Here is a 72,089-nt window from a genome sequence, read left to right as displayed (position 1 = left end):
TACACAGTGAACATTCACTGTGCTCGACCCTTTCTCATGTTAAGATCTAGAAGTAAGGGTTGTGAAAATGAACGCTAAATAAAACTAGTCGGACTGTAAGAAACCTATGCCCCAGCGGCTATGGCATTTTTGCTCACCAGTGTGATCAGAGTTTTTTCACCCGTACCCCCGAGCTTTATAGCCTTAACGATGGAAAGGGTCAAAACGCATTAACCTTTTTATACAAAAAGGGGAGAAGAGCTAAAAATCTTTTTGGCTATAACAAAATTTAAGAGCTTGTCCACTTATTACAAGTTCGCCGCTGGCTTATCTACCTAACTAATTTCTCGGGGATGATCTCATCCTCTATATCAATAGGTAAGTCCTATGCCAGACATGCCACCTCCTTCTCGATGTCATCTAGCTCAGGTGTCGGTGTAGACAGGCGCAAGAAGCGTCACAAGTAAGGAGGGATACGGAGCTGAAAATGCTCCTATGGCCCATTCAGACCCAGGAGTTCGAAGGCTGGCCCACCAATGGGTTCATAGCCACTACAGGGTACCCTTAGAGTGAGGGGTGGAAAGGGATGGGCCCACTAGTGGCTAGTACCCAAGTGTAACAACCCACAAATCCACACACTAAAAATACCAACTACAAAATTTTCTTTTTCTCAAAACTCCCATGTGATGATGAGTGTCATGTATAGAAAGCCAACCTAAGAGATGCATTAGGTCTAACCTCAACCCAAGTCAACACATAAGCATGGCATATCATTTGTTAATTGTGTTTATTTAAATGATAACAAATAAAGTATTGCATACATTGTTAAATCAAATTATGATATGGAATTCTATTTGCTTTATGTTATGCTTATCAGCTCCTTTGAAGTAATAAACCATGAAGCAACTAATTAATCAAAGCAAGGAATAAAAGATTAAAAAGAGAATTATTTCTATTTTTGTATAACAAAACTACACCTATTTTTGTTATACAAAATAGCTAAATAAAATTTCCTAAAACTCCAATAAATTAGGTGCACCAATTTGGAATTCAAATTCTAGAACCAAATTCAAATTCAAACAAAAGAGAAGAAAAGAAAAACAAAATAGAAAAAGAAGAGAAAGGATGTAGGCCTCGCAAGCCGCCTCGGCCTGCTCGGCCTGCGCCAGCCAGCCAGCCCAACCGGCCTGCCAACCCTTCCCGTCTTCCCAGCACGCGCGCGGCCCACGAGCCAGCCCAGCGCGTCGCCCACGTCCGCGCACCCGTCTGCCTCGCTCGCAGCCACTGCCCGTTGGACCCCGCATGTCAGCCACCCCCATCTACAGTGTCGTCTTCCTCACCCACGCCTCAATCGCCTACGTGACCAGTGCCCGACAGCGGTGGCAGGGCAGGCCAGAGGTCACGCCCGGGGCATGTCCCTGTCTTTTCCTTGCGCCGCGCCCGCACAACCTCATGCGAGCCATTGGATGCCACTAAACATGCCTCCACCGCTCGATCACCGTCCGCCATAGGAGCATGGAGCTTGGCTATAAAGCTCGGCCCTTGGTTGCCCTAGCGCCCCTCCATCGCCCCGTCGCCACTTGTGGCCATCCACCAGACCACCCAGCACGAGGGCCTGAGGGGAGGAGAAGGACAAAGAGGGCTAGAGCCGCTGCCGGGAGGAAGACCTGAGAGATCACCAGAGCTAGAACGGGCGACACTGCACTGGCACTGGCTTCCGGAGCTACATGGCCTCGACTCTTCACTGCACCTGCTATCCTCTCACCCTCAATACCGACGGTGAGCCATATGTCCGCTGAAGACCCCTCCTAAGCCCCATGGACACGAGCACGCACGGGACGCACACCGTAGACAAGCGCACGGCCGTGGCGAAGCCACCACTGGCCGCATCACCGTAGTAGAAGTGACTGTGAAACGACCCAATTTCCGCGAAGGGAAATCCACAGCGTTCGAAGTGTAATAAGATCGTTGTAGATCATATTATCCAAATTCCAGTCGAATATCACATCCATACGACGATAATATCAGAGTACAAATAGTGCGGAATTACATAATTTATTACATCGCCGCATTGGCGGAATCAAAAGTAGCATTCATTCAGAACAGCTTGAAGATAAGATCGCCAAACTCGAGCGTAGGCACGAACCCCTCATCCGTCAAACTCCTCGGAGCTATACTCCTCAGCAGAACCTGTGTGCCAAAATTTATCAGTACGATTTGTACTGGCCACTCCCATCCCTATGAGCATTGCTTTGTGGAAATTGGATGCAAGTTGGGTATAAGCAAAGTGAACCTATAAGGCTGGGGTTTCCTATGCAATAGCATATCAAGTAAATAGTAATAGTTTGTCCAGTTTTAACACCATTCCCACACCTATTCCACCCATTCCCATCCTAGAGCCAGGTTTCGATCCTAGGATCGACATACCACCATCTCCACACCATCACCATACCATACCATCGCTCAGTCGATAGGCCAACTCCCTCTCGGCACTGTCTCAAGGCCCGTAGCCCCTGGCTACGACCGACACTCTCTCACGGGGGAAGAAGAGAAGGACTCATCTCACTATCTAGTTTAAGCGAAACCCAGGAAAGGTCCATAGCCGACAAGTCGGCACATGTATCGATCGATCAACCATACACTCTGCAGAGGTTTTACATAACCACAAGATCCGCCTTCCTCGCTGACTGTCGTCAACTAGGCTGATTCCGGCTGCTTGCTAGCCTAGGATAATGCCACTCTACCATTCAGCCCTGGTTCACCCCAAGTCAAATCTGGGGTGGCTGAAACTGTGAGTCATGAGCCGGGTCCACAAGGTCTCCATGAAGTCTTAGGAAGGGTGTGGGGGAAATCCTCCGCGCCTCGTACCTCCTTACACTGTCCGCTATCAACCTAGCAGTAGTGGCAATATCCTACCAAGTAGTCCAGCCGTCCCGCACCATATAGGGCGAGTGGTACGTAAGGCTTCCCGGTGAATCTGAGTACTAGTAAGTCCTTAGGGATGACCAAGCCAGAATGTCTCCATCAGGGTTTCCATTTACCAGTGCCACCACAGCACCTCCATCCCGGGCTCCACCCGTTACAGGTTCACACCTAGGTCCACCTCATATACCATTTTACCCACCACAGGTATCCATTCCAGGGGTACCCAGGTAGCACCCCATGGCAAGACTTGCCCCAGGCTCATCGTATACTCCAACTTGGTCGACACAACCCTCACCCTCCACACACCCAAGTCACACACGCAGCACTCTCCCCATAGTCCAGGTAACACCAGTTTCCACCACGCACGTAGTATAAGCATAGTAGAAGTATAAGCAATGAAATATATATAGCAAGCGTGTGTCTAGCCTAATAGCAGGGTATGCAGGGGTAAGGTTGCGTCAAGGTGAAGGCTTTCAAGCAAGCATACTACCATGCAAGTCCTAGCATAATATATTTTTAGCAGTAAAGTAAAGCGATAGCAGTTCTATATTAGCCATGCGTAATAGGTGCTACGAGATTGGGTGGGATGTGGCACCTTCAGTGTAGTCATCTCCGTTCTCCTCACGGTACTCACGGTCCTCGTCCGTCAGATTCTCCTCCGAGTCTGCAAACGACCGCATTATAGTCGCGTTAGCGACGTCTATAGAATAGCACAAAGAAGTAATGAAAATTCAAAAGAATCAAATGCACTCAAACATCGGTCCATTACATAGAGCTTGATTTTAGATGAATTTTGGTCCTAGTTTCATATTTTTCCGAGGTCCTATGAATTAGTTATGAATTTCCAAAGATTAAATCTATTTCTAAAAATGCAAAAAGGCTGAATTAATCCTGGGCTGACACGTGTCATGCTGTGGTTGGTCCATGTGGCTTGCTAACATCAGCATCACGGTTCTGAGCTGACGGGTGGGTCCCAGCTGATGTCAGCATGACGTCAGCATGACGTCATCAACGTCGTCCACACCGACAGGTGGGGCCAAAGTCTATTGGGTCACTGATAGGTGGGTCTGGTCAAAGTCAACACCAGTCAACATCAGTCAACGGTCAACAGTCAATGGTCAACAGTCACGGTCACTGACATGTGGGCCTAGTCTGCTGATGTCAGCAGCTGATGTCAGCGTGACGTCAGCATGACGTCACCTCGGCTGTGCTGGCTTCTAACATGTGGGTCCCACGTGACGTCATCATGACGTCAGCATCTGATGTGTGGGTCCAGGGTGTCCGTGTCACTGATAGGTGGGGCCAGGTCAACGGTCAGCGTTGACCAGTCAACGGTCAATACGGGCCGGGTCCGAACTGGGCCGGTTGAGCTTCGGGTTGGGCCGGTCCGGGCCGGGCCAGGCCGAACACGTGGCACGCTGTGACGCTGCCACGTCATGGCCGTGGGCTCTTATTGGGCTGTGTCCACAGCGTGGCTCACACCGTGTGGTTCACGGTGGACCAGCGCTCATGGTCCATAGACCTACGGCAGGGCGCATGGTGGACCGAGTCCACTGCCTCTTCTCCTTGGCTTAGCTCATGTGCACCGAGCTCATGCTTGGGTGCCAGGGAGAGGGGGGGTGTTCCCTTGTTTTTCCTGTGGTAGCGCTCCTACCGACGGCGAGCTCGCTGTGAGTCCCTGCGGTGGCGCTGGTGTCCAATTAGGGAGGGGAAAAACTTCCCCGAGGCCACGGCGACTACGTCTGTCGGGGTCAAGGTGGCTGACCAGAGCTCCCCAAGGTGCTAGCCATGGCGAGCGGCGGCTCGAGCTCCATCCGGTGTGCGGGAATGGTACGTGGGGCTGTGGCATAGGCCTGGTTCTATGGCACGCGTGGACGACACAACAGCACCAGCGGGCATGTTGGGCAGGTCGAGGGGTCCTCCAGGGCCTCCTGGTGGCTTTGGCCACGGCGGCGCCCTTCCGAGCACGACGGTGGCGTCGGTGAGGTGGCTACGGTCATGGTGAAACATTCTCGGCGGGGCATGTATGCTTCTACAGGATGCGTGGGGACGCAGTAGGGGATGTCCAGGCTCAAGGCGAGGCTTCGGGTTCTCCTGTGGCCGGTAGGGCTTCCCGGTGGCCACGGCAAATGGTGACGACGGTGAGGCGCACGGGGTCACTACGGGGCTCCAGCAAGGTGGTCACGGCGTGGTCACAGACGTGTGCATGGGTGCAGGGTGTTCCAAGTGGCTGAGGCAAGGCACTGGCCTACGTGCTCCAGGCGTGGAGCGCCATGGCCGAACAGCAGGGTCCGGTGGCGAGAGAGACCGGAAGGCTCACCTTAGGTGGTGTGGGAGAATGGATGGCGGTGCCATGACGATTCGAGGTCGTGAAGCTATGGAAGCCGTGCAGTGCCGTGCCGAACCACAGTCGGTGATGTAGACGATGGCGTCGCTCCTGGCTCCGGCGATCTCCCCTCCTATAGCGGCTTCGGCGTTTGCCACTCTTCCTTCCCTTCTCCCTCCTCTCTCTTGGTTCGGGTGCGCAGTGGATGGCCACCGAGGTGGCGGCGGGCAATGGGACGAGTGCTAGGGCAACCGAGGCCAGTGGCTTTATAGCCAGGAGCTCTGAGCTCCATCTTCGGCGGACGGGCGGACGGTTGGTGATGCACCGTGGCCATCGAACGGCATTGTGGCGTGGGGTGGTTGGCGCGGAGGTCGCGTGGGCGACATGCCAAGGGGGAGACAGGACCATGCCCTGGGCATGACCCCTAGCCTGCCCCTGCCACCACTGTCGGCTCTTGGTCGCGCGGCGGTTGAGCACGGCATGGAGAAGAAGAATAGGAGGGCTGACATGTAGGGTCCAGCGGTAGCGGCTGCAAGTGAGATGGGGAAACGCACGGGCGTGGGTGATGTGTGGCTGATGCGTGGGGCCAAGTGGCAGCGGCAGCTAGCGAAGGCAGCAGGGCGCGTGGGCGTGGGCGACGCGCTGGGCCGTGAGCTAGGCTGTTGTGCGCGAGTTGGGGCCGGCCTGCTACTGCACACGCAAGCCAGCAGAGGGGGAGAAGTGGAGGGCTAGGCCGATAGTTGGTCGCATGGGTTGGGCCGAGCAGCTGGCTAGGAGGCCTTCTTCTCCTTTTCTTTTTCCTATTTTTCATTTCTTTTCCATTGTTTGAATTCAAATTTGGTTTAGAATTTGAATTTAATACTGAGGTAACTTGTTCATTGGAGTTTAGGGAATTTTGTTTAATAATAACTTTATGGAATTGTTAAGCATAACATAAAGCAATGAGAATCCAAATCACAATTTAAGTTAACATTGTATGCAACATTTTATTTTGTTAGAAAATCAAATAATCATAATCAACAAATGACATGCCATGCTTATGTGTTGTCTTGGGTTGGGGTTATGCCTAATGCAACTCCTGGGTTGGGTTACTTTACATGACACTCATCATCACATGGGAGTTTTAAGAAAAATTTTGTAGTTGTGATTTTTGGTGTGTGGATTTCTGGGTTGTTACAGTCCTACCCCCTTAACAGAATCTCGTCCCCGAGATTAAAGCATAACGTACCCTTCGAAGAGGTAGGGATATCATAGCCGGAGGTCAGACTCTTTTTCCCATGTTGCTTCTCTCTCAGTATGATTACTCCATTGAACCTTGCACATAGGAATAGTCTTGCTACGGGTCTCTTTGGTATCTCTGCCCAGAATTCTGATAGGATGCTCTTTATACTCGAGTGTATCTTGAATGTCAAGTGTACCCATTGGGACTGCTTCCTCGGGTACTCTCAAACATTTGCGTAGCTGGGATACATGAAATACGGGATGTACACCCGTCAATTCCTCAGGTAACTCAAGTTTGTAGGCGAGCTTTCCAATTCTCTTGCAAATCTTGTATGGGCCAACAAATCTAGGGGCAAGCTTGCCTTTCACATGGAATCTGACCGTTCCACGTAGCGGGGATACCTTGAGATAGACAAAGTCCCCCACATTGAACTCCAGTTCTCTTCTTCTTTTGTCAGCATAGCTCTTGTATCGACTTCGAGCAATTCTCAAATTCTCTCTTACCTGAGCAACTCCTTCTTCTGCATCTTGAATCTTGGCAGAGTCAAAGAACGATCTTTCCCCCGGTTGGGACCACATCAAGGGTGTCTTACAAGGTCTGCCATATAGAGCTTCAAATGGCGACATCTTGATACTAGCTTGGTAGCTGTTGTTGTAAGAGAACTCTGCATAGGGTAGGCATTTCTCCCAATCAGAGCCGTAATTCAGTACACTAGCGCGAAGCATGTCTTCTAAGATCTGATTTACTCGTTCTGTCTGTCCATCTGTCTGTGGGTGGTAAGCGGTACTAAAATCAAGTTTGGTTCCAATAGACTTGTGCAGAGCTTCCCAGAATCGGGACACAAACTGAGGACCACGATCAGATACAATGCTAGAGGGAGCTCCATGTAGTCTCAGAATGTGCTCTACGTACAGATCTACTAATTTTTCGGCATTGGTCTTGGTCTTAACCGGTACAAAGTGAGCAATCTTGGTCAAACGATCAACAATCACCCAGATGGAATCATTGCCTTTCTGTGAACGAGGCAATCCAACGATGAAATCCATGGATATGTTCTCCCATTTCCACTCAGGAACATCAAGAGGCTTTAGCAATCCTACAGGCCTTTGATGTTCAGCCTTGACTCTGTTGCAGGTGTCACATCGTGCCACATGTCCTGCAACGTCTGTCTTCATGCCTTTCCACCAGAAGTGTTTCTTCAGGTCTTGATACATCTTTGAACCTCCAGGGTGAATACAGTACTTGGAATCGTGAGCTTCCAACAGAATTTCCCCTCGTAGTACTGGGTCAGATGGAACGCAGATTCTGTTCTTGAACCAGATGGTTCCTTGTTCATCTTCTTGGTGGTTGGTCTTGTAGCCTAGTTTCATCAGACCACGGAGATACTCAATCTCTTCACAACTTTTCTGAGCTTGATGGATGCGATCTGTGAGATCATACTGTATGCGGAGCTCATTCAGCAAGCCATGCGGTAGTATCTCTAGTTGGAAATCATCAATCTCTTCTTTGAGCTCAGGTGGTACGGATTCAGTGATCAAGGCGTGACAATAACTCTTGCGACTAAGAGCATCTGATGACAACGTTAGCTTTTCCTAGATGATAGTGAATTTCCTAGGTCATAGTCCTTGATCAACTCTAGCCATCGGCGTTGCCTCATATTCAAATCTTCTTGAGTGAAAAAGTACTTCAAGCTCTTGTGATCGGTGTAGATGTCACACTTGTTGCCTATCAAGTAGTGTCTCCTAAATCTTCAAGGCATGCACCACTGCTGCTAACTCAAGATCATGAGTAGGGTATCGGTTCTCATGTTCTTTCAACTATCGAGAAGCATAAGCTATCACTCTTCCATCTTGCATCAATACACAACCTGAGTCCTTGACGAGATGCATCACAATAGACCACAAAATCTTTGCTGATGTCAGGCAATGCTAGCACAGGAGTTGTGGTAAGCTTCTAGTTTCAATTCCTAGGAAGCTTTGTTCGCACTCGGGCATCCATTCAAACTCCTGGGTCTTCTTCAGAAGATTGGTCATTGGACGGGCTATCTTGGAGAAGTTCTCAATGAATCGGCGATAATATCCAGCCAATCCCAAGAAACTTCTTATTTCTATCACATTGCGGGGTTGATCCCATTCTTTCACAGCTTCAATCTTGGCTGGATCAACTGCGACACCCTCAGCTGATAGTACATGGCCTAAGAAGGCAACTTCCTGTAGCCAAAACTCATATTTGCTGAACTTTGCGTATAGCTGATGTTGGGCTAGTTTCTCAAGCACCGTTCTTAGATGATGTTTGTGTTCTTAGCGGTGGATGAATAGACAAGGATGTCATCAATGAATACCACCATGAACTTATCCAGTTCATCCATGAAAACCTTATTCATCATGTTCATGAAGTATGCGGGAGCATTCGTGAGTCCAAAGGACACCAAAGTGAACTCAAACTGCCCATACCTAGTCACAAAAGTTGTCTTTGGGATATCACTTTCTCGAATCTTCATCTGATGATAGCCTGATCTGAGATCAATCTTGGAGAAATACTTTGCACCTCGAAGCTAATCAAGCAGATCATCAATCCTTGGTAGGGGGTACTTGTTCTTGATGGTGACTGCGTTCAAGTTCCGGTAATCAATGCACATTCTCATTGAGCCATCCTTCTTCTTGACAAATAGAACTGGGGGATCCCCAGGGTGAAGCACTGGGCCTGATATATCCCTTCGAGATGAGCTCATCAAGCTGTTTCTTGAGCTTAGTCAGTTCATCAACTGACATGCGATAGGGTCTCTTGGCAATGGGCCCCATTCCCGGTAACAGATCAATGATGAACTCGACATCATGGTCTGGTGGCATACCCGGTAATTCTTCAGGGAATACATCGGGATAGTCTCTGACTACTGGCACATCATGAACTATCTTCTCCTCTTTTCATGATTCTAATCTTGCTTTAAGGGCACATAGGATAGAGGTGGACTTTCCAGACTGGGGTTCACATCTAATGACTTGGCCTGATGGGTGGGTCGCTTGGACATATCTAGGTGAACATGATATGATACCTCGGTGAATGGTTAACCAATCCATACCTAAGATGACATCTAGGTTAGTGGAAGGTAGCAGGGTTAGGTCGGCTCTAAAGATAAGACCCTCAATGGTAAGACTCACTCCCTTATAGATGTGGGTGCACTTTAGGTCTCCTAAAGGTGAGCTGGTGATGATAGGATCTTCACGTGGGTTACTTTACATGACACTCATCATCACATGGGAGTTTTAAGAAAAATTTTGTAGTTGTGATTTTTGGTGTGTGGATTTCTAGGTTGTTACAGTCCTACCCCCTTAACAGAATCTTGTCCCCGAGATTAAAGCGTAACGTACCCTTCGAAGAGGTAGGGATATCGTAGCCGGAGGTCAGACTCTTTTTCCCATGTTGCTTCTCTCTCAGTATGATTACTCCATTGAACCTTACACATAGGAATAGTCTTGCTACGGGTCTCTTTGGTATCTCTGCCCAGAATTCTGATAGGATGCTCTTTATACTCGAGTGTATCTTGAATGTCAAGTGTACCCATTGGGACTGCTTCCTCGGGTACTCTCAAACATTTGCGTAGTTGGGATACATGAAATACGAGATGTACACCCGTCAATTCCTCAGGTAACTCAAGTTTGTAGGCAAGCTTTCCAATTCTCTTGCAAATCTTGTATGGGCCAACAAATCTAGGGGCAAGCTTGCCTTTCACATGGAATCTGACCGTTCCATGTAGTGGGGATACCTTGAGATAGACAAAGTCCCCCACATTGAACTCCAGTTCCCTTCTTCTTTTGTCAGCATAGCTCTTGTATCAACTTCGAGCAATTCTCAAATTCTCTCTTACCTGAGCAACTCCTTCTTCTGCATCTTGAATCTTGGTGGAGTCAAAGAACGATCTTTCCCCTGGTTGGGACCACATCAAGGGTGTCTTACAAGGTCTGCCATATAGAGCTTCAAATGGCGACATCTTGATACTAGCTTGGTAGCTGTTGTTGTAAGAGAACTCTGCATAGGGTAGGCATTTCTCCCAATCAGAGCCGTAATTCAGTACACTAGCGTGAAGCATGTCTTCTAAGATCTGATTTACTCGTTCTGTCTATCCATCTGTCTGTGGGTGGTAAGCGATACTAAAATCAAGTTTGGTTCCAATAGACTTGTGCAGAGCTTCCCAGAATCGGGACACAAACTGAGGACCACGATCAGATACAATGCTAGAGGGAGCTCCATGTAGTCTCAGAATGTGCTCTACGTACAGATCTACTAATTTTTCGGCATTGGTCTTGGTCTTAACCGGTACAAAGTGAGCAATCTTGGTCAAACGATCAACAATCACCCAGATGGAATCATTGCCTTTCTGTGAACAAGGCAATCCAACGATGAAATCCATGGATATGTTCTCCCATTTCTACTCGGGAACATCAAGAGGCTTTAGCAATCCTGTAGGCCTTTGATGTTCAGCCTTGACTCTATTACAGGTGTCACATCATGCCACATGTCCTGCAACGTCTGTCTTCATGCCTTTCCACCAGAAGTGTTTCTTTAGGTCTTGATACATCTTTGAACCTCCAGGGTGAATACAGTACTTGGAATCATGAGCTTCCAATAGAATTTCCCCTCATAGTACTGGGTCAAATGGAACGTAGATTCTGTTCTTGAACCAGATGGTTCCTTGTTTATCTTCTTGGTGGTTGGTCTTGTAGCCTAGTTTCATCAGACCACGGAGATACTCAATCTCTTCACAACTTTTCTAAGCTTGACGGATGCGATCTGTGAGATCATACTGTATGCAGAGCTCATTCAGCAAGCCATGCGGTAGTATCTCTAGTTGGAAATCATCAATCTCTTCTTTGAGCTCAGGTGGTACGGATTCAGTGATCAAGGCGTGACAATAACTCTTGCGACTAAGAGCATCTACGACAACGTTAGCTTTTCCCGGATGATAGTGAATTTCTAGGTCATAGTTCTTGATCAACTCAAGCCATCGGCGTTGCCTCATATTCAAATCTTCTTGAGTGAAAAAGTACTTCAAGCTCTTGTGATCGGTGTAGATGTCACACTTGTTGCCTATCAAGTAGTGTCTCCAAATCTTCAAGGCATGCACCACTGCTGCTAACTCAAGATCATGAGTAGGGTATCGGTTCTCATGTTCTTTCAACTGTCGAGAAGCATAAGCTATCACTCTTCCATCTTGCATCAATACACAACTGAGTCCTTGACGAGATGCATCACAATAGACCACAAAATCTTTGCTGATGTCAGGCAATGCTAGCACAGGAGTTGTGGTAAGCTTCTATTTCAATTCCTGGAAGCTTTGTTCGCACTCGGGCATCCATTCAAACTCCTGGGTCTTCTTCAGAAGATTGGTCATTGGACGGGCTATCTTGGAGAAGTTCTCAATGAATCAGCGATAATATCCAGCCAATCCCAAGAAACTTCTGATTTCTATCACATTGCGGGGTTGATCCCATTCTTTCACAGCTTCAATCTTGGCTGGATCAACTGCGACACCCTCAGCTAATAGTACATGGCCTAAGAAGGCAACTTCCTGTAGCCAAAACTCACATTTGCTGAACTTTGCGTATAGCTGATGTTGGGCTAGTTTCTCAAGCACCGTTCTCAGATGATGTTCGTGTTCTTCAGCGGTGGATGAATAGACAAGGATGTCATCAATGAATACCACCATGAACTTATCCAGTTCATCCATGAAAACCTTATTCATCATGTTCATGAAGTATGCGGGAGCATTTGTGAGTCCAAAGGACACCACAGTGAACTCAAACTACCCATACCTAGTCACAAAAGCTGTCTTCGGGATATCACTTTCTCAAATCTTCATCTAATGATAGCCTGATCTGAGATCAATCTTGGAGAAATACTTTGCACCTTGAAGCTGATCAAGCAGATCATCAATCCTTGGCAGGGGGTACTTGTTCTTGATGGTGACTGCGTTCAAGTTCCGGTAAACAATGCACATTCTCATTGAGCCATCCTTCTTCTTGACAAATAGAATGGGGGATCCCCAGGGTGAAGCACTGGGCCTGATATATCCCTTCGAGATGAGCTCATCAAGCTGTTTCTTGAGCTTAGTCAGTTCATTAACTGACATGCGATAGGGTCTCTTGGCAATGGGCCCCATTCCCGGTAACAGATCAATGATGAACTCGACATCATGGTCTGGTGGCATACCCGGTAATTCTTCAGGGAATACATCAGGATAGTCTCTGACTACTGGCACATCATGAACTATCTTCTCCTCTTTTCATGATTCTAATCTTGCTTTAAGGGCACATAGGATAGAGGTGGACTTTCCAGACTGGGGTTCACATCTAACGACTTGGCCTGATGGGTGGGTCGCTTGGACATATCTAGGTGAACATGATATGATACCTTGGTGAATGGTTAACCAATCCATACCTAAGATGACATCTAGGTTAGTGGAAGGTAGTAGGGTTAGGTCGGCTCTAAAGATAAGACCCTCAATGGTAAGACTCACTCCCTTACAGATGTGGGTGCACTTTAGGTCTCCTAAAGGTGAGCTGGTGATGATAGGATCTTCACGTGGGGTTACAGATAGGTCATGATCTCGTGCAAACTTGGATGATATGTAAGAACAAGTTGCTCCTGAGTCAAATAGAACTGATGCAGTATTGCCATTAACTAAAAACATATCATACACAACGTCAGGGGCAGCTTGTGCTTCCTCAGCGTCCAGATGGTTGAGACGTCCGCGAGTAGCTGATCCCTTGAACTGAGACTTCTGTATAGCTGAGTTCTGGGGGCACTCAGTGGCTTTGTGACCTGGTTGGCCATAAGCAAAGCAGGTGAAAGGCGTACCGCCTGTAGGGGTTGACGCGGGTGCCTTCCAGTTTCTAGTGCTTGGTGCGGAGCGGTTCTGTGCTGGGCGCTCATTCACTGTGCGGGGACGGTTGAAATAGTCCTGACTGTTGCGGTCCTAAGCATAATGGTCCCAAGTGTAATGATCCTGAGCAGGGCGGGAGTATTTGGTGGTGTAGCCTCCACTTCCCCTACTCGATCCTGGGTTGTCATCCCCGTTATGGCGAGAGCGTTCCCTAGATGGTGCATCTCTGCGGAACCTCTTGCGATCACGACCACAGAGAGACTCCTCAGGCTTACGCTTCCTCTCCCTGTACTCTTCTCTAGCTTTAGCATGGTCCTTCTCAATCTAGATGCAGTGATCCACCAGAGCACGCAATGTGTTGCTCTCAATACCGCCAAACTTCAGCTTGATGTGTGGGTTAAGTCCCTTGCGGTAATAGTACAGCTTCTCCTTCTCAGAGTTCACAACATAAGAAGGTGCATAGCGTAGAAGGTTGGTGAAACGAGTAGTGTACTCAGTCACCCTGTCTTTTCCCATCTTGATGTTGCGGAACTCCTCGGCTTTGGCCTCCATGATACCCTTGGGAATGTGATACTCAGTGAATGCTTCGGCGAACTCATCCCACGAGATGTGGGCAGGGTCCTCATGGGAGTCACTGAAACTGTCCCACCAGGCGCGTGCTACACCCATGAATTGGTGTGTGGCAGCTCCAACACACTCATCATCGGTGAAAGTAGTGAGGTCAAGCTTCTTCTCCATTTCCTTGAGCCAGTCATCGGCTACAAGCGGGTCAGGGTCGGTGCCATCATAGGTAGGTGGCATTAGCTTCAGAAATCCCTCTAGCTTCCTTTGGAAGTCGTTTTGCTGACCTCCCTGGCGATGGTTTGCTCCATCAACAAGAGCTGCAAGAAGCTAGGTCTGTTGTACCATCACTTCTGCTAGGTTCGGTGGTGGTGGTGGAGGAATGTTCTCCTCAGGCGGCGGAGTATTCTCCAGGTGGAAAGGTATCCCTCCATGTCCACGGCCATGGCCACGACCACGGTTGTTGCCACCACGTCCCCCATTGGGTTCAACTGGTTCAGGCGTGGGCGCACGTCCTCAATTCATTAGGCGATTAGAACGGCGGTTCGGCATCTGCAACATGGATCATAGAGAGTTTAGTGCTTGTGCCATAAGTGCTTATAATTCAATATGATTACATGATTTTGATGATTTAAAGAAAAACATTTATGCTATCCAACACTCATTACAAAAGAAGCAATAAGATTCATAAAGATGCAATAAGATCCGAAACATTCATTACATGGTTTTTATTACATAGCATCATCTCCAGTAGCTACACTTGAAGACGTGCGAGAATCGTTCTACTCATAGTGTCTCATAATACATCTCATAAGGGGCACATCATGGGGTACAACTTACGGAAGCTACTGACATGACTCATGACCACGCAGGGTCATCTACTCTAACTCATACACCGCAGCTGGGATACGACTATTCTTGATCTCGATCTCTTCGTCAGACTTGTGAAGTCGGGACACGTACTTCAGGGCCTCGGCGAGCTCCTCAATAGGCTTGGCTCTAGGTAGGGTAGGGCAGGCATCTAGGTTGAGGTGAGTCGGGGCTAACTCAAACTCCTCTATCCTAGGCTTCGTCTTGCTGCGAACCTCCTTGGGTAGCTGATCCCACATACCCTTCATCTCCCTGAGGCGCTTCCTGTCAGACTTCTACCAAGCCTACCAGGTCCTCTCACACTTGTCCTGTAGGTACTCGGTCTGCCTGAGTGCCTCAATCAGGTGACCCTAGTTGCGAACGGCCTTCTTCCTGAACTCCTCCAGCTCCTGAGTCAGGGTCTTGTTCCGAGATTGGATCTTCAGCATATCAATCCCCTTGGATCTCTCTCTGTCTCCTCTACGGTTGAACTCAGCCTTCTTGTCGTCCAACTCACTCTGCAACTCCAAGACCTTGCTGTCAAGGTAGCAGTTCCTATTGCCTAGGTTGGCTGCTTTGTCCTGTAAGTCAATGACCTTGGCTCTATGGTCCTCCTCACGACGGTTGAGCTCGTCCTGCAGCTTGGCAACTGCCTCTAGTAGACTAGCTCGCTCCTATGGTCCCTGCGAGTCTTACTCCTGGTACTCCCACCGGAGGGCCTAGTCCTAACATCTCCTCTGCTCCAGCTGGGTCACATACCTGTCCTGCTCTAGTAGGTGAATGGCTGAGACACGAAGGCATCTATTCTCCTCGGTAAGGATAACTCTGCCTGCTGCGAAACTCTGCTCACTGGGGGTAAGGCTGAGGTCGAGGGCCTGGGGAAGTAGACGGAACTCTATCGTCTTCAGGTGCTCGTAGTGGTCCCTCATCACTATGCGAAGTGCCTTGTGTGAGATAGCTCACAGTCCCTCCTTGACTGTGTCCTCTATAGTCAACTCGGTGGAAGCTGGGACAGAAGGTAAGGTAGTGCTAGCTGGGAACTCGACTGAGGTGAGAATCGGTCCTTCGATTCCTCCTTCCTTAGCTAGCTTCCCGGTGCAGGTGACCTTGACAAGCTCATCAGGGACACCTAACATGACGAGAACTCATCAGAGGGTCTGTGCAAAACCCCCAAGCTCACGTAGGTCAAAGGTAAGCTTGGCGTGGTCTAGAGGTAGCGGTCCTAGTGGCGGCCAGTCGATGTTCGTTGCCATCTGCATTTTTCAAGGGGACAGGTGTTAGCAGGTCAATAATAGATAAGCCTTGCATAAAAGTAAATGCAGGGTCAGTATATAACTGAAAGAAGGGTTGTTCATGTCCTATTCTATCATCCATTTCTAAGGATTTCGTCCTAAGGTCAAGTATGGCTCTGATACCAACTGAAACGACCCAATTTCCACGAAGGGAAATCCACAGCGTCGAAGTGTAATAAGATCGTTGTAGATCATATTACCAAAATTCTAGTCGAATATCACATCCATATGACGATAATATCAGAGTACAAATAGTGCGGAATTACATAATTTATTACATCGCTGCATTGGTGGAATCAAAAGTAGCATTCATTCAAAACAGCTTGAAGATAAGATCGCCAAACTCGAGCGTAGGCATGAACCCCTCATCCGTCAAACTCCTCGGAGCTATACTCCTCAGCAGAACCTGTGTGCCAAAATTTATCAGTATGATTTGTACTGGCCACTCCCATCCCTATGAGCATTGCTTTGTGGAAATTGGATGCAAGTTGGGTATAAGCAAAGTGAACCTATAAGGCTGGGGTTTCCTATGCAATAGCATATCAAGTAAATAGTAATGGTTTGTCCAGTTTTAACACCATTCCCACACCTATTCCACCCATTCCCATCCCAGAGCCAGGTTTCGATCCTAGGATCGACATACCACCATCTCCACACCATCACCATACCATACCATCACTCAGTCGATAGGCCAACTCCCTCTCAGCACTGTCTCAAGGCCCGTAGCCCCTGGCTACGACCGACACTCTCTCACGGGGGAAGAAGAGAAGGACTCATCTCGCTATCTAGTTTAAGCGAAACCCAGGAAAGGTCCATAGCTAACAAGTCGGCACATGTATCGATTGATCAACCATACACTCTGTAGAGGTTTTACATAACCACAAGATCTGCCTTCCTCGCTGACCATCGTCAACTAGGCTGATTCCGGCTGCTTGCTAGCCTAGGATAATGCCACTCTACCATTTAGCCCTGGTTCACCCCAAGTCAAATCTGGGGTGGCTAAAACTGTGAGTCATGAGCCGGGTCCACAAGGTCTCTATGAAGTCTCGGAAGGGTGTAGGGGAAATCCTCCGCGCCCCGTACCTCCTTACATTGTCCGCTATCAACCTAGCAGTAGTGGTAATATCCTACCAAGTAGTCCAGCCGTCCCGCACCATATAGGGCGAGTGGTACATAAGGCTTCCCGATGAAACTAAGTACTAGTAAGTCCTTAGGGATGACCAAGCTAGAATGTCTCCATCAGGGTTTCCATTTACCGTGCCACCATAGCACCTCCATCCCGGGCTCCACCCGTTATAGGTTCACACCCAGGTCCACCTCATATACCATTTTACCCACCATAGGTATCCATTCTAGGGGTACCTAGGTAGCACCCCATGGCAAGACTTGCCCCAGGCTCGTCGTATACTCCAACTTGGTCGACACAACCCTCACCCTCCACACACCCAAGTCACACACACAACACTCTCCCCATAGTCCAGGTAACACCAATTTCCACCACGCACGTAGTATAAGCGTAGTAGAAGTATAAGCAATGAAATATATATAGCAAGCGTGTGTCTAGCCTAATAGCAGGGTATGCAGGGGTAAGGTTGCGTCAAGGTGAAGGCTTTCAAGCAAGCATACTACCATGCAAGTCCTAGCATAATATATTTTTAGCAGTAAAGTAAAGCGATAGCAGTTCTATATTAGCCATGCGTAATAGGTGCTATGAGATTGGGTGGGATGTGGCACCTTTAGTGTAGTCATCTCCGTTCTCCTCACGGTACTCACGGTCCTCGTCCGTTAGATTCTCCTCCGAGTCTGCAAACGACCGCATTATAGTCGCGTTAGCGACGTCTATAGAATAGCACAAAGAAGCAATGAAAATTCAAAAGAACCAAATGCATTCAAACATGGGTCCATTGCATAGAGCTTGATTTTAGATGAATTTTGGTCCTAGTTTCGTATTTTTCCAAGGTCGTATGAATTAGTTATGAATTTCCGAAGATTAAATCTATTTCTGAAAATGCAAAAAGGCTGAATTAATCCTAGGCTGACATGTGTCATGCTGTGGTTGGTCCACGTGGCTTGCTGACGTCAGCATGACGTCAGCATCACGGTTCTGAGCTGACGGGTGGGTCCTAGCTGATGTCAGCATGACGTCATCAATGTCGTCCACACCGACAGGTGGGTCCGGTCAAAGTCAACACCAGTCAATGTCAGTCAACGGTCAACAGTCAATGGTCAACAGTCATGGTCACTGACATGTGGGCCTGGTCTGCTGACGTCAGCAGCTGATGTCAGCGTGATGTCAGCATGATGTCACCTCGGCTGTGCTGGCTTCTGACATGTGGGTCCCACATGATGTCATCATGACATCAGCATCTGACGTGTGGGTCCAGGGTGTCCGTGTCACTGACAGGTGGGGCCAGGTCAATGGTCAGCGTTGACCAGTCAATGGTCAATACGGGCCGGGTCCAAACTAGGCCAGTTGGGCTTCGAGTTGGGCCGGTCTGGGCCGTGCCAGGCCGAACATGTGGCATGCTGTGATGCTGCCACGTCATGGCCATGGGCTCTTATTGGGCTATGTCCACAGCGTGGCTCACACCGTGTGGTTCACGGTGGACCAGAGCTCATGTTTCATAGACCTACGGCAGGGCGCATGGTGGACCGAGTCCACCGCCTCTTCTCCTTGGCTTGGCTCATGTGCATCGAGCTCACGCTCGGGTGCCAGTGAGAGGGGGGGTGTTCCCCTGTTTTTCCCACGGCGGCGCTCCTGCCGATGGCAAGCTCGCTGTGAGTCCCTGCGGTGGCGCTGGTGTCCGATTGGGGAGGGGAAAAACTTCCTTGGGCCACGGCGACTGCGTCTGCGGGGTCAAGGTGGTGACTAGAGCTCCCCAAGGTGCTGGCCATGGCGAGCGGCGGCTCGAGCTCCACCGACGTGCGGGAATGGCGTGGGGCTATGGCATAGGCTAGTTCTATGGTGCGCATGGGTGACACAACACACCAGCGGGCATGTTGGGTAGGTCAAGGGGTCCTCCAGGGCCTCCGGTGGCTTTGGCCACGGCGGCGCCCTTCCGAGCACGACGGCGGCGTCGGTGAGGTGGCTACGGTCATGGTGAAACGTCTCGGCGGGGCGTGTATGCTTCTACGGATGCGTGGGGACGCAGCGGGGACGTCCAGGCTCAAGGCGAGGCTTCGGGTTCTCCTGTGGTCGGTAGGGCTTCCCGGTGGCCACGACGAACGGTGACGACGGCGAGGTGCGCGGGTCGCTATGGGGCTCCAGCGAGGTGGTCACGGCGTGGTCACAGACGTGTGTGTGGGTGCGGGTGTTCCAAGTGGCTGAGGCAAGGCACTAGCCTACGCGCTCCAGGCATGGAGCGCCATGGCCGAACAGCAGGGTCCGGCGGCGAGAGAGACCGGAAGGCTCACCTTAGGTGGCGTGGGAGAATGGATGGCAGTGTCATGACGATTCGAGGCCGTGAAGCTACAGAAGCCGTGCAGTGCCGTGCCGAGCCACATCGGTGATGTCGACGAAGGCGTCGCTCCCGGCTCCGGCGATCTCCCCTCCTACAGCGGCTTCGGCGTTTGCCACTCTTCCTTCCCTTCTCCCTCCTCTCTCTTGGTTCGGGTGCGCAGTGGATGGCCACCGAGGTGGCGGCGGGCAACAGGACGAGTGCTAGGGCAACCGAGGCCGTGGCTTTATAGCCGGAGCTCCGAGCTCCATCTTCGGTGGACGGGCGGACGGTTGGTGATGCACCGTGGGCATCGAACGGCATTGCGGCGTGGGGTGGTTGGCATGGAGGTCGCGTGGGCGACGCGCCAAGGGGGAGATAGGACCATGCCCCGGGCATGACCCCTGGCCCGCCCCTGCCACCGCTGTCGGCTCTTGGTCGCGCGGCGGTTGAGTGCGGCGTGGAGAAGAAGAACAGGAGGGCTGACATGCGGGGTCCAGCGGTAGCGGCTGCAAGTGAGACGGGGAAATGCGCGGGCGTGGGCGATGTGTGGCTGACGCGTGGGGCCAAATGGCAGCGGCAGCTGGCGAAGGCAGCAGGGCGCGTGGGCGTGGGCGACGCGCTGGGCCACGAGCTAGGCTATTGCGCATGAGTTGGGGCTGGCCTGCTACTGCATGCGCGGGCCAGTGGAGGGGGAGAAGTGGAGGGCTGAGCTGATAGTTGGTCGCATGGGTTGGGCCGAGCAGCTGGCTAGGAGGCCTTCTTCTCCTTTTCTTTTTCCTATTTTCATTTCTTTTCCATTGTTTGAATTCAAATTTGGTTTAGAATTTGAATTTAATACTGAGGTAACTTGTTCATTGGAGTTTAGGGAATTTTGTTTAATAATAACTTTATGGAATTGTTAAGCATAACATAAAGCAATGAGAATCCAAATCACAATTTAAGTTAACATTGTATGCAACATTTTATTTTGTTAGAAAATCAAATAATCATAATCAACAAATGGCATGCCATGCTTATGTGTTGTCTTGGGTTGGGGTTATGCCTAATGCAACTCCTAGGTTGGGTTACTTTACATGACACTCATCATCACATGGGAGTTTTAAGAAAAATTTTGTAGTTGTGATTTTTGGTGTGTGGATTTTTGGGTTGTTACATGACGCCACCACCTTGGTAGGCTCCTTCTCGCCGTGGAAGACGCCCCGCTCGCGATCAGTGAAGACATAGGTCACTGGAGGACCCCAGAGGCCACACCGTGCCACGGTCGAAGCTCCGCCGCCACCGCGTCGACTCAACCATGGCTAAGTCCGCTAGGGGCACCTGGCGTCTCCTTGACTCACCGCGTCCACACGGATCCGTAGGAGCCTACACACCCCACTGTGACGCCCCTCCGAGGCCATAGCCCCCCACACCGACACCGCCGATGTGATCGAAAGGCCGCCGCCGTGGCCAAAGCCACCGGAGGCCCTGGAGGACCCCTCGACCTGCCCAACATGCCCGCTGGAGCATTGTGACACCCACGCGCACCATAGAACCGGCCAATGCCGCTGCACCCGCGCCATTCCCGTACGCCGGTTGTGCTCGAGCCGCCGTTCATCGTGACTAGTGACTTAGGAAGCACCATCCATCGCCCTGACCCCACCGTTGTAGTCGCCATGGCGCGGGGAGGATTTTCCCCACCTCAATTGGATGCCTGAGCCATTGCGGGAGCTCACCGATGAGCACGTCGCCGGTGGGAGCGCGCCATGGAAGAAACAGAGGAGAAGGGGCGAGTTGAGCAGCGCAGCTCTGCACCCGATGCACATGAGCCGAGCCGAGGGGAAATGATGATGGACTCGGTCCACCATGGACCCTGCCTTAGGTCCATGGACCGTGAACTTGGGTCCACCGTGAGCCACGCTCATGCCCACAGCCAGGAAACGAAGCCCAGTAAGAGCCCAACTATGCCACGTGGTAGCGCCATAGCACGCCACGTGTCCGGGTCAGCCCGGCCCAGACCGGCCCAAATCCAGCCCTGTCCAGGCCCAGTTTGAACCTGGCCCGTATTGACCATTGACCGGTCAACGTTGACCATTGACCTGGTCCCACATGTCAGTGGCACAGACACTCTGGACCCACACGTCAGATGCTGACATCACGCGGGACCCACACGTCAGAAGCCAACGCAGCCAGGGTGACGTCATGCTGACGTCACGGTGACATCAGTTGCTGATGTCAGCAACCTAGGCCCCACATGTCAGTGACCCTGACCGATGACCATTGACCATTGACCGTTGACCCGCCGTTGACTAACGTTGACTTTGACCGGACCCACCTGTCAGTGACCCAATAGCCTCTGGCCCCACCTGTCAGCTCAAAACCGAGACGATGATGTCATGTTGACGTCATGCTGACGTCAGCATGCCACGTGGACCAGTCACAGCGTGACACGTGTCAGCCCAGGATTAATTCAGCCTTTTTCATTTTTAGAAATGATTTAAACTTCGGAAATTCATAACTAATTCATATGACCTCAGAAAAATACGAAACCAGGACCAAAATTCATCTAAAATCAAGCTCTACGCAATGAACCTATGTTTGAGTGCATTTGGCCCTTTTGAATTTTCATTGCTTCTTTATGCTATTCTATAGACGTCGCTAACGCGACTATAATACGATCATTTGCAGACTCGGAGGAGAATTGGACAGACAAGGATCATGAGTACTATGAGGAGTACGGAGACGACTACACTGAAGGTGCCACATCCCGCCCAATCTTGTAGCACCTATTACGCATGGCTAATATAGAACTACTATTGCTTTACTGCTACCGTCATATTATGATAGGAATTGCATGGTAGTATGCTTACTTGAAGGCCTTTACCTTGACGCAACCTTACCCCTGCATACCCCGCTAATAGGCTAGACACACGGTTACTGCTATATATTTCATTACTTATACTTCTACTATGCTTATACTACATGCGTGGTGGAGAACTGGTGTTATCTGGACTATGGGGAGAGTGCTGCGTGTGAGACTTGGGTGTGTGGAGGGTGAGGGTTGTGTCAACCAAGTTGGAGTATACGACAAGCCTAGGGCAAGTCATGCCATGGGGTGCTACCTGGGCACCCTTGGAAATGGATACCTGTGGTGGGTAAATGGTATATGAGGTGGTCCTAGGTGTGAACCTGTGATGGGAGGAGCCCGGGATGGAGGTGCTGTGGTGGCACGGTAAATGGAAACCCTGATGAAGACATTCTGGCTTGGTCACCCCTAAGGACTTACTAGTACTCAGATTCACCGGGAAGCCTTACGTACCACTCGCCCTATATGGTGCGGGACGACCGGACTACTTGGTAGGATATTGCCACTACTGCTAGGTTGATAGCGGACAGTGTAAGGAGGTACAGGGCGTAGAGGATTTCCCCCACACCCTTTCGAGACTTCATGGAGACCTTGTGGACCCGGCTCATGACTCACAGTTTCAGCCACCCTAGACTAGACTTGGGGTGTACCAGGGCTGAATGGTAGAGTGGCATTATCCTAGGCTAGCAAGCGATCGGAATCAGCCCAGTTGACGATGGTCAGCGAGGAAGGCGGATATTGTGGTTATGTAAAACCTCTGCAGAGTGTATGGTTGATCGATCGATACATGTGCCGACTTGTCGGCTATGGACCTTTCTTGGGTTTCGTTTAAACTAGATAGAGAGATGAGTCCTTCTTTTCTCCCCTGTAAGAGAGTGTCAGTCGTAGCCAGGGGCTACGGGCCTTGAGACAGTGCTGAGAGGGAGTTGGCATGTCGACTAAGCAATGGTATGGTTACGGTATGGAGATGGTGGTATATCGATCCCAGGATCGAAACCTGGCTCTAGAATGGGAATGGGATGGAATGTGTGAGGGAATGGTGTTAAAACTTGACCAACTATTATTATATACCTGATATGTTACTGCATAGGAAACCCCAGCCTTATAGGTTCCTTTGATTATATCCAACTTGCATCCAATTTCCACAAAGCAAATGCTCATAGGGTTGGGAGTGGCTAGTACAAATCGTACTGATAAATTTTGGCACACAGGTTCTGCTGAGGAGTATAGCTTCGAGGAGTTTGACGGATGAGGGGTTCGTGCCTACGCTCAAGTTTGGCGATCTTATCTTTAAGTTGTTCTGAATGAATGCTACTTTTGATTCCGCCAATGCGGCGATGTAATAAATTATGTAATTCCACACTATTTGTACTATGATATTATCGTCGTATGGATGTGATATTCGACTGGAATTTGGGTAATATGATCTACAACGGTCTTATTACACTTCGACGCTGTGGATTTCCCTTCATGGAAATCGGGGTCGTTTCACCCAAGCGCACGAGCGCCGTGGGCATCCTAGCCCATGTTCGAGTCTTGGTCGATTCCCAGTCCATGGTTTTTCCCCAAAGAAAGGCAACGAGCCCTTGGAACTAGTCGAATGGACCCGAGAACCATATGGATTGGCCACTGAGAATCTAGAGTCGATCACCAGCTGACCCATGCTAGACCCCCATGAATAGGAAGCCGAGGCCCCACTCAGACTAGCCCGTTAATAGCTCACCGAGCACCATGTTTCGTCCATCGAGGAAAAATGTGGCATGGCTCAGTCACTCTATTTTATCGAAAAAACATTTGATGGATGACGATCACAAAGATGAGCTGACCCCTTGACCGGACCCCTACAACGTGCGGGGGCTCGAGGGAAGTTGGACTCACAAGGAGACTGAATGCACGGTCATAGGATGATGACTCGGATCCTAGGGAGGGGTACATCTCCTTGATCTTTAGTGAAACCCGACCCTAGCAACGGCAAGGGGTCAGACCTCACTCAAGGGCAGATAAGGATATATATATATCCTTTCTGAAATAGTCACCGTGCCTAACCCTTTCTCACATTAAAAACCTAGAGCCAAGGTTTGCGGAAATGAACACTGAGTAAAACTGGTCGGACTGCCAGAAACCTACGCCCCAGCGACTACGGCACTCTTGCATATCAACGTGATCAGAGTTTTTTGCCCACACTTCGAGCTCTATACTCTTAACAACAAGAAGGGTCAGAATGCATTAACCCTTTTTACACATAAAAAGGGAGAAAGAACAAATTTGTTCAACCGAAACAAAAGAACAAGCTTGTTTAAATGAAACAAAAGGGTTGGAACTTGTCTGCTTATTACAAATGTGCCGCCTGACCTATCTGACTAAATAACCCTTTGGGGGATCATTTCATCTTCTATCTTGGTAGAAAGGTCATGCGCCAGGGGACACCTTCTTCTCAATGTCATCCAGCTCGACGTCGATATAGATAGGCACGAAGCCTTGGCTCATCATCACTAGATCGATGTTCTCATAATGAGAATGGGTGATCGCAAATGATCGGTGAACGCCAAAGTGGAGCATGCCCCTTGCCATATCACATGCCTAGTCCATGATCTGGGTGGCACAAACCACGAGCGAGCTTGTCTCCTGATCTAGGGCTAGCTCAAGCTCATCATAGACCAGCTAGATGGCGACGCGTAGGTTATCGTGTTTGTCGCTCTCCTTCTAGAGGGTGTCCTTCACCTCGCTGAGCTCCTTCTCTAGGCCATGGCTCTTCACCACCTCCGCCTCGAGCTTATCATTGAGACCTACCCAAGTCACGTACTGCCATGTTGAAAGGCTTACCATGGATTCCACAGAGAAAGATAACAAGGGAATCCAAAGACTTACTGTCCATGTCTGCCCAAAGCTTGCGCACCTCATCATGTTGTCGGGTCACCTCGGCCTCCAGGCGTCAGACCTCTTCTTGGTGCTAACTAACATCCACAATGAGCCCAGTGGACACTCCCTCGACTACAACCTTTAGGTCCCTCTCCCCCTGAAGCTCATCCTCGAGATGGTTGATCCGCTGCTGAGTGTCGGTGCGCTCCTGACGAGCTAGGTCAATCCCTGTGCGGACCTCCTGTATGGCCCGGAGCAAATTATCCCACTCCTTCTGTAGCTGCTCAGCCTACATGGCGTTGTTGATAGAATATGCTCGGCAGTCCACCGAGGGGTATCCCGCGATGGTAGATTTGTCGGTGGGGGTGCAAGTAATCAGGAACCAGATGGTGACACAAGGCGTAGAGACAGCGATTTAGATAGGTTCGGGCTGTCTGATCGATGTAATACCCTACGTCCTGTGTCTTTGGTGTATTGTATTGATCTATATGTAGATCCGATCTGATAGATCCTATCTGCTAGGGGACCCCTGCCTCTCCTTATATAGTCTAGAGAGACAGGGTTATAAGTAAAGTATCCTATTTGGTACTATACAATGTCTTGCGGTGCACGCCGAGCAGCACCGTGCATGCCTTGATCTTGTGGGTCGGGTCACCTCTGATGGTGCGGCCCATGTCTTGGGGGCCATACCCCCACAGCTAGTCCCCGAGCCTGATAGTAGGTGACGTAGTCACGTGGTGCCAGGGTCAGAAAGTAGAAGACCAGCCGAGCAAGCAGCCAGTCCCCGGGCATAGCCTCAAGATGAGAACAAGCACATTCACCACAAGGTGAAGTGTGCCCACTTAGTCCCTGAGCCTGCCAGAAGATGAAGAATGAATCTTGTAGCAGGGTCAAAGAAGTTTGAAAGCTTACCGACGTCGTCTGACATGCGCGTATCAAGACCCTAGATGTGCTGCCCAAGATCAGCACCCTGATCCGAATAGCATGGAGTAGCTTGATAGCACACCAACGAGACGTAGTAAGATCCGAGTAGCAAAGGAGTCCCCGGCATCACTGGCGATGACCGAGCACCGAGGAGCGAGGAGTCCCCGATGTCGCTGGCGATGTTCGAGCACCGAGGAGTGAGGAGTCCCCGGTGTCACTGGCGATGACCGAGCACCGAGGAGCAAGGAATTCCCAGCGTCACTGGCGATGTTCGAGCACCGAGGAGCGAGGAGTCCCTAGCGTCGCTGGCGATGACCGGGCACCAAGGAGCGAGGAGTCCCCGGCGTCGTTGGTGATGACCGAGCATCAAGGAGTCTCCAACGTCGCTGGCGATGTCCGAGCATCGAGGAGCGAGGAGTCCCCGATGTCGCTGGCGATGACCGAGCACCGAGGAGCGAGGAGTCCCCAGCGTCGCTAGCGATGTCCGAGCACCGAGGAGCGAGGAGTCCCCGGCGTCGTTGGCGATGACCGAGCACTGAGGAGCGAGGAGTCCCCGGCGTCGCTAGCGATGACTGAGCACCGAGGAGCGAGGAGTCCCCAACATCGCTGGCGATGTCCAAGCACCGAGGAGCGAGGAGTCCCCGGCGTCACTAGCGATGACCGAGCACCGAGGAGCGAGGAGTCCCCGGCGTTGCTGGCGATGATCGAGCACCGAGGAGCGAGGAGTCCTCGGCGTCGCTGGCAATGACCGAGCACCGAGGAGCGAGGACTCCCCGGCGTCGCTGGCGATGTCCGAGCACCGAGGAGCGAGGAGTCCCTAGTGTCGCTGGCGATGACCGAGCATCGACGAGCGAGGAGTCCCCAGCGTCGCTAGTGATGACTGAGCACCGAGGAGTCCCCGACATTGCTGGCGATGTCCGAGCACCGAGGAGCGAGGAGTCCCCGGCGTCGCTGGCGATGACCGAGCATCGAGGAGCGAGGAGTCCCCAGCGTCGCTGGTGATGACCGAGCATCGAGGAGCGAGGAGTCCCCGGCGTTGCTGGCGATGACCGAGCACCGAGGAGCGAGGAGTCCCTGGCGTCACTAGCGATGATCGAGCACTGAGAAGCGAGGAGTCCCCGGTGTCACTAGCGATGTTTGAGCACCGAGGAGCGAGGAATCCTCGGCATCGCTGGCGATGACCGAGCATCGAGGAGCAAGGAGTACCCGGCATCGCTGGCGATGTTCAAGCATTGAGGAGCGAGGAGTCCCCGATGTAGGCAGTGAGGTCCGAGCACTGTGGAGTCCCCGACATAGGCGGCTATGTCCGAGCACCGAGGAGTCCTCGGTGTAGGTGGTGAGGTCCGAGCACCGAGGAGTCCTTGGCGTAGGCGGCGAGGTCCGAGTACCGAGGAGTCCCCGGCGTAGGCGGCGAGGTCCGAGCACCGACATAGCTGACGACATCCGTGCAGTGAAGTGTGCCCACTTAGTCCTCGAGCACGAAGAATCCGAGGCCCGAGGAGTAATAGACGTAGCTGGCGATGAAGCACGAGCGATGAACAGTCTGGTCGACTGGTCGGCGATGAAGTGAACATTGAGTAGAAGCAACCGGTGAACAGTCCAATCAACTGGTCAGCGATGGAGTCCATGAACCAAGCGGTCTGACCAGTTGATCAGTGGAGAAGCCCGAGCACCAGGTGGTCCGATCATCTAGACGACGATCCTGCAATCCAAATATGTAGAACGGGTAGTACATGATGTACAAATAAATGAACTCTGGAGAAAAATCAGCAATGGTGACGAAACGACGTAAATAGTTCGGCGATCAATTGGCATGAAAATATATTTATGTTTAATATAAACCACCCAAACAGTTAGTGTGTAGCTGAGTCTCCAGCCCTAGCTAGCCCATAGTCCATAACGTCGAGTGCGGAGCCCATGCACGTGTAGGAGGAACAGGCGTGACCAAGGAGCCGCTACCGACCACCCATAACGCAAAGCGCGGAGCCCGTAGCACGTGAAGGGAGGAGCCAGAGGCAGGGCCATCTCTAGAGGCGTCTGAGCATCAATAGGACTATTTAGGGGTTCGAAAAATCGTTTGGAGAGCAAACATGGAGAAAATAGTTCAGAGAAACATTATGGCGATATACGGAGATTGGAGAATATTTAGGAAAATATTAAAGCGTGACTTAGCTTTGGACGGAGCATCTGGTCAGTGACATATGGCATTGTCTGGTCGGCATTGATAGCAAACACCTGGCGGGCGGTGAGTTGTTGGTGAAGGCGACCTCAGAGGTGGTGCTAAGATCGGATCTGCTGTCGTAGGGGCTGGTGTAGCAGTGATGAATCATCGTCGTGGACCGGCATGGATCTTCACGAGATTGATGATGAGAACGCGTTGTTGATTTGAGATCCATCTGGCTCGCCATGGATCAAGCACACAACCCTACCTGGCACGCCAACTATCGATAGAATATGCTCGATAGTCCACTGAGGGGTATCCCATAATGGTAGATTTGTCGGTGGGGTGCGCGTAATCAGGAACCAGATGGTGACACAAGGCGCAGAGATGGCGATTTAGACAAGTTCGGGCCGTCTGATCGACGTAATACCCTATGTCCTGTGTCTTTAGTGTATTGTATTGATCTGTATGTAGATCCGATCTAATAGATCCTATCTGCTAGGGGACCCCTACCTCTCCTTATATAGTCTAGAGAGACAAGGTTACAAGTAAAGTATCCTATTTGGTACTATACAATGTCTTGCGGTGCACGCCAAGCAGCACCGTGCACGCCTTGATCTTGTGGGCCGGGCCACCTCTGATGGTGCGGCCCATGTCTTGGGGGCCATACCCCCATAGGCGTCCACACACAACCTCTTGATCAGGGCCATGAGCTTCTCCTCGGCCTCATGGGCGTTGTCGCGAGCGTCCTTCTCCCTAACTCGAAGGTCGGCCACCTCCCGGGTGGCAGGGGCAAGCTCAGCCACCTCCTAACAAGCGGTAATGAGCTATGTAGCTAGCCCCTCACTCCGCTATGTCACCTCAGCAAGGAACTAGGACTTCTCCTAGCTGCAGGCCATAAGGATCTATGAAGAAGACAAGACTTAGAGGCATAGAAAGGGAACATGAGGGTCGCAAGCATGGTCATATCATACCTGGCCAACTAGGGCGATAATGTTGTGCATTGAGCTCAGCATGGTGGTCAGGGCATGAACCACATCCCCAACCTCCATATGGATGCTCCCCCATTCCCTCTCCTCTGTTGCTTCATCGAGGGCAGCCACCCAGACCAGAGACTAGGACATCATGCCGACCTCAAGCGGCATTGACCTCTCTTGCGGTGATAGCTCCTCTAGAGTGGCTCCTCTAGTGATAGAGGGGGTGGGTGACACAGACATAGAGGCCTGCCCTATCACCACATCCACGAAGGATGCCATGGGTGCACCCCCTTCCGTCCATCCTGCCATGGACATGGCCACCTGCACGGATGATGGCTTAGGCCGTGCTGACTCTGCCTATGACGTCGAGGACATGACCGGTCGTGCCATGCTTGCCATAGGCACCCTAGACGCGCCCTTCTCTGCCTGCTCTCCCATGGACGTAGCCACCGGCTATGCCTCCCTGGTCAACGTCATGGCTGCCCCAACACCACTCATGCTCACCATCGGCGTGGTGCCAGCTGGATCCTGGCACGTTTGCTAGAGGAGGATCTTTTTTGGAGCAAGCCACAGGAGAGTCCCACATCCTCCGATGCTACAAGGGACATGGCGATCAGTTCGTGGCAAAAATTCATTAAGACAAAAGGACAAAAAAACTCTTGACTCACCCTGACGTCATCATGCGAGGACATTTTGCACTGGCTTGCTCGACCCTGGCTGCTCCTCGTCAGCACGTTGCTGCTTTGAGCCCTCCCTCAGCTCGAAGGGCTCAGACGAATCAGAATAGTCACCTCCTGCTGACTCTGGAGGTGCCACCGAGGGCTCGGACAGAGCAGGGCGACCTATTTCCATTAGCTCTAGGGCCGCTGTCAAAGGCCCAGACAGGGCAAGGTGGCCTGATTTCGCCGGTCCCGAGGCCACCGTTGAAGGTTCAGATGGGGCGGGGCATTTTGATTCTGTTGGCTCCAAGGGCGCGTCCTCCTCCTCCTGCCCCATGGCATGCCACAGGAAGGGCTCTGCCTATGGCAAAGGTGGGTCCTCGTCCTCGGCAAACAGATCATCCCATGGGATGGGCAACATGGAGCTGTCATCCTCCTCTTCCTCTTCTTCTTCCTCCTCTTCTTCCGACAAACCTTAACACCGCTTCCATCGCTGCAGCTTCGCTCGCTGCTTCGACCGCTGTTTCTTCTCCTCGTTGTTCTTCTTCTTCTTCCTTTTTTCATCCGTGGCATGGTTCACCACCCTCACGGCCGCGTGCTCTGGTAGCAGTGTGATAGAGCCCTAGAAGGCTAACCCCACCGGTAGCTCGATGAAGCCCACATCCAGCCGCATCATAGGATGCCCTAGGATCAGGAACACAACGTCAGTCTCCCTGTGGCCACCTTGATGCGCTACATGACCTCGCTATCATAGAGCAACCCTTGGGCGAGCATCGTCCTAATGAGCTACGCATCGAGCGTCATCCCGTACAGCGGGAGGACGCGTGCCATTAGGGGCGCCACCCTTCTCGTGTGATACCCCCTGATGATGCTGGCCCCATAGAGATTGTGGGTCTTCAGGAATGTGATGGCCTCGAGGAGGTCGCACATCCTCTTCTTCTCCTTAACGGGTGGCCCCCAAGGCCATGACGGCAGTACCTCTTCGACTAGGCGCCAGGAGAAGATCGGCAAGGGAGAGGTAGGGTCATTCTTTAGGCAGAACCAATGTGAGTGCCACCCTTTGTTGGATCTAGAGAGCTAGTAGGGCATGTACTCGACCACTCGCTACCCCCAGAGGTGGATGCCCATGCATCCCATCAACACCGGGGTCTCCTAACCTCTCTCCTTCTTGATCAAGGAGATAGAGAAGAAATATCTCCATAGATTGAAGTGGGGCTCAATCCCTAGGTACCCCTCGCACATCACGATGAACATCATGATGTGTTGGATCCCATTGGGGTTCAAGTGCTATAGCTCAATTTGATAGTGGTGCAGCAGACCCTGGAAGAATGGGTGGGGAGGAACCATGAGTCTACGCTTGTGGAAAAGCATGAAGGAGATGACATAGCTGTTGGGCGGCGCCAGTGCATACTCACAGCCGGGCACAAGCCACTCCACCGCATCGGTCCTCCCACGAAGACCACACTTGATGAGGCCCTCCATCGACGCATGGGTAACATCGGATAGGTACCACAAATCCATGGAGGATGGAGGCGGCTGTGGAGAAGCAAAGGCGCCAGTGGAGAAGTGGAAGCTACAGATCTAGGGCCCTAGTGGCAGATTAGCAAGCACGGCAGATCCGAATGGCGTCGGCGTAGAAACAGAGAAGGTAAGGCTGTGGTTTTGGTATGTAGAAACATGAAGGGGGAGGCTACTATTTATAGGATGGAGCAGGGTGAGAAGGCGAACCGTTCGCTGAGATTCATGTGCCTGCTGCACCACGTCACATCACCTCCATCTGAAGATTGTGTGCACGCTATCTCTGGCTGCACCATCAAAGGAGACACCGAATGATGGTTCTCCTAATCGATGGGCCAAGAACCATCATAGGTAAGGAGGGATACAAAGCTAAAAACACTCCTACGGCTCATTCAGGCCTAGGAGTTCGAATGCTAGCCCATCGATGGGTTCGCAGCTGCTTCGGGGCACCCTTAGAGCAAGGGGTGGAAAGGGATGAGTCCACTAGCGGCCAGTACCTAGGTGCACGAGCACCACAGGCATCCCAGCCCATATTCAAGTCTTGGTCGGTTCCCAGTCCATGGTTTTTCCTCGAAGAAAGGCAATGAGCCCTTGGGACCGACCGAACAGACCCAAGAACTATATGGATTGGCCACCAAGAGTCTGGAGTCGGTCACCAGCTGACCCATGTAGGACCCCCATGAATGAGAAGCCGAGGCCCCACTCGGACTAGCCCGTTAACAGCTCACCGAGCACCATGTTTCATCCATTGAGGAAAAACGTGGCATGGCTCAGCCCCTCTATTTTTATCAAAAAAACACTTGAGGGATGATGATCACAAAGATGAGTCGACCCTCGACTGGACCCCTGCTATGCATGGGGACTCGAGGGAAGTTGGACTTGCAAGGAGACTAAACGCGTGGTCGGAGTACGATGGCGGACCGATCAGATCCTAGGGGGCCAAAATCAGGAATAATCTTTCCGACCTCCCGAATCCTATGGTTATATGCCCCCTAGAAGACCAATCATGGCAAAAGGGAATCGTTGTCCTACCAGGACACACCATAGGCTACAAAAAGAAGGCTAAGGCCCTCAGAGTCCTCCCATCTAGAAAAGCCTCCAAAGGAGTATTCTACTCCTCCGCAGGCTTAGGGGCTACTGTCAGGTATCGATATTAGGGATATCCAAACCAAGAAAGTTAGCGACCATGCTGACTTCTCTAGATGACTCGAGACATATTAAAAGGACTCGCCCGACCCCAAGGCAGCAGGCTCTGTCTCATCCGACCTCAAGGCCGCGGGCTTTGTCTCACCCGACCCCTTGGGTGCGAGCTCTATCTCGCCCGACCTCGAGGACATAGGCTTTGTCTCGTCCGACCTCAAGGCCTTAGGCTCCATCTCACCCAACCTATAACACCCTAGGTGTTAAGCTTGCATTTAGCCTTGGCATTGCATGAGCATAAGCATCATTGATCATTCATGAGCATGAGTATCTCAAATATCATTTCTATGTTTGCTTATATTGCTTGTGTTGTCATTGAATTGCCTTACCTATGCTAGGGTGTATATGTAACCAATGTATAAAATGATTGTGGAACCTTAGGAATACCTTAAACATGTTTAGAATGTCACTAGGAACAACTTTGGTATTCATGACTAAGGCTAGTTTGGTCTCTAAGTCATAGCTATAGTGTAAATCATCATTTTTAAGGTGTACGTTTGACTAGAGTTGAACATTACTTTAGAAACTTTGCATGGTTATGTACCCTAAAACAAAGTTGTAGAACTCAAGTAGTGTAACAACTTTTATTTTTGGGTCATAGGCTAGTTCAGCTCCTAACATGCTTGAATTTGGCTCACAAGAATCAACATTTCACTGTTTTTAGAACTTGAAAATTTTCTAAGTCTAACTACTCTGACAGTGTTGATGTGGCTAACTTTGTGATGATTTAACTCCATAACCATTGTGAATTAGGAGTTGAGTTCTAAAGCAATGTTGTAGCCCATACATAGCTCTACAAATTTGGTTTTAACATTGTGCACTAATTCGTCGTGGATCGAGAGCTTTAGCACCTTCATTTTGCTTTGTCAGTCGCTTGATTGGGCTTTGATGGCCGCGTAGTCACGTGCTGTGGTGGCCAACCGGGCATAGCACCTAGCCACCGCATGGCCGCCACTAGCCAGTGTTGGGCCCCTACTATGGCCGTGTCTGGGGATTCCCATCAGAAGAGGCTGCGCTGCTCATTCCACACTCATGCTCTCACTCTCTCCCTCTCCACTGCTCTCTCTCGCTCGCACAGCAGAGCACCAAGCGCCGCCGCATCACCACACGGCTCTGCCATCGCCTAGCGCTCGCTCCACCATGCCATTGTCGCCTCCATCTAGCCAGTAGCTATAACGTCTTCTCCTCTACCTCCTCGACATGTTAGCAGTGCCAGACAAGCCACGGTGAGGGTGAAATCGCCGTTCTCATCCTCACAGGAAAGCTCGGCTTCCATGGCCGCCTTCACGATGAGCTCACTGCTACTCGGCTCGCTTGCCATTTCATCCACCTTCTTCACGTTAGAGATTGGTTAGGGTGTGTACTAGTTGGTAGCATGATCTCACTGCGAATGGTTGCCTTGCCGGCACGGAACATGACGCGCAGCACTGCCGTGCTCTCACCGTCGACCACCGCGCATGCGAACAAGCCTCGTTGGAGTGTCCGACCTAGCCTAGGTAGTCTCGCTAGACTTGCTTGGTCACCGCGGAGCTCGGGCGCTTCTCGCCAAGCCTTGCCATGGCTTGTAACAGCTGACGTACCTTAGTGCAGCGCCGTCGTGCCGCCATGGCCAGCGATGAGGTAGCTCCGGTGCGTCCGCGCTGCCACCACGGGTACCAGTCGACGTGGGTTAGTGAGTAGATCACGTAGGTGGGGTTGGTTTCGTCGGAGAGCCCACCGTCGGCGAGATAGCATCGGCCGACCACCGTGCTCTGTTTTTGGTTCACTAACATGCGGGTCCGCTGACCAGTGGGTCCCAGACGTCAGCGAGTTTAATTTAGGGTTTTGCTATTTATTTTCTAGATTTTTGTACTAAATTTGGAAAATCATATCTAGAGCTAGGAATGTCTAATTTTGATGAACCAAATTTTGTTGGATTCCTCATAAAGTGTAGTATTTTATAAAAATATTAAATGTATTGTTTCTAGTATTTTTCATGGTGAATAAAATATAGCTAGATAAGTGTTTTTTGAATGTTTACAATTTTGTTAAATGTGTAACTTGAGCTAGGGATGTGATAAAATTGTGATTCCAATTTTGTTGGTCTTGTGTCGATATGCTCTAGCCAGGAAAAAATAATAAACTTGTAGTAAACTTGATTGAAATATGATCTTTCTATTTATCTATTAATAAAGGGTGTTTTCTGAGGAAAATTATAGGGATAAAAATAAGGAACATATTGCCATGCAAATTTTTGTACAGTATTATGGCACTATTATGAAGCTAAGAAAAATATAGATTCTATTGTTTGACACTTTTCTATAGGGTTAACTATTTTTATTAAAATAAACCTTGCTAGCTTGTCATTTTTGTAAAGGATGATATACATATTCAAATGGTATGAAATTTTTACAGTAGTCTATTGGGAGCACTTGGAGGCCACTGTAATTTTATAAGAATTTATTGTGCACATTTGGTATATGTTTGTTATTTCACTTAATTATCTAATTAAATTAATAAAGGCATGTAAATAAATAAATTGTGCTTGACCATGATGTTTTCTATGGTGCCTGTGATACATATGAACTGTTGATGTTAGTAGTAAGGCTTAGAAGCAATTGGTTGTATGCAACTAATTAATTATTGCTTTATAATTCAAATAGATGGTTGCATGTATAGTTTTGGTTGAGCTGATAATTTCATGTTGATAATGGCCTTTTCTGTAAAACTTGTTAATAATAAAGTTGTAGATAACTTACTGATATACCTTGTATTAAATTTTCATAGTCATAGGCCTTAGGTATTAAGAGTTTTGGTTGTTAGAAGTTTGTTGTCCAAAATGTTTACTTTCTAGATAGATTTGAATAACTGAATTGTTTGACCTAGATAACTATTGAATCACATTAAGAGTATTAAAACAAAGTTGTAGACAATTTCATAAGCTTTCTATAATGTCCACAACCATATGATTTTGATGTATATAACTCTAGTTATGGTTAAAACAATTAGCTATTGTCTTGTAGTTTAGAAAATAAATTACAGAAGTGTTTGCTTAAGTAATAAAGAAGAGATATACACCTAGTCAGTAAAATAGGATGCACTTGTTATTACTTTAACACCATGCTATTGAAAATACTTATGAGGATGCATTCATCATGTTATATCATATTATATGTGTCATCATATATGCATTCACGATATCTTATTCTATGCTCATGCATATAGGATCGACCGAAGAGATAATGTTGTTGGAGTTCAACGAAGAAGAGGAAGGAAGGGGATCAGCAGGAGACTCCTCAAGCCATAGCTCCAGGAGAAGAGGAGTAGACTCCCAAAGAGCTCCTTGAGTGCTCAGATCACCGACCCACCTCTTTCCTCCAAGGCAAGCCCCGGAGCATTCTAAGTCTCCCATGTTTTACAAAATAATACTTGAGTCATTTATGTTTGATGCATTAGGTTATAAGAGTTGATTGGAAACACTTGATGCATAGAACTACCTTGTCCAGTTATATACACTTTTAACCCTATGTAGGTCTAGGATCGAATATATGCTTAGACTGATAGAAGTCGGGTGATTTCCTGTCACCTGCGAGATATAGGTGGATATCGAAGCATGGTTGACTATATTTACTATCGTGGAAAAGAACTATGGAGTAATGTAAATGGAGGCTAGGCGGAGTCTATGTGTAGGTTGACTCATGTGATTCCATCTGTGCCGATTAAGGACCGTACCGTTGTTGGCACTTCTGACAAGATTGAACGCATGCCTATCACTTAGCTGGCCGGATAACTCATTCCGACCACAAAGCCGAGTAGCTCAACTTAGGCTGGGCCTTGTTCTGTAAAAGTATGCACTCTGGATGGTAGTAAGGATATGCAGGGAGCCAGCCTTGAGCCCAAGGGCAGGGTAGTCCTGATCATCCTAGCAGCTGGTTGTCCCTGATTATGCGGCGCTGGTCGAACCCATGAAATGTGTACCTGAGTTATACCAAAGGTGACCTAAGGTGACCGTTGATCTAGTCTGTCTGGGTTTGTGTTAGGAATAAATTCTTAGCTGGTTGAAATCGATTCGAATCGCCGTCTCTCTTGGATAGTGAGAAACTTAGCTAGCCCCAACATCATAGTAATTGTATTATGGAATATGATGGTTCGGATAAACATGGAATGACTACACCTGCTATGGTTACTATTGTATGTTATCAAATGATATACCACATGTTTGGCACAGGATAGTTGTTAATCTAGAGATGAATAGCTATAATTAACTTGATGACTAAACTATAATGGTATAATTGAGTTAATCGCTTTTTATGCAAAATGTTGTCAAGCTACCTCCACTTATAAAGCCTTGCATAATCCTTGGAGTCAATTTATTTCTAGTTTATGACGGGTAAGTCTAGCTTAGTACCTTCTCGTACTCAGGGTTTCATTCCCATTGTTGCAGATGGTACAGTTTATCACGGCTATTGTAAGAACTGCTTCTATCCCGCCGTGGATGAGGAGTGAGCCTTGGACAGGCATCTTTAATAATCCCTCTTATATGCTTTTGTGGATTATGATCATGAGTTGGCACTGTATTTGAACTATGTTGGCAAATGCTAGTTTCGAACTTTAATTTGCTTCCGCTATTATCTACAGAACTTGGTTTGTAATAACTCTATTTCGTACTCTGATGAATGAACTATTTTGTGAACTTTATGTAACATGTGACATGTATGTTGAATCATGTATGATCTTGGTTGTATGTGGATCATTAATCGAGACCTATCGTGGTAATCAACGGACTAACGGGTTTATATGGGCTCAAGTATGACAGTACGACCGCTTTGCGGGCTGCCATTGTACTTGTGCTCTTATAAATTGGTCGGTTCTGCGACATGACCCCTTGGGTGCAGGCTCTATCTCGTCCGACCTTGAGGACGCGGGCTCCGTCTCGCCTGACCTCAAGGCCGTGGGTTTCATCTCGCACAACCCCTTGGGTGCGGGCTCCATATCACCAAACCTCGAGGATGCAGGCTCCGTCTCGCCCGACCTTGAGGACACGGGCTCCGTCTCATCCGATCCCTTAGGTGCGGGCTCCATCTCGCCCAACCTCAAGGACGCGGGCTCTGTCTCGCTGGACCTCGAGGACGCGGGCTTCGTCTTGCCCGACCCCTTAGGTACGGGCTCCGTCTCGCCTGACCTCGAGAACATGAGTTCCATCTCGTCCGACTGGGACCCATACCGCCGCCAACCACTCTAGGTCCAAGCGTATGGGCCTGGGTCAAAACTCTAAATCAAGGGAAGAGGCTGGCACACCTCGATGTAACCCGTGGCCATGATGGGCCATACCTGGGGATTCCCATCAAGAACAGTGTCAGACATGCCGGTGCTGTTCTGCCTAATCCTCGTACGGACGTTGATAGGCTCGTCAGTTCACCACAACGTCCACCTGGATGGAGTGGAACGCCATGACCGGCAGATGATGCCTGCGTATGGCGCCAGTGATGAATAGGATCATGATATGGAGCCATCCCTATTGACATCTACAAGATCGGCGAGACCCGTATGAAGGAGAAGAAGGACCCAGCAACCCTGGAAGCCTTCTTCTCTCTCTTGTTCTTCTCCTTTTTCTCCTCTGTAACCCGCACTTTCCCTTGGTCTATAAAAGGGGAAGCAGGGCGCCCCATGCTGGGGGATCAAAACATAAGAGCACGACACGAGCACACGGCTGAGCGGCGAGCGAGCTCTCAACACCCATTCACTCCTTCCACCAAAGACTTGGGATCCTCTCCCTTTCTCATCTGTTTATAACCCCTACTACAAACCAAGTGCTAGTAACACGAGCAGCAGCGAACTGGACGTAGGGACGTTCTGCCCGAACTAGTATAAACCCTTATGTCCTCCGAGCACACCATCCAAGTCAGACGCGCAAATACAAATTTACTCATCGATGGTCCGAAAACACCGACACTATCTATATACTCTTATAAAACTAAACCTCACTAAAGGATTTTTCTCTTCATACAAAGCATCCACATCATTCCCCACTAAGTGACCCCACTAAATATTCTATCTCTTCATACAAGGTGTCCACATCATTCCCCACTATAAGTCCATGTCATCCCTTATTAATTACAAAAAAATATCCAACGTTATCTCAATCATGTACAATACTTTTAATATTTAATCTATGTATTAGCAAGTCATCTAGATACACTATTTGTGTCATCACCTATTCCTCTATAATATAATCAAATATTTTATTAGTTTTTCTTCTATTAGCTTATTAATTTTTTATTAGATCTGATATAATAAAATATCATGCGAGTTAAGTTCATATATATACACAATATACAAAAATATCATATATTAATAATGCTATGTATATAACAGATTTATTTTCAAGAAAATCCCGCGGCAACGCACGGGGTATACTTCTAGTATTAGAATATTTTTATAGACTTAGTCACAATTTGAAAAGTTTAACTTAGGCCAAAACTTTAAGCTCCTTATCGAGGCAGTGAAGTGACCTTGAAGACCAACTTCCCCTGTTGACGCCGAATTGGATCACACTAGCAAGAGCTAGCACGTTTGAGGTCGCACATGACCTATGACATGCTGCAAGCAACTTCAAAATCCGCGAGATCGATCTGGGGATCGGTTAAGTCGATTCGAAGCCCGTCCTTCACCACAAGAACTCGGAACGTCTCCCAGAAAGACCCATCGGGTACCAAGGTTGTCCTAGCGTCGACAAGGCCGCATAAAACGCCATTGGATCTCACTGAAAGATGCAACGAACAACAAGAGATTAGAAAAGCTGGACAAAAGTAGTAGTAGCTATAAAAAGTCAACTGGATGTTGGATCCCTCAATCAGCCGTGATTCTCTTGTTTATATAGAGGGGGTGATCTTATCTCAATAGAAAACAAGTTCAGAACGCAATCTCCAAATTTCCCACATAGAAAATAGATCCAAAACCGATATGAAAACATATAGATTCAAAAAGGGCAGGAAACCCAGCCTGACCGGGTCCCAAACTGGTCTAGCTGGTTTTCACGGGCCTAACCACATCGGTTGGCCTGGTCACAGGGAACTGGCCACGCCAGTTTTGGTAGGCTAGTGCCGGTTTTCGCTCTTGTTTGCCTTTCAAACTGCGAATGTGATGTTCCAAATGTTTTTCTTGATTGTTTCTACGTTAGGAAGATTATCATGAAATCCTTTTTTAGGCTTTGGCCACTTTTGATTGTCAACGTACATGTTTTAGGTGAGGTTTATGCGAACATGAAAATAAAAAGCTCTGAATGTCAACGATCCCCAACTCATCACAGCATCTAAGAGCGACGTATATATTGGCCATATTTGTTCTAAGAGCGATACATGTATCTGAGCAATATTTTGGTCTTCTTGCCAAACACTTAGAAAAAATATTTTTTTAAATCTCTCGTTAATTGCTCGAGGAAAAAAACACCTTGCAACGTCAGTCATTGGTTTTAAATTTTAATTCCTTTTTAGTCCAGCAATGACCACGATCTAGTAATAGGGTAGTGTATGAGCTGGCTGTCCTAGGTAGCTCAACCGATCCGAAGGAGGACCGTCTCTATACGGATCCATATCCGGTCTGTAATTACTGACGATTTTGAGTAATGGAAAAGTTCTGTTTCCCCTAAAAAAACAAGGCAGGCCACCAGGCTTGTCAGCCCATTTCTCACCAAACCAAATGAGCCCAAATAGAAAAGTAAACCACAAAACTGTGCTCGGCCCAAATGGGACCCATAAGGCTCGCGTAGAGGAAGCATAGATCGATGCATCTAGTGGCCCTTTCTTCCGTGGCCCAATCGCCGAAGCCCATCCCGCCCAAAGTCACCAGAGCGCCTCCTCGCCTCTCCCTCTCCCTCTCCGGCAGCCGCTCCCGACTTACCTGCCTACCTGCTGCCGTAGCAGCGCCGCCTCCCGCAGAAGCCGAAGATGGCGTCGTCGACGTCGACCCTCGAAATCGAGGCCCGAGAGTACGTACAAACCCCCGTCATGCTTTTAAGGCCCCCTTTGTACTAGCAAAACCACGAGGGAAGCAACCCGACGAATCCCTAAACCCTACTAGGGTGCTTCAGCTTGTTTCTTTGAATCTGTCCGTCCGCGACCGATTACTACCTTTCAGTGTCGCAATAAATCGATAGAATTTTGGGAATTACACACCTTATTGAATCTATCCGAGAACCGCCTGCCTTGTAGTGGCTTAAGGTCGACAAAGGATTTGAGCGCGATGCTTTTTTGTTGTTGTGCGCAGCGTGGTTAAGATAGTGCTGCAGTTCTGCAAGGAGAACTCGCTGCAGCAGACGTTCCAGACGCTGCAGAACGAGTGCCAGGTCTCCCTCAACACTGTCGACAGCATCGACACCTTCATCGCCGACATCAATGCCGGGCGCTGGGATGCTGTGCTTCCCCAGGTCGCGCAGCTCAAGCTGCCACGCAAGAAGCTCGAGGACCTCTACGAGCAGATTGTGTTGGAGATGGCCGAGCTCCGTGAGCTTGACACGGCCCGTGCCATCCTCCGCCAGACGCAGGTCATGGGTGTCATGAAGCAGGAGCAGCCTGAGCGGTACCTCCGTCTTGAGCACCTCCTTGTCCGCACATACTTCGACCCCAATGAGGTTGGCAAGTTTATCTTGCTATATGTTATTCTTGTTATGTTGTTTGTACTCCTCCCTGATCTTAATGTTCAAATATTGGAATATCACTCTGCCAACAGGCCTACCAAGAATCCACCAAGGAGAACCGGCGAGCACTGATTGCTCAAGGTGAGCTTTCTGAATGTCTTATTTGTCAATGCTGTGTTTTTATTTGTTCAGAGTTTGGAGCCGATGTTCATAATGTACAATAATTCTTTCAGCACTTATAAGCAAATTTTGAGATTTGAAAGTTAAGAGATTCCTGATTAATATCTAGATGACTTAAATAAGTTGGTCCTACTTTTATTCAGTATTAGCTACCCTGGGAATTTTGTTCTTTGCAACCCTAATTTTTAACCATTAGTTGTTCCTCTGCTGTGCCAATTTCAGCTGTTGCTTCTGAAGTATCAGTAGTACCGCCATCTCGTCTTATGGCACTGATTGGCCAGGCTTTGAAGTGGCAACAACACCAAGGTATTCTCTTTGCTGCACACTATTAAAGGGCTGCTACCGTGTATATATATAATTGTTATGAAATAGTTATGAGTTTCTCAATCTCTTTCCTATTGTGTAGGATTGTTGCCTCCTGGCACACAGTTTGATTTATTTAGAGGAACTGCTGCAATGAAGCAAGATGAAGAAGAGACATACCCTACTTCCTTATCTCATCAAATAAAGGTGATTTAGCTTCTGATAGTATTTACTTTTCCTCTTATATTGCCTCTTTTTTACTTAATAGTAAGAAGTAATTAATATGAACTTTAGAAACATGAAAAGCTAAGTTGCTGAGTGAAGGTATTTAGTATCTAGCAGCTCCAAAGAGTAAAGGCATAATCTTAGTAACGCAAAAAAGAAGATACTGGAAACATTGATAATGATTGTTACATTAGACTAATTGGGTGGCTTTAACATGTGATGATTTCTACACTTTTGAACTTGGGTTGTCATAAAATGAAATAATAGAAGTAAGAACACTGAACATCTGCTTTATACTTGCTTGTGATTTGTTATCCTCAAGATGAATAATCCTCTATTAAGATGTAGTTTGAGGTTCTGCATCTTCAGTCGCATGCTGAAAGACAGAATATAGTTCACATGATGTCAAGTGAGTATTCTTATCAAGCTTTTGTTTACTAAGGTTTATAACCTTGCATTGTTCTTGTAGTTTGGGAAGAAAACTCATCCTGAATGTGCTCGATTTTCACCTGATGGTCAGTACCTTGTTTCATGCTCAGTGGATGGAATAATTGAAGTAAGTTGCTTTCTATTCTGCCTTTGCATGCCAGCTCCATTGATGTAGCTTGGCTTAAGTTCTCTAAATTTTCAGGTCTGGGATTATCTTAGTGGAAAGCTTAAAAAGGATCTCCAATACCAAGCTGATGTAAGTGCTTTTAAGTTTATTATAGGACTTAAATATGCGCATTCTATTTAATCAGACATGGATAAGGTGCTAATTTTTTATGTACTGTCTGCTGGATGAACACTTCAGGAAAGCTTTATGATGCACGAAGAACCTGTGCTGTGTGTTGATTTTAGTAGGGATTCTGAAATGCTGGCATCTGGAGCACAGGATGGAATGATTAAGGTGCCCTTGCTATCAAATCCTATATTTTGTTTCACTAAAGGAGAAATATTGTCCCTTACCAATATTTGTTACATTTTAAATATTTTTCTTCATATTGTAATAACTCATGTACTCCTTGAAAGTTTAAACTTGTTGCTCATGTGAGTTTGATTTCAGATTGCTCACAAAATTTACTATATAATATCAAAAATGTTTTTTCTTAAGTTCTGGTTGACTAAGGTGTCGTGGTGTGTATTGCCGTTGTATTGATTGAGTGTAGTACTGTAATATCATTTAATACATTTCTACATAGAGTTGGTTAGGTGGCTTGAGTAGCACTCCTTAGGTCCTGGAGCTGGGGTTGAAAAAAATTCACTCGTCTGTCCCACGCCAAAGCACATGTCTAAGGTCTGGCTCCGGTCGTGGTTGTTCTCACATGGGCTACGGTGCCGCTATATATGGGTGGGCCAGGGGTTCGGGGTTTTGTCGACCTGTGTGAGAAGGTCTTTTTCTGAATGCAATGCTCGGGGGCTGTCTTACCCCCTGCAGATCGAGTTTTTACATAGACTACACTTGTTAACAAAATTTGATTACTAGTAAATGCGGTGATCATATATGAGTGTGACTATAATCATCCGGTATAACGACGTAAGTTAGTCTGACCAAAGTAATTTGGTAAATTTTATGCATTATTAGTCAGCATCTCACCATAATCATTTTGGTGTAATCTTTACAATTAACTCCATGTTAATCTTCTCCTTCCATCAATTCCCAGGTTTGGCGTATACGAACTGGTCAGTGCTTGCGGCGCCTTGAGCGTGCACATTCGAAAGGTGTTACAAGTGTTACATTTTCACGTGATGGAACCCAAATATTGAGTACATCCTTTGACACTACCGCGAGGTTTCATATAACCATAAACTACCAGCCTAATTTTACTGTTGAAATATCATTCGTCATATTTTACTTCTTTCATTCTCTTGGGAACAAAGAGTTCATGATATCTGCTAGTTTGAGCAAGTTTCATGTTTTTCCCATTTTGTTTGATGGCTTTTGTATCCTGGTGCAGTATCCTAGTCATTGCTGCAATCGTTATATCAGCCCTTCCTTTGAGTCCTTTTTAAGATAATCCAATCAATCTAGTATAGGTTGGGATTTTTTTTTTAAAGAATTGAGCTACATACTTCAGTAGTGGGCCTATTTGCTATAAGATAGACTTAAATTTGAAAAACAAAAAGCCTACTCATTAAGACTGTTGATGGTTGATTGAAACTAATTTTTCCTTGCTTGAACTGGGGAAATGGAAGCAAGCCAAATTTCCCAATTTAAAATTTGCAACTGAATTTTTAAGTATCCAACCTCTGATTGCAGTCTTCATCTCCATCTGTGTTAATAAGTTTGTGTTGCCATTTATCAAGCTTAAACAAAAATCTAGGCTTGAACTTTTGCATAGATAAATTCATAAGGATTGCCCTAAGTAGGTTTTTACTAAGAGTGATCAAACAACCAGGTGATTTTTCACAAATTTGAACTATGAGATTTTATCTGCAATGAATTGTGTTTGTTTCTGCAACGCCCTGCAGGCTGCTTTTTTTATCTCTTTTTCTTTCTTTTGGATTGGGTTCAGAATTTCAGTTTTCATGCATTCATTCATGTTCCATGCAGTTTTATATCCTGAAAAGAATTAAAGGCTTATTCTTCCTCCCTCCTTTTTGCAGGGTACATGGTCTCAAGTCTGGAAAGATGCTGAAAGAATTTCGAGGTCATACTTCCTATGTGAATTATGCCATCTTCACTACTGACGGTAGCCGTGTCATTACAGCTTCTAGTGATTGTACTGTTAAGGTGCTGATCGTCTTGTCTCATATTTACAGTTCAAGTTTCAATTGTTCGACAATTCACATCCATTTTTATTCATTTATTGTTTCTCATTGTAGGTCTGGGATACTAAAACAACAGATTGCTTGCATACTTTCAAGCCACCACCTCCTTTGAGGGTACTGACTTCTCATGCTCTCCAAGTGTGACTTAATATTGTGTAACCTTTAGTAAATGCATGTTTACCCATGTGTCCTTTTATTTCCAGGGAGGAGATGCATCTGTTAATTCCGTCCATTTATTTCCAAAAAATACTGATCACATTGTTGTCTGCAATAAGACTTCATCGATATTCATCATGACTTTACAAGGACAGGTACTCTGAATGCACATCCTATTTTTAATTTGGCCTATTTTTCTGCCTGCAAAATGGGGGGTTATCTATTGGAAACTAGTTCACCTCTATATTGTTTGGAAACATAATTTACCATCTGGCCGTAGTTATCTGTCAGCAATTTTTTTTTATTATGGTTGCTGGATGATCTTTTGAATTACTGTTAGCTTCACTTTTAATGTTAAATAAAGCAATATATAGCACATTTTCTAATAGCAATAACATCCTCTGTTCATTAGATGGTTCACCACTTCCTTAAAAAAAAGAAAAAAGGTGAAATTTAAATTAACCAAATTGTGCAAATTTTGTTTTTAATTTGTTTAACAAAAGGCTGAAGAAGATAAGCAAGGCAAGAATATTACAGCCATTTTAGCTGTTATTTCTAGTGCTTGGTTATGATCACCTTGAAAATTTGTTTCAGGTTGTAAAGAGTTTCTCATCAGGTAAGCGAGAAGGGGGAGATTTTGTTGCAGCTTCAGTTTCCCCAAAAGGAGAATGGATATATTGTGTTGGTGAAGACATGTGAGGATATCACTATATATATTTCTTTCATTGTCTAATGCTTTGGTTTGTGTTTGTTTTCTTGGTCTATAGTGGCATCTAAATGGGAGTTATTGCTTTGCAGGAACATGTATTGCTTTAGCTACCAATCTGGTAAACTGGAGCATCTGATGAAGGTCTGCCCAACATCCTGCGAATTTGTTAATCCTTTTGTTCCTGGTCACTGTGATTTATCAACTATCAAGTTAACCAATATAACTAAATACCTGGACATGCTACCCTGGATTTTGCAGGTCCATGAGAAGGACGTCATAGGCATTACGCACCATCCTCACAGGAACTTGGTAGCCACCATTGCTGAGGATTGTATGATGAAGATATGGAAGCCTTGATTTTTTTTCTTTTTCTTTTTTTTTAAAAAAACTTTTCTTATGTACCAGTCCTGTACGTTTAGGTAGTATGCTTATCCACCTTTGTCTTTGAACCGCTGATTAAATAGGCTGTATTTTGTTTTGTAATTTAGATAACTGATAGGTGCTAAATAGTTATGGACTCCTTGGTGCTTATGTTGCCCCATGTCTTACATTGTATCCTGTACTAGATTTAGGGATCTTTCAATGGTGTAAACACAAAGCTTACAACGATTCCTTACTACAAGTTCATATGTTTAATTTGGTTATATCACGCTGGATGCCGATTGTGTCCGCAAGCACAGAGCAGTTGAAAATTAGGTGTTATAATTGAAAACAATCACAGTTTGCTGCATTTCAGGTCTGCTGAAATCCAGAATAACTTAACATTGCAGTTTCAGAACAGGATAAGGTTGTCTTGAACCGACAACAATCCTGGAGAAGGCACGCTGTTAGGTTAGTCGCATTGCAATTTTTCAAGGTACGAAGAAATTTAACAGTGTCCATTATAATAGCTGTTGTAAGTATGACATTACAACTGCGAATACAGAATGCTAATGCTACATGAGTCCATGTCAATGCAAAGATTAAAGAAGGATTTAATTGCTCAAGTACTAGCCCACATCATGTTTGCACTGAACACCAGATTTCGGCCTTATATAGAAATTTTATAACGTTTGGGAATAGTCAGGAATAATGAGTCCTCCATTCGACTAGATTGAAGGGTTAAGAATTAGGAGGAACCAGTTCAGACAAACTTGTTGCGGGCAGAAACAAAAAATTAATAGCCCAGGAACTAGATCTAAATTAAAGCTAACTGAAACTTGTTTGATTTTACTCATATCCATCTCAATCCAGCTGTGTTGAATTGGATTATAAGATGAAAATTAGTTGTTGGAGAAGCCGGGGAAGATGAGCCGACTCTGAGTCTATGGCTGCTTTGCCCCTCCTAATCATTTTTCTCGAAGCCATCTTTGGTCTTTGACGAACTTCAGCAGGTAACCTTGGGGAGCACTGATCTGATGGGATCCTTGTTTCTCGCCTTTCTTCCTGTTCTTTGGGTACCGAGGCCTCGGAAGCTCACGTTCGTCTCCTGTCTGGCATGGTGAGGATCCCTGGCACCTTGGCCATTCTCCTTAGTCCTTGAGCGTCGAGCTCTGTGGATAATAGGAGCGACGTGATGTCCAATTGTCCATGCAGGCTCCCCGAAGATGCAGACCGAATGTTTTTTCCCTTCCTGAAAGTACACTCTAGGCAGAAGATTCTTAAGTATGGTTAGCAGAAAACAAGGGATCATATGCCACGGTAGCCCATCGTGGTCGAGGGGCTAACTGGCTCCAATGGACTGAAACCCTAAAGTTGAATAAATGTTATGAATGTTGTACAGTGCTTAGTTTTTATTAGAACTATTGCAAACCTTCTGCAGACCTGCAGTGTTTATTAGAACTATTGTAAAGACAACTAAAAGTAATACTGCTACTGAGGAAAGAATGCAGGCAAAAACATAGAAAAGCATAACGAGAGAGGGGGAGAGAGAGAGGATGGGCAAGGGCGACGGTGGGGAGCCAGGGAAGAGGCAGTGCAGGGGAGGAAGCAACAACACCAGGACACCAGCTGAGCTCTCAGCCCTCTCAGGTCAGGCCATCACCAGGGTGGCACCTTCTTTCTGCCTGATACCTCTCCTCACGTGTCCCTCCATTTTGTGAGAAGCAAACGGAAATTGGAAATTTTGTTGATGGCCCCATCCCATGCTCTGCCTCGTCCCTGGCTCCAATCAAACCCACCTTCCACCTCTCAGCTCTCTTTACCTGTGTCTGTGTTTATACCAAACCTGGAAACCTGGTGGCCGCTGCCATTGCCAAACTACCACTAATGCTAATGCTAATGCCATCGCCTCCATGAAACATTGGAGTTTGGAGATCTATATATACTTGCGCCGGCTCACCGCAGTACAGTACTGCTAAAGAAGCAGGCAGGGATTGAAGCTGCCGCCTGCCGGCGTTCGTCAGCACTCAGTACGACGATGCGCCTGATATTGCAGAGTGGAGTACACAAGCGTGGACCTGGCTTTTGTTTCGTCAGTACAACGCGTACTGCACACACTGACACACCAAACAACCCAAGCCATCTGAAACGCTTGTAGTACGTACCGCAGCAGCAGCAGTCATGTCGTACATCTTCCCACTAGTCAAAGGCACATCACCAGTCCGGGAAATTGCATGGATTGCAATTAGCTTCAGGTTTTCCAGTCCGATTTCTGACACTTTCATAAGTTGCTTCCAAAACGCGTAGCGTTTTCTCCCAAGATATAAGCTGTGAAATGTTACATCATTTCCTTCTCCTTTTTGCTACATGTTCCAATCTGCTAGGTGGTTTAGGCCAGCAACCAACAGATGGGGTAGATAAACCTATCACCAGTTTTCTGAACTTCCATGTGGAAGGAAAACGCGCTCATCAGATAAATAGCAACCACTACTTGCTACAGGGTTCTTTTTGTAAAACAACGTTGTACCACCGTACGCACCAATCATTAGTAATGTTCCCGGTTCATGTTCAAATTGTACAATAAATACAAGAAAATTTAAGCGGAGGCTTTGCAAAGCAAGGGAGAAGCCAATTTTGCCTCTCATCAAGGAAACCCCACTGGCTACAGCCCCACTGCATCTCTACCAGTAACCATGCGGTATCCATACTTTACCTGAACTCTCGGACACCACTGTCAGTCATCGTCCTCGCCACTTTCGTCGTCGTCGTCATAAGCCACCAGAGAGCCGAGCGTTGCCTTTGTGTCATCTGGTTGCTTCTGATCTGAGTCATGCCCATTTGAAGGCCGCTCCTCGAGAGCAGAATTAGCTTCCACCTCAAGCTTTGGTTTCTTGGCCTGCGGCTTCACGGAAATTATTACGTTCTTCAGGAGTGCAGGCTGGCACCTCTTCGTGGGTGGCTTAGGCCTGCTCTCCTGAACAGGGGTAGGTGCAAGCATAGTTCAGCTTCAGCTGGACACATTGGTGGAACAGATATTTTGATGTCCCATTGATAGCATCATTACGAGAAATGCAATTATTAAATGGTAAGGGAGTGCGCTTAATAAGCACTAATGTATGCGCGTGCTTTCCTTTGATCTTGTCTTAAACGTTGAATGTGTGAATCATAACATACCTCAGGTCTAGATACTGTTGGAGTCTCGAGTTCATGAACAATATTGGACCGTGCAGCTACAGCCTCCTGAAACACAAATACTCATTCGGTCAGTCATGTGACCCATGATAGGTGGATGAGACCAGATAGTCATCTTAACTATTCCTGAAACACAATTGTAGCAAAGCCGTCTCATATTACAAAAAACAATTGCTAAAGTTTACTAGCTTAAGATAAAAGTGAGATCACATAGTATGCACTATGGAGCATCTAAGAGCTCCACATCTGCTATTCTATGCTATAACATTCAGATGATACATCACAATAAACAAAATTCTATGCTTCCATCTAGTCCTTTTTAATGAAAAAATGAATCTGATAGACTAAGCTACAATGCCATACAAGCCAACCAAATGCGACAACTAAGACTGCTGGGCTGAAGCTAAAGTAAGGCCCTGTTTGGTTGAGCTGTGGCTGTGGGAAAAAGCTGCTGTGGGCTGTGAGCTGTGGAAAAGCTGCTGTGGGCTGTGAGCTGTAGAAAAGCTGAAAGCTGTTTGGTTAAACAAGTATAAAATATACCTTTTATCTTTATCTCTCTTGAAACAACTATGGAAGAGCTTTTTATTCCACCAATTTCGAAAAGCAGAAAGCCAAAAGCCAAAAGCAGGGTCAAACCAGCTTTCAAAAATGAACTACGGAAAAGCAGCTGCTTCTGAAAAAGCACCCTCCAAAAGCAGCCCCTTTGGTTGGGCTTTTGGCTTTTGGGGCCAAAAGCCAAAGCCAAAAGCCCAACCAAACAGGGCCTAAAGCTTTCATGTTTGATTGTGATTCTATTTGGAAGATACAAATACTGGCAGTGTTGAAAATAAGGTCATTTGAAAGAAAAAAAAAAACTAGGGCAAGACGTAGTAACTGTTACTTGTCAGTATGCTACTCACATGGAAACTGCGGAGCTGTTCCGCTTCTTCATTGGCCACCTGCTGTTCATATTCCTTTCTTGACTGTGCCCAAGTAACATAAAACAAGGAACTAAGAATGTTGCAAAAGACATGGACTATACGATACCACTAATAATAATAGAATTTAGATCCCAGTTCATAACTCTTATCTATTCCTATTAAAATGCAAGTATTAGTAACTAAGAAGATTACCAAGATACCCTAGGATTGGATTTAAGATTATTTTCCTACTCTTCCGAATTTCAACACAATAATACTGAACGCCACGGACACTGTTTTATGATTTCTAAAATAAGAAATAATCATACTCTTCCAGTGGAAAAAATAAAAGCATGTAGTAATTTCTTGTTCCCCCTTAACATGCTCACCTGATGTTCCTTTCTGGAACATAAATAATATAATTCCTGGTTCTCATAATGTTAACCAAAAGTTCCTGTTTCTCGTAAAGTTAATCAAAGTGATAAATATTAAGAAACATTATGTCTAGTCACCCATTATGTTTGCATTCTAAGGAATATGAACATTATGTTTGCAATAGATACTCAAAGAAACTTCTAAACTGTTTCAATAAGACACATTGATTTATACCAAATCATGCATGGTTTATAATATTAACATGTATCTGAGATTGTGGCAAACAGTTGGGCATACAATGTTTTTTGTAATGCAGTTTTTAAGTATTTTATTGTAGCTGGTTTGCAAGCCTCTCCTAATACAGCTTATGCCTGAGGCTACAACTATCAAGTCTAGCCATCGTCCTATTACAAATTTGGTATACGGAATGTAGTATACTATAAGGGATAAGGGGATTGACATGAGACTCAATCGCGATGGTTTTGCAGCAGCTCAAGTAGTCAATTTTCCTTTTCCTAAACTACAGCGCTGCAACCTGGTTTTAGTTCCATTTAAACCTATGATGACTATACTTTGTTAAACTTTGGGACCTGCAGGTTTGGAACACTTCAGAGTGAGGGTTTTTAGTTTTAATCTCTGGTAAAGGATAGGGGGGGAAAGTGACGTCAGAAAAAAATGAAGCAAAGCCTTCATATGCTATGAATGAACAAATGGACCGAGTTTCTTATTATTAAAGTACAGAATACATGACAGATCTAGCCATCCACACCCTGATTTTGTGCTCCAAGCAGTTGGTAATAAGGAGTGAGGAGAAAGAACCCTTAATAAGCAGGTATACACATAAAGATACATCAAGCATGGCAAATACAATTTTATTGTTGTTAATTATTTCACCCTTCGTGAGGATGCTGACGTGCAGCAATACACCATTTTGTTTTACACCTCGAAGTAGTGATTTTCAAAGTCAGCTAGCTTACATTAAATGCTTACCGAAGCCAATGTATCAAGAAACTCTGTCTCATCCTCATCCAAAGCCTTTGGAGGTCCTGGATAGATTAGATAACAATTAAAATCAAAACAAGAAGCCAAATTTAATACAAAAAAAATCAAACTTCACTATTCCTAGCCTTGTACTCTACTCGTTTTACCCAGAAATAGTAATAGCATCGAACAGGTGGATAGCAGATCACAAAGGTTATTCAGCTATCTGCAAACTTTCTTCCAATCAAACCGCACTAAACAGGAATAAATCTTCTGTTACTCCATACAATTTCAAATGAATACAAGGCAAAAGTTGAACTGCAGTTGTTTATCCATACTACTACTACTATCCACAAGCTTCAGTGATTAGGAATTTTTTTTGGCCTGTGCAGATCATGCTGCAACTTGAACTTGCAGCTAACGCGACAAAATCACACATTGTGTAATTTGTCCAAGTTCTTCGTGACCACATCCTTATGAGTACTAGCACAGAAAACTATACCTAAATCCGAATGATAGAAACTCTGCCCACAGTGCGCAAACACAGAGCATAATATGGTATCAGGGCATCATCGTGACAATACATACTGTGTTTGAACCGCTCGTTGAACTCGGCGTCCTTCTTCTCCTTGTTCTCCTGTAGGATCTGCACAGCGCATGACGAAAATCCGCATTAGCTCCAAACCAACGGGTCTAAAAGGATCATGAGGGGTGACCCTCACCTGGAAAAGGGGTTTGTCGCGCTGCGCGGTGCCGTCCTCCACCCGCTCCCCTCGTGTCCGCTTCACCTCATCGAGCTGCAATTTTTTTTTCGAACCACAAAACTTCAGAGATTCTCCCAAAAAGATCGGCTAATTTTCTTCCTAGGTTTTGCCCTTCCGATTCTACGTGCCCGGCCAGCGAGCGAGAGAGAGGAAGAGGGGGGAGGCAAGTGTTCGGGGCCTTGCCTGGTCCTCGGAGATGAAGTTCACGAGGCGTATCGTCGCCGGTGGCGCCGCCGCCTTCGAGGTCGGCGTCATCTCCTTCCCGGCCATTGCCCCGCCGCTGTTTTTTTTTTTTCTCGTCACCGCCACGTTCTACCTCTCTCTTGTCGTTGTTCTCGTTCAGTCGTTCAACCCATATAGATACCCAAAAGTTCAACAAACTCCAAAACAAAACCCATATGCGCAGTAGCCGTATTATCTGAACATCCGGTCAAAATACTATTCACCGTTTCAAAATACTTGTCAGTAGCAGCAATTTTGATCGCTTGCCTTTAAAAAAACATAAAAATACTTAAAACTTTCTTATAATTTAGTTATTTAGTTATCTATAGTGAATTGTACTTTGTTAGTATTTATATTTACACTTTTCCTATTCCTCGGTCGCCTGAATTCTGCGCTCCCTCTCAGGCGACGTTTCTGTGGGTCTGGTGTGGTTGTTGGGTCCGATGTTTCTTATTGGGTCCGGGATCGCACCCGCTGACACCTGACATTACAGGCTATACACCCCTCGACGCGGGGAAGGGAAGGAGACGGAGACCGCGACCGCGCGACTGGCGAGTCCATGCGAGTCGCGACGGCCGACGCCCAACGGCGACCTCTCTGCTCCGCACTCTCCTGCGGTCCTGCCCTCGGCTGGTCGGCCCTCCGCAGTCCTCTTCCTGTGCGGGTGGTCGGCCCTCCCGCAGACCGCAGTCCCGCGTCCGGCGTACCGGCCTGCCGGCCCCTGAGGCCCTGTCGCGCGGCTTCCCCCCTGGGCCCCGCCGGCCGCAGCCCCGCTCGCCGCCTAGTGAACCGACAAGGCGGCCAAAGGCCCAGGTGCCCCCCACTCTGCAGGTGGCAGCAACGACTGGTGAGATCTAGCAGAACTCCAGATCCCTATTCCCTCCTGCTGCTTGCTACTCCGTTGAATCCCACCTCAGTGTTGTGAACTTTGATGCTTGGGGTTTCAGAGTTCTATTGGCATGGGGTAGTGCTTGCCACCTTACGATTACGGGTAACAAACAAAGATGAATTTAGGCAAAAAGAAAACTAGCTCAATGTAGTGGACTAGTATAAACTGCACTTCACTGTACCTAGGTCAGGTAGCCCTTTTATGTGTAATTATTTGGTGTGTACAATTATTCGATCGATAATATTTATGGTTTGGAGGAAGCTAAATAGACTGCATTTTGAAGTTGCTTGTATGAATATGCATGTTCTGCTAGATATAGCTTATTAGTACATGATTGTCTGCTACCTAGCTTACTAGTACTTAGCTTATTAGTACATGATTTTCTGAATTTTCAGTTAATTGTGAGTAAGATTGGAGTTATTGTATATTGAAAGCAAACCTACAAGCAACTAGATGGATGTTGGATGGTTCTAGGGACATAGTTGCTGCTAATTTTCTTTAGAGATCTATAGTTCTGTACTTGTTTGGGACTTTCTGTACATGTCTGAAACACTTCATGGGATACTACAGTTGTAGTGCATTTTTGCTTTGGGGTGTTGTAGTTTCTATTCAGAATAGTAATGATTCTGGACAGGCTAGAGTGGGTGTGCTTAAGCAGCTAAATCACTACATTTCTTTTCTTTTTGGTGACTCAGTATGTTTTGAGTGCAATTACCAATTTCTAATGATCTGTAAGTATCTCTAATAGATGAACTCCTGTTCACTATGCTTAGCTGAACTCCTGGTTCTCATGCTCTGAAAGTATCTCAAATTGAGTGCCTCTTTGTTCTTCTTTTCACTATGGTTAACTGAATATTTCTCGTGCTTGGTACTGCATCCTTTGGAACCATATCAGTCTTTGCAGTTGGATATGGTGCCAGTTATTTAAACCCTCAAATGTTCCTATGCTTTTCTTATCTAGTGATTCTTTGTATGTTGCTGCATTGTTCATTTACACTAGCTCAGGTTTGTAGTAATGCTCCTATTTATTTATCTGATTGTTAACTTGTCAATACCTAGGAATCCTAGGATGGTTCTAGCTGGTCCGCAGATGAGATCGATTTCATGATCTGCTATATCTTTTGTTAGGTTCCATTTAATCTATCCGTGCTAACCTATGATATGGTTCGATCGTGCTAGCTACATCCTGTGCAGCACTTAATTTTAGGTCATTTTAGCATGCCTTTTTGTTGTTTGGTTTTGTTTGATTGGGCTGTAGATCAGAGTATACTGTTTCAGACTATCTGTTGGTTTATTTATTAAATTTGGATCTGTATGTGTGTCATATGTCTTCATGATTAACATGGATGGAAATATCTCTTCATCCTTCAGATATATACATGGATGGATAGGTATATATGTTGCTGTGGGTTTTACTGGTACTTTGTTAGATATATACATGGTTAGATACATGAAGAATGAAGCAGCATGCAGAGTTTAATAATTATTGTTTATGTAATAAAAAAATAAGGATACGTGTATATGTCCCTTCATAGTGCTGCATTGTTCATTTTGTTGCTGCATTGTTCATTTACACTAGCTCAGGTTTAAATTTTGTTTCTGTTGGTTTGGTCTGTTGGCGTGTGTAACCCTAGCAATACTATGTTCAAGCTTTCGAATACTTAAAAGCTAAGCTAGTAGTGGGTCAAGGTGACAAGGTCTTTTGGTCCAAAAGAAAGGTTATTTGTTTCAGTGTCAGCTTCGTACTCAGCTCCGTATAAATGGAGCCCCCACACCCAGAGACGCCGTGGGCAGAGTTGGTGGTGTCTGGCCAATGGCCATGGCGCCGGCAGCTTTCGCTCACGCACGTTGACTCTACCTGAATGATGAACCAATCCCAGATGCCAGAGGAAAAATATAAAACCGGCTGGCCTGCCGGCAGCAGAGGAGAGCGAGACGAGGAAGAAGCTTCAGAGACCTTCCACCCTAGCTAGTTAGCTCCCTGCTGAGCTCAAGACTTAGACTGAGAGTGACAAGGGCTGGGCCATCCATCGCTTAGCTAGCCATCCCACCTAGCTCATATTCAGCAAGCCATTGTGACATGCATGTAGGATGACTAGGACTATGCTATTTTGGCCAACAAAATGATGATTGTCTTGGCCTCTTACATCCAAATTAATAAAGTTGTCTGATCACTTTTTATTTTAATTTTCAACATGCTTGTATCTATCAAAGTTCAGTAGTGCTAGCTACAGCTAATTGATTGGCACATATAAACCTTTTGTTTCCTCTACTTTTTGCTCATTATTGTCATCATGTGGCCGGTTTTACTGGGTGTCTAAATGAGCTAGCCTAGTTTATCTTGTGCTGAGACTACCTGCAGTTTGTGATATATTACTCTCTCCAGCCCATATGTACTTATTATTCTTTTGACAGAAGTAATACCTAGCTTTTATAGAAAACCAATACTGCTATAGCAGCAGAAAAAATGGCCTAGCAATTTTACTGGGTGTCTGATGTCAGTGTTTCTTTGGATCAAATGTAGCAATTTTTTCTTTTTGTTATTTTATTATATATAACAATAATAACAATTGGACCTAGCAAGTTGGGTTATTGGCGTGGTTTTCTTAAACTGTTCTTTTTTCATGTCAAATTGCGTAGTTACTGCAAAGAAGCAACTATGATGCAGAGTCCATGCTGAAGGCATGTGGGATTACAATTGCTAGAAGTTTCACATAAGTTGATGCTACGGTACTGCAGCCCCCCACGGTTGGTCATTACTGTTTATCCTATATCATTTTCAGATATCCTTTGTGGTTATCGAATTTTGAAGGTGTAAATCTTATAACTGTCTTTTCGTTCAGCTTAAAGCTGGGAATGGTGAAGACATTTTTACACACAATGGTAAATGGAACTTCAACAATAAGGTCAGCATCTGTTAGTTTGCAGTCAATTGGTGCCGTTTCGAGTCTGTTAGTTTGCCCTGAAATGAGAAATGTCCTGCATTCATAACCCCACACTAAAGCAATTGTATTGTGAAATGAGAAATGTCCTGGCAGACATGTTGGTGCCTGCAGGAGCAACATACTACTGAATTTACATGTGCTCTGTTACTAATAATATCTGCTGTTGATGAGAACTAGACAAATAAAACATTCAGTTACACAATTGCAATCACCAACAATGTAAATTGCACCAATTGGGCACTGAAATTGTAGCTCTCAGCATATGCAATTGTAGGTTTGAACATAATTTAATTTAAGCTTGTAACATCCTGTTCATTGCATAATTACATAAATTAATTGGCCACTCAAATTGACTGCACGCTCCTTTCTAATTGAAATTTTTTGCTTCCATTTGTTGTTCTTGGTTTTCTCAATTGTTAACTTTTTCCTTCTTAGTTTTCTTTGTTTCACTTGCATTGCCTTTGGTGTTGTCAACATCTCCAGTAGCTTTTGTGTATCAGATCCGCTGTTTCGGATTTCCTTGTTTTGCCTGCCTACAGTTGCTCGCATCTGCTATGCACATCTCGCTGCTGCTCAGGTTGGCCAGTTCGTAAAATTCCATGAGATGTCGGAGGCGTCCTCCAGCCATGGCGGCCACACTTTGGCCGACAACGTCCCCGTCCAGGAGCTGTCCCGTTTGCATGAGAAAGTGAGTAGCTTGATGTTTTTCTACTGAGCAGGGGAATGTGTCGTGGTTTTACTTTTTGGTGGACGGATGGGTCTGAACCCTCATAGTTGTGTCGGGTGGCGGTAAACACTCCATGAACTTGTTGCGGCACTTGGTGCCTTCCTCACCTTAGGAAGACTTAACCTAGTAGTAGGATGTTAAATGTTAGTTTTTTAAGCACTGCTACTACAGTTATGCTTGGGTGGCTGTAATGTCGACACGTCGCAACTATGTTGGGTGGCTTGTTGCAGCACTTGGTGCCTGCCTTCCTCAGGAAGACTTGGCTTGTTAGACTTGTAACGCCAACCCAATAGCCTTTGATTATTGTGATTTCTGTCAGCACAAAGCACATTTTTGTCCTTGTCCTTTCATAGAAAAAAATTGTTTCTTGTGATTTGTGTTAACACAGCCTTTTCTTTGTTTATCGTGATTTGTGCCAGCCCAAACTAAATTTTTGTCCTTGTCCTTTCATAGAAAAAAATTATTTGTTGTGATTGTGATAGCACACTTATTGGTGTTTTCTGCATGGTACATATCAGTTCTGTCTCATGTCACCTGAGTTATCCATTCTTTCATCACAAATCACACTTATTGATGTTTTCTGCATGGTACATATCAATTCTGTCTCATATCATCTGAGTTAGTTTTGTATCATTTTTTATTGTTACCACTTACTATCTCTGCTAGAACACCATGTCTAATTTTCTAGTAACTAAAATTACTTCATTTGATAAAGTTATTTAGAATGAACAACCTTCTCCATTATGTATTGTTGTAGCTTACAAGATTTTTGTGGTCATCTTTTTTTCCTTATGTTACTCTTAGGAAGAAACATGATATAATTGTACTTTGGTTAACAATGTTGATATATGAGTCTTGAGGAACAAAATGGCTTAGGGTTTGTGTACATGTGGTCATAGGGATGAGTGTGCGTGTGTGTTGTGGGCGTCTTTGTTGTACTATGCAACTTTCAAAAAAATGCTTCCATGTGTTGTTCTCCTGTTCATGAAAACCACACAAATAAAACATTAAGTTAATTTATTGCAATCACCAATAATGTAAATTGCAAGTATCAAGCATTGCAATTTTAGTTATGAGCATGTGCAATATGTGGAATTTTAATGAACGTGAAATCTGTGAAAGGTTCATGCTTGTCTTAAGTTCAGAGCTCAAGGTTCATGCTTGTATCTGCTTATGATCTCCAAAAACTTTGCCACTTTGCTATGATCAGTCTGATGATGAACGTGAAATGTGTGCAATGATAGACAACATTTCTGTCCTTCTATAGAAAAAACTTGTACTTTGTTTATTGTGATTTGTGCCAACATAGGGCCTGTTTGGTTACCCCCTACTAAAATTTAGCTACTAAACTTTAGTCACTTTAGCTACTAAACTGCCAAACAAACTGACTAAAAAGGGACTAAAGTAGTTTAGTCACATTAGTCACCCAAGAGTAGCTAAAAGTAGGCTAAAGTGCCAAGTGGACAAGGGCTGCCCCTCATTATTCCTGGTCCCCCACCCTAATTTGGGCATTCATTAAGGGTAGTTTGGTCTTTATTGAATTGCTTTAATAGCCTTTAGTCACTTTTAATCACTAGAACCAAACAGGGATGACTAAAGTTTAGCCATTGATTTTAATAGCTAAATTTTAGTCATGGAAAACCAAACGGGGCCATAGACAACATTTTTGTCCTTGTCCTAGAAAAAATTGTAATTTGTTGGCAACACGGACAACGTTCCAATGCTGTATTTGTGGTTCAGTAGATCTAGGATTTGATGGCATATGTGATGTATTTGTGGTTTGAGTTCATGGAGGATGGAGTCTGGTTGCTTTCGCCTCACCTTGACGGGCGTCGTCTCGCTGGGGATTTTCCTTGTTTGTTGGATTTGCCTTGTGTATCGTCGCTTCTGCTGCAGATGGGGTGGGGATGATGTCAGGCGAGGTGGAGGAGGGGTGAAGTTGGGATGTCTTGTACGGATGACCATGGAGATGGGGCGGGGTTGGCAATGGCCATCGGCGGAATCAAGCCGATGTTTGTCACTCGATTGCTAGGCGCGTGTGTGGATGTGGTGTTCACTGCTGCGGTGTGTAATAACTCAACTATTGTGCGTGTTCCTATTGCCGCTTTCAGTTTCCTTGTTCTCGAGGTGGGTGGAGGCTGAGCTGCCTGGGGGAAGCTAAGCAATCAGCCAGGGAGGGAGGGAGGGAGGGAAGGAGAGAGGAACCGGACATTCCAATGTTTGTTGGATTTGTAGCAAGTAACGATGATATTGACATGATTTTTGAACTTTTGTCTTTGGTCCAAGAATTGAAGTAGGATAGGCTGTTAATACAACAACCGTAAAAGTGATTCAGTTAATGTAAAGTTTCCTGAGAACCTAGGAAGTATGACTACATTCATTCACCGATAACTCCATTGTTGATACAGTACAACATCTGACAAGAAACTGAACTGCTCATTTTAATGCAGCCAATCTTGAGATGAGGGACAGTGACCAGAGGCGACACTTGAAGCAGACATGAAGGTGAGCGAGAGTTTCCTAAACCAGAAAACACTATAGCTAGAGAGCTATGAGATGTCTCAGCACATGCAGGAGCAACACGCTGCAGCCTAGCCTTGCGATCATCTCTATGTTAATCTCTATGAAGTTTCATACTTCTGCAGCCTACGTCATGATACGGTCATTTTGTCATTAGTACTTAATCTCACTAATGGCATTTAAGGATAGTTTCTGACAGATTGTCAAGAAACACAATGTCCGACTAAAAACTGAATTTCCTGGCTGATTCCGAGATAAATCCTCATCATTAGTCACAAGCATAGATGTGTTTTTATTTATTAATTGTAATGATCAATTTAACCACAAATACTAAACACAAGATGTCTACATTACTTCAAATCTAGTGGAATTACTTATGTGGTTTACCTTCTTTTGATTGTTGTAGTATTTGGTGAAAACATGATTGATGATAGTTATCAAGATGTTCTCAATATCGATATATCTTCTGTGGTGATTGAGCAAATGAAGAAGAAATACCACGATAAGCCTCAAATTAAATGTATGATCTTTGTATAGGAAAAGCAACAGTATAATTGCATTACCAACAAGTACTAGTTGCACTATTCGAAATGTGCAATTTTCGTATTTATGTTTTGAAATTTTCAAGATCATACTTATTGTGCCTTTGTTTGCTCAGAATATCTTAATATGTGAATCTTGTCAGGTGAGACTATGCAGTGATCCTGGTGTTCCACATTCTGTGGACTTCACATGCAAGCTGGGACATTTAACTTGTAGCAGGGGTTTAAGTGGGACAAATTTCTGCGTTTTTGGTTAACTATGTAAAGCCCAGTTCAATGTGAAGAAATAGGCCCATGTTGTCCGGTACACCTCAGAAAGCTTAACGGGGGTTTTCGGACCTGTTAAGGAGCAGATCTATGTGCTGGGTTTCGCTGCGGACCCGTTTTGTTTCCTTGTGAACAGAAAACAATGCGTACAAATTTCCATGGTTAACGGGTTTATTTTGGCGGGCCCGTTAAGGGCTACCAATGTGTATCGGGTATTTTTTTAGACCCGCTATGAATGGAAGCCTACAAAAACAACTGGGACAGATCCTGAGCGTTGGATGGAGATCTAGTGGCTGTAGCCGTTGCCTGAAAAAAAGTCTATATTTCAGGCATCTGAAATATAGCAAATCCCTTTGTTTACCCTTTAGTAAAAAGAGGTGTATGTATATAGTACTATTATAGATATAAGGTGCGAGGATAATAATTGGGTCTCTTGGACCAGCTCCAACATACGTGAGAATCGTGATGGTGAAAAACTAAGGGCCTTTTACCTATACGCCATTATAAAAGTTCGAAATGATCTACGTGCCATTGAAATTTTGAAAAGTTCCTCAGTACCTTTGTCCGAAGTTTTTTTTATCTACGTGCCACTTTCGTTAGTTTTTCTTGTAACAGCACGCGGAAAAGACGATTTTGCCCTCAGTTATAGAATGCATCAAAATTTTCATTCTTTCCTCAGGTGCCACTGTAACATCCTGTGATTCAAAAAACTTTACTTTTTTCTCTGTACCATTATGAAAAAAATCATGGTAACAGCTTGTACGTGTGCATGTGAAAAACTTTAATAATTATAATAAATTCGAAATGCATGCATTTCGAATTTATTATAATTATTAATGCATTTCGAATTTATTATAATTATTAAAGTTTTTCACATGCACACGTACAAGCTGTTACCATGATTTTTTTCATAATGGTACAGAGAAAAAAGTGAAGTTTTTTGAATCATAGGAAGTTACAGATGCATTTCGAATTTATTATAATTATTAAAGTTTTTCACATGCACACGTACAAGCTGTTACCATGATTTTTTTTATAATGGTACAGAGAAAAAAGTGAAGTTTTTTGAATCACAGGATGTTACAGTGGCACCTGAGGAAAGAATGAAAATTTTGATGCATTCGATAACTGAGGGCAAAATCGTCTTTTCCGCTTGCTGTTACAAGGAAAACTAACGAAAGTGGCACGTAGGTAAAAGAAACTTCGAGCAAGGGTACTGAGGAACTTTTCAAAATTTCAATGGCACGTAGATCATTTCGAACTTTTATAATGGCGTACAGGTAATTGTCTCAAAAACTAAAGGAGCACATTGTGGAGTGTCAGACGTGAAATTGGATCTCGCGGACAAGTTGGACAAGTTAGGGTTTGTTTGGTTCTTTAGTCGCTCCTAAAATTCATGTCACATCGAATATTTAGATACTAATAAAGAGCATTAAATATAGATTAATTACAAAACCAATTACATAGATAGAGGCTAATTTGCGAGACGATTTTTTTAAGCCTAATTAATCTGTCATTAGCACATGTTTACTGTAGCACCACGTTGTCAAATCATGGACTAATTAGGCTTAAAGGATTCGTCTCGCAAATTAGTCGCAAGTTGTGTAATTAGTTTTGTAATTAGTCTATATTTAATACTCCATGCATGTGTCTAAACATTCGATGTGACAGGAATTTTAGGAGGGCATGTAGAAACCAAACACCCCCTTAGATAAAAAAATCACCTCTCAACAAGGCATTACTAGGTCAAGAGTGACAGATTCACAGGCCTACCCGGAGCTAATGCTAGGGCGGAGAGAGAGAGAAACAGATTTAGCAGCCTTGTGAGTCGACGACGACGCTCACATAATTGACATCGAAGGCTTGATGCACCGGTGTTCTGTAGAGCAACATCAATTTCACACTAGAGGTGTCCATATTTCATGGGTGTGATTTTTAAATATTAGACCATTGCATTACCACAAGACAAATTTAAACATTTATATTATTGTTTCTACTTTCTACCAACCAAAAGTAACAAGGATGACATCACCATCAAACAGTAACACGCATTGAAGCGGTCATCTCTTTGCAACTTGGAATGCAGGAGGACTAGTGAAGGTCGCGCGCCGGTGAATGAATAAACTCAGGTTTATAAAGATAAGATTCATGAGACTATGCAGAACTGCAAAAAACGCTCATTCACATAATTAGGTGCCACATTATCTAATGAAAATAGCTAAGCGCAGTTGGTGTACACATATATTACACATAAGCTGGTACGTCGGTTACTGAATTGTACAGGAAGAGCGGTCACTTGTCGCACAATTACACATGATATCTGTTATTTGAAAAGTTGCAGGCACGGTGTAGATGCAGGGTGAATGTACATAGGAGTGGAAATTTTGCACCGTGCGCTGTCTGATTTGCTCCAAGCGTGCATGTAGAAAGTTCTTTTTTTTTTTTTGCTCCTATTGGCATCTGAGGTGCACTTAGATTAGTATAATTGATGGTCAACATGTTTGCATGAGTGAAGGCTAACTTTGTTAAGAACCAAGTGGGTTTACCTGACTTGATGAAGTTGTGGGAGGCATTGGTTTCAGATATATGTGTTCGATGACTCTGCTGAACTTGTTGGCGGCGTGGTTTGATCTTGGAGGCTTCCAGGTTTTTCTGCTCAACTCCAACGGCTTGGTTTTGCGTTTGGGGACTCAGTGTTCATATACGTGCAAAGATACTGAACCTGCATATGGAATGATGTAGAATTCTAATTTTGAATACTACGTGGATGTCCTGGAAATTTGAAAAGGTTTATAGACGGTACCTTGGATTCCATGAATTCGTCGAATAGTTGAGTAATGCTGGATCGATGATCTTGTAGGACAACAATAAGCTGATTCATGGCATCTTGAAAATCACTGCTGTTCTGAACATAGTTGGCTGCCATGCTGAGCTCATTCTGTAAGTATATGAAGTTTTCATATACTTTTTCGGTGTGCGCTGTGATATTGTTGACACAAGTCTGGAGCAAAATGATATACACATTTTCATCATCATTATAGCACTATTAGATTGAATTTGGAATCCGCACAATTGCTCTCAACACAAATCGAAGTTTGAATTTAACCAAGTAGCAAACTCACTGAAATGAGGAAACAAATTAAGGAAAATGTGGCATCTTAGCTGAGAAGATGAGTCAGCAAAATCATTGAAAAAAGAGAGGCACATGGCCAAACTAAGGTGAGCCTAGGAGGTGAGAAAAAGAGGGACATAGAGTGGCGGCGACGTGCGGCTGAAATGCAGAGGTCAACACCATGTCATAGATTTTCAAGATGGAGGACAAATCTATAGATTTTTAAAAAGATGTAAGCAGCACTGGAGGAAGGGAGCAAGTAACTTTACATGAAAAGTAGTTCTAACAATAGCAACTAACATTGACAGTGTCAGAAAATACTGCACACGCATACTGCTATGACTAACATTACAAATAGAGAGAGATCATATCAAAGGAAGGCAGCCTGAATTGACAACCTGTTCTTTGACATGGAGATCCAAAAAGGCAAATCTACATACAAAGGTATTGCCTACTGACCAGACTATGTTTTAGTTTGATCCTATCTAATTAGGGGGGGGGGGGGGGTCTAATGGGAAAATGGTTCAGTGCAACAGAACTAATTCTATATGTAAGAAATGTATAAAATTCACAGGAATTTCTGTATAACGTATAGGTAAACTAAACTGGAAATGGGGAAAAAATGAAGAAGCATTTCAGAGTTAAGCTGTTCACCTGTGCATCCTTTTTCACCTTTTGCTTGCTATCTGATTGAATGCACCTAAACACAATAGAGGGGCAGTCGATAGGGTTTATGATATGTACGCACAACAATAATAACAGAGAAGCATCGAAAGAGAAAATGCGATAATGGGATACCTGGCATATCCAGAGTAGTTGGCCTTAAGGCAAAAAAAAAAATCGAGATGGTAAACGAATAACCAACTTGAATGTAGGAACATAAATTTTGCGGAACAAACTATGCGATAGGTGACAGTTGGATGAGTAAACGGAAGTTACACCCTTAGATAACTTGAACAAACTATGTCAGTTTTTTAACCTGATAGCAGTACTTGTATTTCTAGTTAGAAAATGATCAACCTAATTTCGATAGCTAATGAGCGGACTCTGGCAAATTTGCAATATTTATTTGCAGCATCATTGGCGTTGACATATGGTCAACAAAAAAAATGTAAAATAGCAAAGGCACAAAAATATGTTCAGGTATATTAAAAGCACCTCACAGTCATCATCACATCATCAGCAATGGCATATGCTCAGACTTAAATAAATAAAAACAGCACCATAGTCACACACTTATACTCCAGAAGAGGCACATAGAGGAGACTGCAATGGAATCAATACAGAGGAGAGGGATGGTCTTGCTTCACCTGGGAGACGCCAAGAAACGAATGCAACAGAGGGGGCACCACGATCACAACCGTCGGATCCGACCCCACCGTGGCCGTCACGCGTCTTGGGGAGAGAGAGGCCATGCCACTGCGCTGCCCGTGTTGCGTCTAGGTCCGTGCCTGAAGGAGAGGGAGAGAGAGAGAGAGGGGAAGAGATGAAGACTGGCAGCTAGGGTTTCCTTGGGGCAGACGCGGCTACGGTCGTCGAGAGAGAGAAAGAGAGAGGACGCGAAGGTGGGGGAGGGAGCGGCGGAGGTGCCGAATCGCCGCCTCATGTCGGCTGCACGCAGCGCGGGGAGCCGGCCGCGCCGCCCGCTGCCGCATCAGGAGGGAAGGAGAGCGAGAAGGGGAGGCAGAAACGGAGATGAGAGGCAGGAGAGGGAGGGAGGGAGGGAGGAAGGAGGGAGGGAGGGAGGAGGAGGAGGAGCACGGCCGCCGCCGCCGCCGCGCCACTCGCCCCGGCACCATCGCCCGTAGCGTCGGGAGAACGAGGGAGAGAGAGCGAAGAGAGAGAGAGAGGAGGGGGTGAGAAGATGAATCTGGAATGAGAAGCTAAAGCTGCTGTATATATTTGACTGTCCAAATTCTGATGAGAAGCGGGAGAAGCAGAGAAGAAACCAGAGAAGCTAACCAGAAGCAGGAGAAGTGGGTGCAGGCGAGAATCCGCTTTGATCTGTCTGGGCCATTGCACCGAAGATCAGACGGCCATGAGATTTTGGAGCGACGTGGCCAGGCCGAGCATCGGGCAAACCAAACTGCTTTGATATATAGAGAAATCAATACAGAGGAGAGGGATGGTCTTGCTTCACCTGGGAGATGCCAAGAAACGAATGCAACAGAGGGGGCACCACGATCACAACCGTCGGATCCGACCCCACCGTGGCCGTCATGCGTCTTGGGGAGAGAGAGGCCACACCACCGCGCTGCCCGTGTTGCGTCTAGGTCCATGCCTGAAGGAGAGAGAGAGAGAGGGGAAGAGATGAAGACTGACAGCTAGGGTTTCCTTGGGGCAGACGCGGCTACGGTCGTCGGGAGAGAGAAAGAGAGAGGACGCGAAGGTGGGGGAGGGAGCGGCGGAGGTGTCGAATCGCCGCCTCATGTCGGTTGCACGCAACGCGGGGAGCCGGCCGCGCCGCCCACTACCGCATCAGGAGGGAAGGAGAGCGAGAAGGGGAGGCAGAAACGGAGATGAGAGGTAGGAGAGGGAGGGAGGGAGGGAGGAAGGAGGGAGGGAGGAGGAGGAGGAGCATGGCCACCACCGCCGCCGTGCCACTCGCCCTGGCACCGTCGCCCGTAGCGTCGGGAGAACGAGGGAGAGAGAGCGAAGAGAGAGAGAGAGAGAGAGAGAGAGGAGGGGGTGTGTCGGGTACCATAGAACGGGGTACCCCGAGCGTATATCAAAAAGAATCACTTAAACACCATAAAAAACAAAGCCAAAGGATGAGCCATTTATTAAACCCTGGCCTCGTCTAAACCCACTGGCTCTCCGCCTCGCTCCTGGCCTCGTACGGGAGGCCTCGGCGGCCTACCAAATCTCCGCCTCGCGCGAGGCCTCGCGTAGGGGGCCTCGACAGGGAACCAATTCTCCATCTCGTCCGAGGCCCCACGCGTAAAGCCTCGGACGAGATGTCGATTCTCCGTCTCGCTCGAAGCCGGCTCGGCAATGACCCGTCGCTTCCACCTCGGCCAGTCTCCCCGACAGCGCGTCGCGTCCCATTAATGCGCCACCCACTCCCACAATATCAACCGGACGATGGCTCGACACTGCGGAGCGGCCGATGAGACAGGAAGTCATGTCAACGCCATACCGTCCTGGACAGGGCACGGTGAGGATTACTGGCCACTGTGCTCTGGTGCTGTGCCCACGATCAGCGCCTGCACTACACTGTGCCACCTAACCCCCGCCCCAGAGACAACGCGGCATGGGGGGTCAAGTCCGGGTCACCGTAGCCTCGGAATCAATGTATGACACCAACTACTCCCTCCAAGCCTCGGCAATCCACTTCAGGGTCTCGGCAACCCTAGGATTCACGTCTGCCGAGCCTCCCACAATGGCTCGGCCTCGGCACCAACTAAGCCTCGGCTTCCCGCGCAGTCAACACACAGTGACCAGCACGCCGACCACCACGCCCGCTTCTAGATAACACTGGAGCTCCCACGACATACAGGACCGGATGTGACCGGTGCGTCGCCCCAGTACTTCAAGGACGAGACCACTCCGTCTCCCACGTCGCCACAGTAATAGGCTACAGGGCTCGGACATGCCACCTCCGTTCACACGATGTCATGTAGCTAGCGCTTGTATCACCCTTGTCCCCCCTTCAAACTATAAAAGGGAGGGACCAGGGCCATTTCTAGGATCAGGAGACGAACGATTAGGCCTATGCCCACGCAACGAAGCCACGCATGAACACACAGACGAACGCTCGAGCTTCCCCGCTGTCTGAGATCAACATCTTAAGCAACCCACGCCACTCCACATAGAGACCTGGGACTAGCTCCCTCTCTCGCCCTGCTTGTAACCCCCTACTACGAGCACTTCGGTGCAAGGAATACAAGATTGATCTCTCAGACTGGACGTAGGGTGCTCATTACCCAAACCAGTATAAACCTTGTGTCTCTTTGCATCACCACCCAGGACTGGGAACACGTAGTACAAATTTACTAGTTGGTTGAGGGCCCACCGGTCTGAAACACCAACAGTTGGCGCGCTAGGTAGGGGCCTCTGCGTGTCAGCTTCGTTATCCCAACAAGTTCTGGGTGGCAGACCCCGTACGACCACTGCGTCTCGGCACGGTGTTTGGGAGCCTAGAGTTCATGTCTCTAGGGCACGAGTACGACATGGTACTCCTCACACCTCGAGCCCCGCCTGCCGACGACGATGTCACGCACCCATAGCCCTGGTGTAGGCGGCGCCTGGGCGGCCGCTCTCGTCGTGCTCGCCAGGCACGACGCGAGCGGGGCCACATCGACACTACGCGAACCCAGGACGACACGCCGCGCTCTGCCGGTATCCCATGCCTAGCTGTTGGCACAAGGTCCCTGGTTGGGGACCTGTCTATCCTGAGCCTAGACAAGGAAAAGACGCCGATGGCATGCGACAATGCCCCGTCACCAAGCTCAGCCCTGCCACCTCCTGAGGAGCCGGCTCTGACAAAGCGGAACCCGGCAATGGCTCCATCTCTGTACCCCTTTGGGTTGAGAAATGTCGCCGCCTCCTATGCCTATGCCTACACTTCCACTCACGTGGAGCCCTTAGGACACCACCAACGTTTTGCCCTCGACTTCGGTACCGCGACTTCGACTCACTCCCACGCCGACTCCTCGGAGGAGGACGAGGCGTGGGCCGGAGAAGATTTCCCTAGGCTTCGTGACCCTGAAGCCATGCGTCGCTTCCTGGCCATGAGTGACTATTGCTTTGGCTACTTTGACTCTGATGATGAAGGTACTCACGATCCCACTCGTGAATGCTTCCACGTCGGACTTGGGATGCCAAGCATGGGCGATGAGAACGAGGGGGCAGGCAACCGTACTCCGCTTCATCAGGGGACAGGCGATGCCACGCCCTCACGCATTGTCCCACCAGCAGCGCAGAACGAGAACCTTGCCCTCAGACAACTTCGACGCCCAGACCTAGAGCAGCTCCGTGAGCTTCAGGCCAAGGTCGAGCAAGATCGACTCCTTCTGCAATAGCTCCGAAACACTCTCGAGCAGGAGCAGCAGGGCCACGGTGACGGCAGAGGAGCCCGGTGGTGGGCTCACGACGTCCACCACTGCATCAATGACGACGAAGGGGGCGATCATCCCCTAATCTTCCATCGTGCTAGCCAGAATGTCACGGCTGTGGCGATGCTAGTGCGCGCGATGCCTGAGCCCTCTACCACAGAGGGGTGACAGGTTCGCGGCGAGCTCTAGGATCTCCTCGAGACAGCCACGGTGCAGCAGGCTGAGAGTTCCGCCTCCCGATGGCGCGGAGCCACCTCGGACCTCCCCTCAGCACCGCATCGGCAGGATAGGGAGGCCTCAGTTCGTCCTGAGCCCACTCGGGCACCGACAATCAATAGGGTCCCCTCGGTCCACGACCGCCTCGACAACTGACGCGAGGCGTAAGGCGACCACGAGGTAGTCGGCCGACGACGGCGCCACGACAGTGAGGGGCCCACCCGGGGGCTACACCCATCTGCTGGTAGCAATCGATAAGTTCTTCAAATGGATCAAGGCTCGCCCGATCAACCAAATCAAGTCCGAGCAAGCGGTGCTATTCTTCACTAACATCATCCATAGGTTCGGGGTTCCGAACACCATCATCACCGACAACGGGATGCAGTTCACCAGCCGAAAATTCCTGACATTCTGCGACGACCACCACATCCGTGTGGCCTGGTCGGCCATAGGACACCCAAGGACAAATAGCCAAGTAGAACATGCTAACGGCATGATCCTACAAGGCCTCAATCCAAGAATTTACAACCGGTTGAAGAAGTTTGGCAAGAAATGGCTCGTTGAACTCCCATCGGTCACCTGGAGCCTGAGGAACACTCCAAGCTGAGCCACGGGGTTCACACCTTTCTTCCTGGTCTATGGAGCCGAGGCTGTCCTCCCCACTGACTTGGAATATGGTTCCCCGAGGCTACAGGCCTACAACGAGCAAAGCAATCGCACCGCCCGTGAAGACGCCCTCGACCAACTGGAGGAAGCCCGAGATGTGGCGCTACTACATTCGGCCAAGTACCAGCAAGCCCTACGGCGCTATCAGGCCCAGCGCATTCAAAGCCAAGACCTGAAGGTAGGCGACCTAGTGTTGAGGCTAAGGCAGAGCAATAAGGGCCGCCACAAGCTGACCCCGCCGTGGGAAGGACCATACATCGTCGCCCAAGTGCTGAAGCTCGGGACCTACAAGTTAGCCAACGAGAAGGCCAAAATTCTCAACAACGCTTGGAACATAGAATAGCTACGTCGCTTTTACCCTTAAATTTCCAAGCATTATATATATTATTTCTCGAAATACAATTAAGAAGCGCTCTTTAGTTGTTCTAATTCTTCGAGAAACCCCACGAGCCCATCAAAGGCCTCGGCATTACGATAACGTCATAAGGGAGACATGGCTCTGCTTCTGTAGAACTGAGCCTCCCTCGGGGGCTAGATGGGGGATTCCGCCCTAAGTCCCACGCACTATTTTTTAATCGTTTTTCAAAAAAATTCCTACGCCAAACTCTCTAGCACGCTCTGACGAATCGGTTGTAAAAAACCCAAGGACCGAAAAGTCTATCCTAGGGACAGAAGGCCGGTAGAGTCGCGAGACGGCCTACGCCCCCGGGCTACGGCGCTCCCTCACCACCTTTTGCCCAAGGGGCGGCTTAGGTTCCGAGGAGGTTTTTTTGCAAAAGAAATCTGATCAGAGACAACAGAGGGCAGAGGCTCAGAAATATACGAAAAACGATTAAGAAACACGAGTACTTTAAAAAAGGCCTCGACGGCCACAAGCGTTTCGATACAAAGTTAATCCCTATTCTATTTACATGTCCTCTTGGGCCTAGGTCAAGGCTTAGGGCCTCCAACATCGGCAGACGGCGGGGGAGGGACCACCTCCTCTTCGAACAGCTTGGCCAGCGCTATGCCGGGGCCCTCCGCCGCTTCTATCAGCTTCACGACCGCCTCATCAGCCTCCTCGTCATCGTCGGGCAGGACGTAGCCATTGCTGATGGCCTGGAGGTCAACACCAATGTAGTGCAAAGCGATGATGGCCAGCGCGCGCTTGACGCCCATATGCAGCGCCCCCCGGAGTCGCTCACCCACTTGGCCACTCAACGCAATTAGGCGGCTCCCGAGGGAGCTTCTTGACTGGACCCCCTCGACTTCTAGGGCCTCGTAGGCAGTACGGGCAGCGCTCTTTAGCGCATCATGCTCCCCGATCTCGGTTTCAAGCACCGCCTGCACTGCGGCTGAGGCCTCAGCTGCCTAGGTGACCTCCTTCTCCAGCTCTATGCCAAACGCAACGGAATGAGGTTGAGCGCAAAGGAATATAAGCCAGAATAGGGGCGGAAGTCTACGGGACTCACCCTCGGCCTTCTGCCCCCAGCGCCGGGCCTCGACCTGAGAAGTCTCAGCTTTCTCCTTCCAACGCTGGGCCTCGGCCCGAGACGCCTTGGCCTTCTCCTTCAGGCGCTGGGCCTCGACCTAAGAGGCCTCGGCCGCCCTGGAAGCCTCTCTCCCCAGCTCTACGTTACACCAGGGACTTAGGGAGCGAACATAAGAAAAAGCAAATAAAACGAGGGGAATAGGACTCACCCTCGGCCTTTCCCCTCCAGACCATAGCCTCGGTCCGGGAGGCCTCGGCCACCGTAAGGGCCTCATCCAAGGCGCCTTTCATTAGCTGGTGCGCACTTTGCTCTACCCCTAGCTGCCCAGCAAGGACCTTGCCCGAGGCCGTGGCTTCTCTAGCCCGGGACCTGAAGGCGTCCCGCTCACCGGCCACGTGGGTCAGCTCCTCCTCCAACTCCTTGACCCACGCCGCCAGAGGGGCGACCTGCTCCTGGGCCGTGGCCGCCTCGACCTTTGCATCGGCACAACGAAGGTGGAGGTCCTCCACCTCCGTGCTTCGTGCCGCCAGAAGTTCATTGGCGCCGGCAAGCAGGCCCTTCTGCTACTGGAGCTGGTCCCAGATGTCCCTCTCCCACCGGAGAAAGACCGACTTCCCGAGGGACCAGGTCTCGAGCTCCTAGGTAAGCAGAACCGGGGGCATTCACTACAAGAAAACTCAGAAAAAGGCAACACTACATGAGAAAAGAAAGTGGGAACCTGGGCGACTCTGGGCAGATCGTTGGCCACCATAGACAGCGCCGTCTGTAGTGACCGCTCCACCAGCTGGCGGTATTGCTCGAAGGTGTCCCAACGTCTGCCCTCAGCCGCATCTTCGAGGGCAAATAGAGGCTCCCCCTTAAGGTCGTCCCGACTCTGCCATAGGACACACGGGTGATCCCACCCGCAGGGCTCAGGTCGAACCCGCACGAGGGCCGAGCTTCCCTCGCCTAGAGTTAGAACCGGCTGCTCCACGACGCCGACCACCTCAGCGTCGACCACCTCCTGTGCCCGAGAAGTATCATCAGAGGAGATCGGATGGACCTCCACCTTCCGAGCACCCTCCCACGACGACGGCGGGCCTTGAACCAAGGGTGCCATCGAGGCCTCCGCCGCCTTCATCTCCACTTCTTGGGCCAACAGCCTCGCCACAATCACATCAGCCTCGGTAGCCCTGGGGGCTCTAGCCTCTGCCATCGTGGCCTCGGTGGTCCCAGGGGCTCCGGCCTCCGCCATCGTGGCCTCGGTGGTCCCGGGGGCTCCGGCCTCCGCCACCGTGGCCTCGGTGGCCGCGGGGGCTCCGGCCTCCGTCGCCTTGGCCCGTGAGACCCCG

At 47.5% G+C, this 72,089-nt stretch overlaps 2 protein-coding genes across 2 annotated transcripts; one reads left to right on the top strand and one right to left on the bottom strand.

The window, feature by feature from the left end:
* The first annotated feature begins 40,417 nt into the window (after positions 1–40,417).
* On the top strand, positions 40,418–45,928 carry LOC136452116 (suppressor of mec-8 and unc-52 protein homolog 1). Its single transcript, XM_066452758.1, has 15 exons — positions 40,418–40,580; positions 40,859–41,222; positions 41,321–41,369; positions 41,631–41,714; positions 41,815–41,918; positions 42,406–42,492; positions 42,568–42,621; positions 42,730–42,825; positions 43,580–43,707; positions 44,523–44,649; positions 44,742–44,801; positions 44,891–44,998; positions 45,438–45,538; positions 45,642–45,693; positions 45,811–45,928. The coding sequence occupies exons 1-15, from the start codon at positions 40,540–40,542 to the stop codon at positions 45,907–45,909; spliced, it is 1,554 nt and encodes a 517-aa protein (XP_066308855.1). The 5' UTR covers positions 40,418–40,539; the 3' UTR covers positions 45,910–45,928.
* A 2,434-nt stretch (positions 45,929–48,362) lies between these two features.
* LOC136452115 (uncharacterized) lies at positions 48,363–52,457 on the bottom strand. The gene is made up of 7 exons (XM_066452757.1): positions 52,307–52,457; positions 52,082–52,156; positions 51,948–52,005; positions 51,369–51,424; positions 50,004–50,066; positions 49,087–49,152; positions 48,363–48,886 (listed from the first exon to the last, which is right to left on the bottom strand). Exons 1-7 carry the CDS (start codon positions 52,391–52,393, stop codon positions 48,647–48,649), a joined length of 645 nt encoding a protein of 214 aa, XP_066308854.1. The 5' UTR covers positions 52,394–52,457; the 3' UTR covers positions 48,363–48,646.
* Between the last annotated feature and the right edge of the window lie 19,632 nt (positions 52,458–72,089).

Source organism: Miscanthus floridulus, chromosome 5 (genome assembly GCF_019320115.1).
Source record: "Miscanthus floridulus cultivar M001 chromosome 5, ASM1932011v1, whole genome shotgun sequence".
Lineage (NCBI taxonomy): Eukaryota > Viridiplantae > Streptophyta > Magnoliopsida > Poales > Poaceae > Miscanthus > Miscanthus floridulus.
This window is presented reverse-complemented; position numbering and strand designations above follow the sequence as displayed.

Bases quoted from the DNA above. Each gene is read 5' to 3' on its own strand.
- LOC136452116 (XM_066452758.1), top strand. From the start codon at position 40,540: ATGGCGTCGTCGACGTCGACCCTCGAAATCGAGGCCCGAGA. The intron at 41,223-41,320 runs GTTGGCAAGTTT...CTCTGCCAACAG, and splicing joins CATACTTCGACCCCAATGAG to GCCTACCAAGAATCCACCAA. The intron at 42,826-43,579 runs GTGCCCTTGCTA...ATCAATTCCCAG, and splicing joins CACAGGATGGAATGATTAAG to GTTTGGCGTATACGAACTGG.
- LOC136452115 (XM_066452757.1), bottom strand. From the start codon at position 52,393: ATGGCCGGGAAGGAGATGACGCCGACCTCGAAGGCGGCGGCGCCACCG. The intron at 52,006-52,081 runs GTGAGGGTCACC...TGCGCTGTGCAG, and splicing joins GCGACAAACCCCTTTTCCAG to ATCCTACAGGAGAACAAGGA. The intron at 50,067-51,368 runs GTAAGCATTTAA...ACTTGGGCACAG, and splicing joins TTCTTGATACATTGGCTTCG to TCAAGAAAGGAATATGAACA.